This window comes from Polyodon spathula, chromosome 8 (genome assembly GCF_017654505.1).
Source record: "Polyodon spathula isolate WHYD16114869_AA chromosome 8, ASM1765450v1, whole genome shotgun sequence".
Taxonomy (NCBI): domain Eukaryota; kingdom Metazoa; phylum Chordata; class Actinopteri; order Acipenseriformes; family Polyodontidae; genus Polyodon; species Polyodon spathula.
The window spans coordinates 26,639,052-26,701,726 of NC_054541.1; the positions used below are offsets into that span (position 1 = coordinate 26,639,052).

The window sequence follows — 62,675 nt, forward strand, 5'->3', positions numbered from 1 at the left end:
AGAATTCCCACTCAGCTTATCAAAGGATTGTCAAACAAAGAAAAGCAAGTACTATAAGGCATTTCAAAATGCTTGCCATGTCAGAAGCATTGGTTTACTGTATATATATATATATATATATATATATATATATATATATATATATATATATATATATATATATATATATATAAAACAATAAACTTAGTTGCAGGAAGGACCAGTCAAGAGTTATTTCTTGTTTTATACCAATAACATGGTCTTATTCCTCTGAGAACTTGTGTACATTCCTAGTAAGATGGCACTGGCTGTGAAAAAAGGACTACACAAATAAACATACTTGACTTGAAAAACGCCTTAATTCCTGCACTACTTGGTTTGATTGAATGAGAGTACACAAGCTTCAATATGAAAGCTGAACATTAATTTCAGTAAAGAACAATGACTTATATATATATATATCATTTTATATGACTATATATATATAGCTTATAGTTTTAATAAATATATAGCCTTTTCTCAATTAATAGAATTTCAATATCAGTCTGGAATCTTCTAAATGTCTTTCTATTTGTATTTTATTTTATTTCATTTTAAACCATTTAAAGGTAAAAAAACATAGATAGTACCAGTGTTATCAACGATTTGATGCATGTTATTTATGCTTTACTAGAATGTCTTTCTGCTACAGTTTGGGCATTTAAAACCGCAAAGAAAACTCCTCCTAAAATATAAATGATGAAACAGTTTTTATTTTTCCATCCTTCCCCTTTTTTGTAACGCCTCAGTTTATCCAGGAATAGAACATGTTTTGTAGTATGTGGGGTTTCATAAATGTACCTTTTGAAAATAAAAGTCAAATCATGGAGTATAAATATAAACAAAAAAGTATATTTAAACCTAAATTAAATGGCTAAATTCAGAAAATTACCTTAGCTCAAGCTTTGCATCTGCTTATGAGTTTTAATAAATACATACAAAGCAATTCTAATGAATCATACACTTGTGAAAGACAGAGCTCCTGTAACGTGTATTGCAACAGATGACTACAAATGGAAAATACTATTATTCAATATGTGTCTTAATAAACCCTGGATAACCATAGTATAAGTGTATACACTGAGGAAAACAAGTGCGATGAAAGTAGGGGGCGCATGGCCCCTCTGCCCCATGGGCTAGCAGGCCACTTTTTATCTCCCTTTCCCGTTGAGGCTGAAGTTGAACAAGTATGTATACACATATATAAAGAAAGAGAAGGCATACTGTATTTCTGGGATACATTTGTTTGTAGAAATGTTGTTACACCAACATTAACTGGCAATCTTGAGTAAACAAAGGCAAATAACAATGCAAATGCTTTATTTGCTTAATGGGTGGGCAGGTCACATGGTGGCCAGCTGTTCAGCTCAATAGAGGTCAGCTGACATTACCAAGCCTATAAAAGCAGATTGCATTTAACACTTAATACAGTTCTGCAGTAATATTTCTGAAATGTAACATTTACAGGAAAGGCAACAAACAGATAAATTGCAACTAAAACTGTTAACAAATTAAAATTCACAATGTTGTAATTATTATCTTATGAAAAGAATGTTATATACATTGTAATAATAAGCCACATTATTATGTGGTAATACTTGCACTATATTGCATTTTGGAAGCTTAGCAAACATATATTAAAAGAATACCAATAATATGTTGCAAATAAATATGCTTCCTGAAGCACGTTAAGCTGTGATGACAATTACTGTTTGGCATAACCCTATTACGAGAAGCTTACTGTGGCATGCATACAAAAGCATGAGCACTCTCCCTTTCTACTTGGTAACATGCAAATGGTGTTAACTGAAATGCAAAAAGATCTGAAGCTTTATGCTACCTGATCGTAAAAGACCATACAGGTTGTACTGCTGGTGCATAATGCAAGCTTAAATATACTGTGATCTTAAAACATGATTATAACTGGAAAATGTTGTTTCCAATGTGGTTTTTGAGAAGGTTCAAATGTCTTTACCATCCACACAGCTGAAACTAGTGGATCAAAATAATGTGTGTAAACAGGTATGTTTAAAAAAATGACAGATTGCACTGTACCCACTGAAAACATCTTCTATACATTTGCTTTTTTTTCATATATTCTGAGGAATATATCACTATTCCAACTCAGGTAGGGAAAGTCACATGACGAGTGCCCGTGCTTTTTTCTTTTTTTAGAATTGGCATGCTTGGGGAAATCACTAATCTGTTTAAAAATAAACTTGCCACTTACCTTCACTAGGTTAACTTCATACAAGTCTTTATTATTGATCTATTAATACTAATATGCAATAGTTTATTGCATACTTATTTTCATTTTTATTAAAATAAGAGAAAGGGCTTTACAATTTTGTACACCATTATCAGGAAACAGTTATTAAAGAAAACATGATAATTTACTTCAGTGTTATTTTCTGTGTTCAAATGTCACAAATGACACCATTCAAACAAAGGTAATCAGTTTAAATAAATGTATCTTTCTGTTTTTCTTCCGGATACTACCTACAGAAATTTGTGTTTTTATAGCCCTCTGATAAAATCACATATGGTGATTCTCTTCTTAAACACTCACTACAAGGAACAAAGCTTTTTTGTACTTATTACTTATGTAGGCACATAATAATACTGCCACCTTCTGATCAACATGTGGTACTGTATGTAGTAACACTAAAAGTATCATAATAATACTGACAAATGTTTACAAAGTCATTAAATCACTGTCAGTCTGGGAGTTTGTAGGCAGTCATTTCTCAAATACAAAGGAAAATGGAGCCATGCCACTGTAGATTCTTATAATAACTGCATAGCAACAACAACAACAACAACAAAAATCACACTGTGAGTTGCATTAAGTGTGTGTTACATGTCAAAAAGCAATGTCAGAATCAAATTGCATTTTCAAGCACAATATATATTCGCCGTCTCTCATTCACACCAAGCATATCAAGTGTTACATTCCATTAGTAGTATAGAAAAGTTACATTCCTGTCTAATTTATAGCTTGATCAGCCATCTTATATGAAATGGAAGCAGGCAGTAAACCATATATCACGGTTTGTATTGCCCATCATATAGAAAGTTTAAGTCCTTTTGATCAAAACCCTCATTTGCCCACAACTTCCAAAAATAACAAATTTTGAAAATGTATCAAGTTATTATGGGCCCCCAAATTTCAGGTTTTAACTCCACAATGACCTAAAATGTGCAATCCTACTGAATTATGTAAAACCCTGCTTTAAATACTAATGGATATTAAAATGTAAAGATCCTGCTTTTGTCATAGTTTAGTTTCTCCAGGTTAGGAATGCAAGCACACTGAATCATTGGGTGAGGACCACACAACAGGATAATGGTGTCATCTCCGGGTGGTGGCATTTGATCTTTGATCATCTCTTCATTGATGAAACCTTGGCTGTACTCCCAGTCTGGAAGGCAGTAAACAACAAAAGGATTTAGAGATTTTGTATTTTTTTATGACACAGCTGATACAGTTAACTGATATAGGGGCATTCCACATTGTAATGGAGTTGGACAATCATGTTATTTAAATAACAAAGTCAATTAACCAACACTAGTCTCTAACATCAGGAATTACCAGTGACTACAAACCAGTTTGCAAACTAATTGTACCAAGCTGGTCTGTATGTGTTTCAGACTAACTGAAAATGAGGCAAGCAAACTAAAGCAAGTTGCTATAACAACCAATCCAGAAACTGGTTAAGCCTAACAAGCAAATCATTTAAGTGTTCCTCTCACATCTGCAGTAACTCTAACTTAATTCTGGCACATTTACATTACAGCTCTGTAAAACAGCCCATGGTGAGATGGATTAACTGTATCTATGGATTGACATTACATTTTTATGCCTCTGACTGATTACTTTTTGCGTCTAAAGGAACCTTAACCACAAACCATGTCTACTTTGTTGTAACTAGTTTTCGTTCCGCCCAGCTTCAATGAATGGGAACCATAGGTGCACTGATCCTGGCGGTTCACAGCTAACTCTCTTACCCTCAGGGGCTCGGTCCAGGGTGTACCACAAATGAAATTGTGATGGATATTTTACTTTGAGCTCTTCCAGCTCTGGCCGCAGCAAGATATCCTTCTCTGTCTGGAGACAAATAATAACAAACAAAGTAATCATTAATCAGTCTCCTTTTTTGTTTTCTCTGTTACTGAAAATTACAGTGGTGTGCAGAATATTCAGATTGGAATTCCCCTTTAAAAGAACAATGAAATCCTCTTCTGCCAAATACAAAAGAATACTAAACTTAACAGGGAAATATGTCAGCTATTTCTTGACTAATTAAGAACTAAAACAGAAATATCCATTACTTCCAATTCACCAAAACGATGTTGATATGAAGTTAGCATTTTAGCTGCCTCCATGAAGTCTCAAAAAAGATCTCCAATGTTCTAGCGTACCTGGTTTGCAAACAACAAGTAACAGACAGTTTTGTCCTCTGGGTCTTTCATAATTGCCCGGATTACCTGAAGCATGGGTGTAATCCCTAAATTAAAAAAAAAAACTGTATGAGAAATATAACTCCTTAAAATCACACACACACCAATATTAGCTTTTTTTCTGATGCAAATAGCAAGACATTACATTATCCCTTATATTTATTTTATACTGTTGTTGCATAGTTGACTTGTAGAAAGTAACTAACATTAATAAAATATACTGAGTGATGGGTCGCTACAGCAAAGCATAAAAAAATGACTTCATACACTACAAAACTTACCAGTCCCACCAGCTATCATTCCAATTTGTTTGGCAATACTGACCTCTGGATCAGATTTTTTATCAAAATTAACGGCAAACTTCCCTAAAATATGAAATGACAATAGTCAGGCATGGGCATGTATTGTATACCTACACATTACCAGGTTTTAGTAATGATCAGTAAAAATCTATTTTCCTCTCACTCTAAATTGTTTCACTATTATTTCTCAATATACAAATAAAACAATACAATATCTTATTATTACCAGGGATCAGATTACATAAACACACACAAAAAGAAATGTATGAAAGAGAATCATACATGTGCTTTCTGTTACTCCACTGCTCACCTTTCCCCTGGTACACAAGCAGCCCGCTCGGTCCCCTGAAGTCAATGGCATCTCCAATACGAAGGCTTTCCAGGTACTGGGACATCACCCCTCCCTCAGGAAACTTGGGATGGACATTTTTGTAATAAATCTGAAGCAAGAAATAGAATTAAGCAATGAACCTTATGCCAAGTCACAGAATGCGAGTATGTTTTGATAGGTATACTAGTCTAAGCAAAAATAAGCTGCTTTAGTTATATAGGTATATTCTTATTTCAATATATTTCAGTCAATTACTAAAGAAAACTGCATTCAGACTCACTAATGTTGTGGGTGTACAGCTATGGTCAAAAGTTTTGCATCACCCTATAGAATTAAGTAATTTTGTTTCATAAAGTCAAATGAAACCTGCTGAATAATGTTACATTAACAGATCAAATGACATACCTCTTTGTAGATTTCCATATACTTAGCAAAAAACTGACAAAAATGTAAAAAATCTGACATTTAGTAATCTAAGATGAAATACTTTACTACTATTATGGCTTCAGGTAGGCTTTTGTGATATCATTTTGTAGTTTTTTTAACTACATAATGTTAAATAAAAGATCTAAATTACAAAAAAATAAATAAAAAGAAAAGAAAACAACAACAAAATGAGATGTCTCAATCCTAAAATTCTAGGTGATGTAAAACTTTTGGCCATAGCTGTCTTTTGTCAGAAGATGTGAAATAAAGTTCAGTCAATTCTGCTTGAAACAACAAAAAGAATCTTGGATTTACTAATTGTGTAACTTGACTTTATCCTTGAACAGCCTGCAGTACATGACCTGGCAGTGACAACTGAAGAAAGTCTGCACTCACACAGAATGTAATTTGGTTGTACCTGAACCATCCACAGGGGTGTGGCAATGAATATGGGTTGCTAACAGATGTTTTAGTTGTTTTTTTTTTTTAATGACAATGGCCAGCTTTTATTTAAAATATATTTCATTATTTCATTTTTTTTTTTTTTTTTTGGGGGGGGGGGGGGGGGGGGGGGGATGTAATACTGTTCAGCCTAGTATGCGATAGATAACCCTTACCTTCACAACAAGGTCCACGTATCCCTTGTCATCGTCACTTGATACTGGGGTGTAGGGTCTCACGACAAGATCCCCATCTATCCTGGCAGACAGGTAAATGTGCTGTCCTGGAAAAGAAATTGGATTTAAAAAGTAATAATAACACTAATAATAACAAAAACAACAACACCACAGCAATCCCAATAATCACCACCTGGAATGATAACAGTTACTGTACAGTGCTGACTAGAAAATCGTGAAAATAAATCAATATACTCACTTATTCACTTCCAGTGCATATCAAAGACATTTAATATTTAATGTTATCAAGGCCCAGCCCTGCTATAGTCACTGGTGTGAAAATCACAGTTTAAAAGCTTTACTCACCAATGGGAAGCCCCAGAACATGATCAGGGGACTTCAGTGCAAAGCGGAATCTTCTTGTGTCATGATTTACAATCTGGAAATTAAATTACACTCCTTTTAACTTTGCAGATAACACAAAAGTAATAATAATCAATTATTTGTGTTTTTGTAACAAGCAAAAAAAAAAAGGGAAAAGCTAGGGCTGTCAATGAATCGCGTTATTTTTTTTTTAGATTCGTTTTTTGAAGGCACGTTAATTGCCCTGTCCCGACCCTCTCAGCACATAGTAATTCAATCCCTGCAGCACTATTTTAATACACTCAAGTGCATACAACGCAATAAGTGACGTCGTCATTTGAATAGAAAGTTGGTCACAGAATTGCATTATGAGCAAAGCTCTGAAAGTGAAGGACTTATGAATGGGAAGTTTCAATCTGTACCTGTTGCTTCCAACAAGTATCACAGAATGCATCTAGTCTGTGCTGTAAACACGCCTTCGCTTCTCAAAACACACTTTCTAGCAGTTATTCTGCTACAGGCAACAATAACAGAACCAAAAATGAAACCCGTCAGTTACGGCAGAGTACTTTTTTTTAAAAATCAGGATCTTTGCAAGCCTCTGAATCAAGCTACATGATGTCAGTAAGCTACAGGGTGTCCCACTTGGAAGTATTTCAGTTAGATGCTGTCATTCAGTCCAAGTTCACGTTGGGAGTAACATACAGTACCATGAAAAACTATGTGCCCCCTGTATGATTTTCTTCATTTTTGCATATTTTTGACACTGACTGTTATCAGATCTTAAACCAAAATCTAATATTAGATAAAAAAGGGACCCTGAGTGAACAAATAATACAAAATGTTGATACTTATTTATTTATTAAAGAAAGTTATGCAACACCCAATGCCCCCGTGTGAAAAAGTAATTGCCCCCTTAGACTCAATAACTGGTTTTGCTACTAGCAGCAATAACTGCAACCAAACGCTTCCTGTAGTTATTGATCAGTCTCTTACAGCGTCGTGGAGGAATTTTGGCCCACTCCTTCATGCAGAGCGGCTTCAACAGTGACATTTGTGGGTTTTCGAGCATAAACTGCTTGTTTCTGATCCTGCCACAACATCTCAATGGGGTTTAGGTCTGGATTTTTTGTTCTTCAACCATTTTGACGTAGACTTGCTTGTGTGTTTCGGATCATTGTCTTGCTGCATGACCCAGCGCTCTTCAGCTTCAGCTCACGGACAGATGGCCTGACATTCATCTGTAGAAATCTCTGATACAGAGCAGAATTCATGGTTCCTTCATTGTTGGCAAGTTGTCCAGGTCCTGATGCAGCAAAGCATCCCCAAATCATGACACTACCACCAGCATGCTTGACAGTTGGTATGAGGTTCTTACTGTGGAATGTAGTGTTTGGTTTTCGCCAGACATAACAGGGCCCATGTTGGCCAAAAATTTCCACTTTTGACTCATCTGTCCATAGAACATTGTCCCAGAACTCCTGAGAATCATCCAGGTGCTTTATGGCAAACATGTTCTTCTTAGTGAGCAGTGGTTTCTGCCTTGCTACTCTGCCATGAATCCCATTTTTGCCCAGTGTCTTTCTGATGGTGGAGTCATGAACACTGACCGAGGTGAGAGAGGCCTGCAGATCCCTGGATGTTGTTCTAGGGTTCTTTGTGACTTCCTGGACGATTTTATGCCTTGCTCTTGGAGAGATTTTGGCAGGACGTTCACTCCTGGGAAGATTCAGTACTGTCCCAAACTTTCTCCATTTGGACAATATGGCTCTGACTGTGGTTTAGTGGAGCCCCAGAGCCTTAGAAATGGCTTTGTAACCCTTTCCAGACTGATAGGCATCAACAACTTTTTACCGGAGGTCTTCAGGAATTTCTTTTGATCGTGGCATGATGTGCCTCTAGAACAGGGGTGTCCAATCCTGGTCCTGGAGGGCCGGTGTCCTCCTGGCTTTTGTTCCAACTGTCCCCTATATTAGTTCATTGGACCAATCAAGCACTTATTAGAAGCTTAATTGGTCCAATTAAGCAATTTAGTGTACAGTTGGAACAAAAACCAGGAGGGACACTTGCTCTCCAAGACCAGGATTGGGCACCCCTGCTCTAGAACCTGTGTACTGACAACTCCACTCTGATGGTAAGGGCCAAAGTTAGTCAGATTTATATTGGGCAGGGCTTGTATTGTTTATACTGTATAAACAATGCTGTTGTAAAGTGGATAGCTACCCACTTTTCATTTGATTTCAATTACCAAATGTATTTGTTTACAATTAAGGATCATATAACCATTACTCAGTGCATGCTTTGTTTTATTTTCAAATTATAAAAACAATGTAACACCCTTTTAAAGGAAACTGATAAGAAAATACAGGCCCTACAGTTTAACTTGAAATGCAGTAAGGGGGGGTAATAAACTGACTCTGTTGTGATTGAGCATTTGGGTTAAACAATTTAACAGCTAATGCTGCACTTTTTCTGTATAAGTCTGTGGAAATAAATATAAAAACATAAAGAGGGGCCAACAAAATTAATCCAGAAATAAGAAATGAAGGTATTTATGATGCGCTGTTTTTTGGATGACATTAATAATATTATTACTAATAATAGTAATAATAATAATAATTATATTAGTAATAAAATAAATTTTAATAAGTCGGATGCTGTAAATGTATCAATTAAATATGTGATTAACTGAGGTTAATATTTTTAAATCGCTTAACAGTCCTAAAAACATTTTATGTTAACCTTTATTATTATTATTATTATTATTATTATTATTATTATTATTATTATTATTATTATTATCAAAACACTAATTTACATGGTTACATGCATGGTTTGCAAGAATTTCTTGAACAAATGTCCATGCAAAGTTTAATTTAAATTCAGGCCTTTTGTACCTCACTCTACTCATTAGATTGTCTAAGGGTGGAGGAGAGAACCAAATAGTGTTAGGAAAGTTACAGAAATTAAATGAAAAGACCTACCTCTTTATCAATCAACTTCAAGCAGTACTTCACACTGGGATCCTCAAGGGTTATTGGGGCTCTTTTCTTTGCAAAGAAAAATCTTAAAACAGCAGCAATCACATATTGGACTGAACCAATACCACTTCTAATGACCTGAAAATGAAAGAAAGGAATAGTACTAACAACAGCAATTGTAAAATCAGAAACATAGCAGACACTACATTCTCTAGATAGACTCAATACAATATCCTGTATTTACTTAGTTGATTCATTTATTTAATTAAATAGAAAACCCTGAGGCATTTACTTTTACTAACATGCTACACTATAATGGTATGTGACATTATTAACCTTATTGTTACGCTAATATTAGCATGCATAAAATGCAAGTTTACTTTTTTTTTAATTTTTTTTTTACAAATCGCATAATACATTAATTTGTTTTACCGAGTAAATGTACAAATATGTAAATATGTGTTTTCTGGTGGGATTTTGTTGTTGTTGTTGTTGTTGTTATATATATATAGAAAGAAATACTGTATATATATATATATATATATATATATATATATATATATATATATATATATATATATATATATATATATATATATATATAGACAGTATTTTTCTATTTTTCATGATGTGCTCCACCCAATAGTCCTTCGCATTCAATGCCCAAAAGTAAAACTGCGTCCTTTTCCTAGTGGGTAGGGTGTTTTTTTTTTTTTTCTTTTGTTTTTGGCATAGCAACACACACTAGAAGTTGAAGACGAATGGAAGTGCTGACACGCCCTGTTTCTTTATCAGTGTTTTTCAGTTGACACTTAATGTAAACACCTCTGTCAGCAGCTGCAGGAACGAGCACAGTATAGGAAATATATGGCGCTGTATAGTTATTTTTACTGTAAATTCCACTACTGTATGACACATTTGTCCCTATATTTCATGGTCCGTGCAATTTCAGCACATAACGATATTATTTTGATCAAGCAACTAAAATATTACAGTTAATGAACTGATAGTGTTACTATGCATTTGTGCAAATGTTTGTGGTGTTGTACTATAACATTATTTGAATACTTGCAGGTTGAAATACAAAACTGTGGAAAACAAGGACGAAATAATTACAGTAACTCCACCCACTAGTGTTGTACAATAAACTCCACTGTGCAGCTTAATGAGGCAAGTAAATTACTGAACACAGGCGTTTAAAACAGTCAGAAAATGCACACTAGCGAAATGTTTAAATATTTCTGTTATTTATGCAGACGTACAAGCATTGGCAGGCTGCTATAAAATAAAACCAACATATCATAAAATTACAATAATAACAACAACAAGAAAAACAATAATAATAATAATAATAATAATAATATAATAATATAATAATAATAATAATAATAATAATAATAATAAATCTTACGGCACTTATAAAAGACCACATTTTCAATCCCCTTGCTTCAGAAAATGCACAAAACAATTTACAAAAACACAAATGCAATGGCAAAGCAATGTTTACTTCTCTTCCAGGTCCCACCCACGTTATTTGTATCGTGATTGGTTAAACTCCTTACTCTACACTTGCAAAAAGTACAGCAAACCTCTCTGCAAACTACTAAAATAAAAACCAGCATCAAGCAGCCACGCCCTATGAGGTGCCTCTTAATGCCGTTTAGGGGGAAATGTCGGCAGTTTAGAGCAAACCGAAGTCGTATTTGTTTGTGATTGGACCAAATATGCCAACAAACCTGATTGACGGTATCTTGCAGCTGCAGGCATCCTTGCCACAGTTGCGAGTCGCGGGTTGTGTGATTGACTGGTTTCGATGTATATGCATGTCATTAGAATCATCCCATCCCCACTAGTTTGATTAAGAAAAACTAGAACTCCATAAATAAATAAATAAATAAATAAATACATAAAACTACTAAAAACATATGGAATTTGTATAAACACCCCCACTCCCCTCCCTTGAAATGGGTTGGGCTTGGTTTGGGCTTGTTTTAAAGTCAGTGCCTGATTTTTTTTTTTTACTCGTGAGACTTGAGAACACAGTTCCTTGCAATAGAAAGCTACAGTAATTCCAAATAAAATGTAACGCAAGGCGAGAAAGAAATTGGCTGGGTTACATAATGGCTAAAGGGTATGCTTTTCATAATTCCTTGATTTATTGTATTTGTGTTATTTAAACTATGAGTTAAGAAATGTTATTATCTGACACACACACGCACACATTTTAATGGGACTGAACTTTTGGTTTTACTACTTACGTCGCCTTATCGTGTGTGAGTGCGTGCGATGTAAATACAGTATAATCGTAAATCTCGAAAAAACTACTCACTTCTAAATCTTTTGTAGTCATTTTTGTATTACTTTAGTATAAATACATGTTAATTTTGATTCATATGTTGTTTTTTTTCTGACTTTATGTGAACGAAAAGACACACATTTGCCCGTTTTCCCATTGGAAATAGTGATATTTTGAAATATCACTGCCCTGGTCACAAAAGCAAAGTTTGTGGGGAATAATAGCCATTTTCTATACCTTCGAGGCATAAGCAATTAGGAAATAATACTTACTACCCAGTAACAAAAATTGTGTTACATAGTGTTATTCTGGATAATTTAGGTTTTCGGTTTCAACAACTCCCTGGTTTCGCAAGGTGCTGTTGTTAGTTATTGAAGCTAGCTTTAGGCTAATTGCATTTTGTGTCTGGCCGCACCCATCACATGCCGTTTGCACTTGTTGCATAAAAGTGCTAGACTTCGAGTCGCAGTTCAGTACTCTAGATTTAAGTTATTTTTGCAGTACGCAAAGTGAAGGAACAGGGGAAACCGTCTAGAGCAGCAGATCAAATCGGATACATGTGAGAGACAAGCGTCCTGTCAACAATGTATTCAATTAAGTATATTAAATGTATGCCTTGTGACTGTTAGTTAAACTTTCCATTATCATTACATCCTGTGGCACCCTGTATTTTCCAAAGAGAATAGTGTATAATCTTGTTTTTGTTACACTTGTATCTTAAATCAATATAACCTCATTCCATGTCTCAATCAGATAATTATTAATTCATATTTATAAAACCTGGATGATTTTGCCAGAGCAGATCTAAATACTCTCACTGTTAGATTATTAAAACGGTGCACCTTCCGAGGAGTGGAAATTAAACAACTACAGTGCATATGAGTCTTATAATTATTTAGACAGCAGTGCCACATAAACTGCAGTTGCTGCTGGTTTGTGACATGTATTTACTATGAAATTACTCGACTTTAAAGCCCCAATAGTACTTACCTGCATAAAGTTAACAGCGCATTTGCAACAAGGCTGGCAATCAGATTATTATATTGTTGAAAGGCAAGTACAGGACATCAAAAACCACAGCGGGCAGGGGGGGGGGGGGGGGGGGTAAGTTTGGTTTGGTGACAAACTGCTTTCATCAGTTTTTGGCTTCTTGCGATTTCTTTGGCTTCCAGACCATGTCAGTTTCACAATAGCGTCTGTGTGCCACTTCCAGATTCCAAAGCTTTGAAAGAATGCAAGAATGTGTTTCCTTTGCTTTCTTCCAATAAGGCAATTTATTAAGGAAGAAAGCAAACATTAAGAGATCCATCTTTGTCTAAGATTTATAAGATTTTTATTTTACAGATTCTATCTATCCATCTATTCTTACGCCAGCCTTTGATCAAAACAATGCAAAGTAATTATTTGTTTTTTGTTGTTTAGCATGTTTTGTTGTTTGTGTGCAGCTAAGTAAAAGCTTTGCAAACAAGGCAGCTGTTGGGGAAGAGAAGCTGTTTATTTTACAATCTTACAACATAGATATGCCTTTCTGTGGTTAGGGTAGTTGGTTTAATTAAGTTCAGATTTGTGTTTTAAAGTTCAGCATAACTAAAGCAACTAAGAACTACAAACTCAATACACTAGCCTTGCTAAAAAGTTTTGAACTCAGACACCTACTATACAGGATTAAATGAATTGATGTGCAGTGTACAGTATAAAGGCAGTTTGGGCTATTTGTAGTACACTTTGTTGTGTATCTTAAAGTAATCAATCATTTATTGAAAACTGTCTATAAATTGTCAGATTCCTTTTTATTCTTATAATGTATTTTTCAACAGACAAGGTGTGAACCAGGAACTGTCTGCGATCCTGAACCAGCTATGGACAGCTGATGAGAATCGCCTGAAGCCTGGGAACGATTACACAATCCGTCTGCAGGTGTGGCTGTGCGAATGGAAATTATTCAAAGGAATTATAATGGATGCTTTTAAGTAATTGCTCTTGCTTCTCGTTATCATCATGGGGCCCTAAGCTTTAACTGATGAATATTTTCAAGAATAGTCTTTTAAAGTCTGTTTTTGTGGAATAAGTACAGTTTTGTAGGCATGAAACTTTTCTAAACCGCTGTTAAAGAAACACTCTAGAATGGCTTCACATTTAATCCATAAAGTCAACTTCAAAAACATTATCGCTTTACACTAACTCAGTTGACAGTCTAGTTTGTAAGCCTTGCTGTTTCATTTTACTTTAATTAAGAATGCAATTTTTTTCACATACTACTTTACACTGTGAACCATTTTATTTGTGTGCCATTCATTTGAGCTATTCTATATTAATTTAAATTCCAAATAAATGGATTCCTGTTGTACTGTATAATACACAACAATACTGTTTGCCCTTCGTTTCTTATCTTTGTCATCCCATTTTTCTTTGTAATCTCTAAAATAGAGGGTTACAATATGTACTGTAGATTAGAATGCTCAGACTGCTGCTTCCTCCTATGTTGTTCAAAGGAGTTACATTTTACATATATGCATATAAATGTAAACACAGTGTTTACACAGCTAAGAAATCACAGAAAGACTCCATGAAAACACAATAGTAAGATTACAGAATACTTTCTGTTCAGAGTGTAATCATTTACTGTTAATATCATGCAGTTAGTCCATATTAAACACCAGACAAAAAGTAAATTACACACTTAAAGAAACACAAGTTATTAGTAACGTATTACCATTTCCAAAGCATGTTTCTGTGCCACATATAACTTAATGGAAAACCTAGTTTCTGATGTCTGATGATCAGATTACACTTTGGCCTCTAACCAGCTGTGGATGTTTTTAGGTAGTTTATATGCAATAAGATAAACTACAGCGTTAGCTTTTATTATGCAGAACTAACTGAAAAGCAGAATGTTTACATGAAACCCCTATGTGCATCCTGAATTAGACCATCTCAGTAACTCTGCTATAGGCTACATTTTGAAAATAAAAGCTCTATGTGGAAATTTTACTGAAATTGAATTGTTCAATACCTATACTACAATTTTCTTTCTTTTTTTTTTTGAAATTGCAGAAAGGGAACAGGTAGTTTATTTAAGGAACCTCTGCCTTGAATTGGGGTTGGAAATTATTTACTGCTGTTGATTCAGAAAAATTAATATATACAGGTCTAGGCTGCTATTTTTATAAATGTAATTGACATGACAAAATATCCACAGTGTAGTCTTAAATTCTTCTCTTGAAGTTTAAGGGGAAACAGGTTCCTCTTTTTCTGATCTTAAAATAATTTAATTGCAACACATCTGATGTACTGATTCATTAAGGAAAGCATGACCACTGTTTAAATCTTGTTTCCAGACAGTTTGAATGAACGATGTGTGTGTTCCATAACTACAAGTGATTATTAAATGTTTCTCAAAAATAAATTGTGTTATTTATCAAATTAGGTTTTATTTATTCCATTTTATTTTTTTTTTGCTTGACCCAATCTTTAATACAGAGAAAAAAAAAATCTGGATAAACAGGAGAAATGCATATTTCAAGTAATGTAAACAGTTGGCTACAAAATTCCTGTTGACCAATAATTTGTGTTTATTATTTAGCGTTTATATCCCTGCTGGACAACTATGAGATGTCAACTGGGGTTTCGGAGACTGTTACATCTGAAGAAGCCGCTGAGAACAACCGCTTTCTTGATGCTGTTTTAGAGACTAAAGTTATGAAGGTACAGTATATACATGTGTATTTAATGCTTACCTTTATTGGAAATGTTGAAATGTATATGTAATATACTGAATAGATTGAGCAAGCCTACTTAATATAAGTAATGTATACTCTTGCAACACCAGGGTCCTGTCAATTTCATTTTTACAGTAGTACAGTAATGGGCAAGAGGAACATTGTACAGTAAATGCTACACAAAATATATTTACAATGCAAATTGTGGGGGGGAGATCATAAACCTTTATTTTATCCATGCAATAAAACATTAAGATAGAAAAGCTAGTCTATAACATGTTTTTAACATTGACTTGCATTGAAAAACTTTGGCATGCATAACAAAAGATTGTTTGAGAGTGTCATAACAAAAAGCTGTTGTACTATATCATTTAATTAACTTGAAGTTACAGTACTGTTTTCATGTTGATAAAATGTTGTATTATAGTTATTCTTTTTGTTTTTCATGCAGCTTGCTCACCAGTATCTGGTTGGTAAAAACCAGACCCTAAGGAATTCAAGACCTGGCTGTATAACATCTGGTTTCTGCTTTACAACAGGGACAGAAAAAACGGGTATGTGTCATAATCTGAAACATTGGTTAGGAAAGTTTGATTGCTGTTTAACAACTTTTGCCAGGATAGAGCAAGTGGTGGTGAAATTTATAAAAACAAACACAGTCTAACAACAAAAGAAAACAAAAGAACAGGTTTATTATTTCAAGAACCAACCAGGAGTAGAGCAACAAGCTCCCTTTTGTACAGCAAGCCCGCCCCTGTAGTCAGTTGTGGAAGGGATGTGGGTAATTCACTGACTAGGAGACAGACAGGTGTAATTGAAAACACCACACAGGTGCCCAGTTTTATTTTAGACCAGTTCTTACTTTTTCCAGCAGAGGGCACTGTTGATTGTGGGCTGCCTATCAACGATGATAGACAGCACCACGGAAATACCACAGCTGGTACGTGAACAGCAAATGCACTTGCAGGTGCTCAAAGAAATAATAATGAAAGCAGAAGGCGAAAAAAACAAGGGAAAATAAAACAGTAATAAAACTACAAATAAAAGGTGCTGCACTCGGCAGCGTTATCCCGGTCGCCGCTACCCGCACTACCCGGATCACCGTCCTACTCTGTCGGCTAACTAGCCTGCTCTTTTACAATACGCCGGGGTCTGCCCAAGGGTTCCCCTCTCTCTGTCTCGCTGTGAAACTTTCTTATCTCCTGGCTGATTCCCGGTCCTGAATCAGAGCTTCCGCACTCTTGACGCGTCTAAGTGGGCAGACCTGACAAAACAGCAGAGCAGAAGAAGGTTCAACCTACAATAAAATATAATCTTTTATTTTTCAATTGTTATTCAGGCAGATAAACCATGAACTGTCTGAGATCCTGACACGGCTCTGGGCAGCTGATGAGAATTGTCTGAAGTCAGGTAAAGATTATGTAATCTGTCCACAGGTGTGGCTCAAAAAATCAAGTTTCAAATGCAAAAAATTCACATTAAAAATAAATCCACATGTGGTTTGTAACTGTTTGGGGAACAGGTTATCTAGCCAGGATTTTGTTTAAGGGATTTTATCTTAAATTCAATTTACTTTCTGGATTACAGGCCCTTAAAAATGCAATATATAAACACAACAGTGTTAGCTAGATTTATGTTGTTTTTAAGAGTATAGTAGATGCCTTGGAGGTAGCCCACACCATGTCTAGTTGGAGAAAGAGAGACAATAAATAAAACTCCAGTTTATGACATTGAACTCTTTCATACATAATTTAATTCACTGTACACTATTGCTTCTTCTAAATATGAAGAATACAATATATTATCACTCCATATTTTGTTTGGGTAATGCACACATTATAATTCCATGTTATTTCTTTTTTCTTTTTCATATGCATATAAGTCTTTTGCTTTTGAATGAATCAACCAATACAGAATGTATGACCAAACTGAGGCTTTGCAATGAGCTTCTGTTTGTACAGTACCGTTTTGGGGCAAGTTTCACAATATTTTTCCATTGTGCCCATATTGTTTTGTGAAACATGAGGAATGTTTGAGTTACAATGAGCAGTACCAGATTTATTGTGAGCTTATTTAGACACACCTGATCTTGTTACCTGTACCCTCAAGGTGTTGCAATTAATATAATTACTCTGCAATGCAATGGAGTTTTTTCCCATCCTAGCGACAGTGTTTAATTGGGGTGGTGCGGTCAAAATACCCTACCGTCAAATTTTGAACCCTGCTCTAAATTTGGTCAAAATGAACTGGACTCCATTAAGGAATATTGGCTTTTATTTATAATTGATTACAATTAAAATTTCTATAGATGACGTCTCCTTGCTACATATTACCAACTGAATCAATTTTCTGAAAGCATAATCCCCTTTCACACCAGCATGCTCTACCCGGGTCAGGACCCAGTGTCATGCTGGTTTGCTACGTGATTTCACACTGCTTTTGATAAAGCATGGTTGACCTGGGTGGTAGATACAAGTACACAATGCGTGTATCAATGCCCCGGAAGCAGCTATTTATATAGACGTTTTCATCCAAGCTTCTCTGGATTGAACTGTCAGTCCAAATGTTGATTAGAGCAAATGTTTCTTCATCCCTGCTGCTATCTGGCTCATGGTGTGTCTCAATCAACACAAATATGGCTCAACAGGAATGTTCCTTGCGGAAGTGAAACCTTCACGATGGCATGACTGTTTATTTCATCGACTTATGAGTGGCCATCATGCATTTTGTCACACTCAAACCGGGTCAAAGCGTATCGACCCACATTTGTAGTGGGTCGCTGCAACCTGGGTCAACTTGAGTACAACCCAGGTACATTATTTCACACTACGCAGGATTGTGACCCAGGTATCCAGAACCCGGGTTGGGACCCGAGTATGAGTGCCAGTGTGAAAGGGGCTATAGATAGTTATTGAACTTTTCCACCATTACATTTTTCAGAAAATATTTTGTTGAAATTGTGAGATGATATGTTTTTCCAGAACACCCTCTATTGTGTAAATGTTGTATCTAGAAAATCTTGCCATATGCTTTACTCTATTAAGCATACTGAATTGTTACTCTAGTAACAATTTTATATTTCTGATCTAGTGTTTATATCTCTGCTGGTCATCTATGAGAGGATTGTTACAGCTCAAGAAGTGACAGAGAACCACCTCTTTCTCGATGCTATTTTAGACAATAAAGTTATGAAGGTTTGTACTGGTTTGCTTGAACAAACCTATAAAGGCGTCTGGTTCCATATACTAAATACATGCAGTGCTATTTTAAAGCAGCTTGCTCACCAGTATTTGATTGATTGAAGAAAGGCAAGCCCAGACCCCAAAAGATTTAAGACCCAGCTGTATGATATCTGGTTTCAGCTTTACAACAGGGGCCACAGGTATGTGTTATTTGTAATTCATTTTTGATCTTTGACAGATTCCTACTTCCTGTTCATACTTTTACTTTGTTTCTATGTGTGCCAGATCAAGAGTTCACTGAGATGAACCACATCATTATAGCTGTTTTCATAATGCACCATCCGAGTGTCGAGTCGCCACGGGGCGGCCCTGGGGTGACTCAGCCCTGAGTTCAGCCCTGCCTGCGTTCATATTTGCCTTGCTTTACAATCTACGAGGTGAGATTCGTCCCGGGGTTGGACATGATCATTTCACACTACATAAATTCATCCCAGGGAGAGCTGATGTGTGACCCTTGCCCCTCAACGTTTGTTTTGTGGCTACTGCCATGAACGTTTTCAACCCGACGCGAGTGTAGCCCTATTGCATTCACATCACATTTTTCATCCCAAGGTGACCGTTTCACCCTGGTTGAAAATTCTCAACCCTAGTCTCTGTCAGGGGTGAGTTCGCCCCGCGTTGAAACTAGCAACGTGAATGTGCTTGCCTGTTTGCCCCGGGGTGGGATGATCTTAAAAGATCAACACCCCTTATTTATATATGTAAAGAAACTGAGGGGAGAAAAAACTTTTATGTAGCTGTCATATATTGTTAACACAAAGAAAAAAGTATCTAAATAAAGAGCATTCTGTTTGCAATACCACCTAACCTATATGTAGTTATTTAACTTAACTATGCAAATTATTAGAAGCTTGTTGCTCTTGCATGGTAGTAATAACATTAATTTCTCAACAATTGTATAGGACTACTTTGCTTTTAAAATACGGAGAGAGGCTAAATATGGGTTTTTGGTTTGTTTTTTTGTTTATCTAGAAATCGACCACCACAACTAATACTAACCAAATGGCAGGCAGTCAGCGTAACAAGATTTTTTGGTGATGTTTCTGATAAATCTAGTAAGTGTTTTTTAATTAATTAAAAAAAAACAAAAAAAACATAAATACTGTCCTTTACATTGATGTACAATTATATTTGTATGTGTTAACTTGACACTGTTAACACCTAGCTCCTACGTAGCACATACTAGAGTAAATGGTAACAGTGTTGCACCTACAGTTTTTCACAGTTAGGAAGACATATTCAAAATTTGAAGTTCAACTGGGTAACTATAAGTTGAGCAGAGAGGATGATAATAAAACTAACAATGTTACACCACTGAGTTGGTATAGGTTAAGAGGTAGGACTGGGAGTCTGGGATTGATCTTAAATGTATCTGTAAATTGCCCACAACAACCCACACTTATTGTACGTAACTGGCTCCCAGAATGCACCAGATTAACTTCCTTTTTAGGCACATTCCTTCAAAAAGTTCTTCAAAAGGCCCTTCCTCACAGTGTGTCATCAAAAAAAGAACAGTAGTTCAGGGGGCCCAGAGTCGCCACTGGTGCTGTATTAGAATGCTAGACAGGACCTTGGTTTTATCCAACATATCATGACACATGAGCCGACAGAATGCTAGGGTCTTGACCAAAAAAGAAAAGAGCACAGTAGGATGTACACAACTGATATATTTATTTTAATATTCACTTATCAATTAATACAAAACTGTAGAAAAAAAAATGGTGTTGATTTTAGCAGCCGCACTCCCAAGTCAGGAAATTATTATATTTTAATGGAGTATTCCCAGATCTCACTCCTTTTTGGATATCACTTTCATTTGGACTTCTTGACCTTGGCATATCTGTCATAATTGTGATACTGTATTCCTCATGAAGATGAATTTAAATAAAAAACACACAAATTAGGGTGACTACAGTATATGACTTTGTGTTCAGCAGTACAGTTTGGGATAGTTCAGGCTTTTCAACTTGTGACCCAATGCATTCTGGTATGTTTTACCTGCCTCAGGTACCATTCTCACCTTTAAGAGAAGCAGGACTACGCTTACCAGAACTGTTCCGCTGAACACAGAGCCATATGGTCATCTTAACACTGGTTCAATTTAGGCATTGTGATATGACTATGAGAGCAAGGGCAATCACCTCACTTTTTGTTTTGTTTGTCCTATCAGGAACATTTTGAATAGACAAAATTACACATTTCAAATAAACATAATTTGATTAATTTTAAGTAATATATACAGTGCCGTGAAAAAGTATTTGCCCCCTGTCTGATTTTCTGCATTTTTGCACATTTTTCACTTGAATTTGGTCAGATCTTGTAGTGGTATATATAGGGAGCCTGAGAGAAAAAAATGACACCAAAGTTTGGTGCTTCTTTCATTTGTTTGGTGTGCAAGGTAATTAAACATTCAATCTTCAGGTGTGAAAAAGTTATTGCCCCCCCCCCCCCCCCCCCCCCCCCCCCCCCCCAGTTAACGCAACCCAATTAAAGGGATAATTAGGGTCAACTGTTTGAATACTTTGATTAACAACACATTCAAAAGTCAAACATTTTAAAATGCGTACTTTGCAGAGTTTGCCCTGGTGAAGGTTTTGTTTGTAATGTCTTTTATAATGTTGACACTAATGCCCCAATTCTAACTGATACTGTGTTACAGTGCTTTTATGTGTCTTCGTTGCATAAGCATCCAAATAAGGAAAATTATATTTTTTGTTTTTGTTCTCCTCACGGGAGAAATGGAAGTTGTTACCGGCCTTCCTGAAGGTACATATCTTTGTTATGTTTTCAGAAATGTATTAAATATGCATTTTGGTGTTTTAATGTTTTACTGAACAACTTAACAAAAAACAAAAACAAAAAACATTTAGTGTTGCTATTGTATCAGACTGGCTGAGACAGAGCTAGAGAATCGTTTAACTTCATTTGCATTTGTCACTTCTAGGTGAAAGGACTTGTGAAACAGCACATTGACTCCTTCAAGTTTTTTATTAATGTGGAGGTAGGAACTCTATGATGTCCTAACAGTAATATATTTCTATAATTTACACCATTGTTCTAATTCCTTATAGTATGTGTTTCCTTGCAGATAAAGAAAATCATGAATGCTAATGAAAAGGTTACAAGTGATGCAGATCCAATGTGGTATTTAAAGTAGGTTTATATATATATATATATATATATATATATATATATATATATATATATATATATATATATATATGTATATATATCTATATTTCTTAAAATTTAATTTTTGAAATTTTATTTGTTTTTATATATTAAAGTGTATTTGATCTGGCTGTATGCAGCATTTCCATTATTTCGTTTTCTGCCAAGATATCTGATCCTATTGACATCAGCACCTTGTGTACTGTGGTAAAGTAATACAAAAGCTACCTACATAATTTGATTTTTTTTGCAGGTACCTCAATATTTATGTGGGAATGCCCGATGCAGAGGAAAGCTTCAATGTAACAAGACCAGTATCTCTACATGAGGCAGGGGAACATATTTTCTAATAGACTAGTAGCGTGAGAACATGTTGATTTGCTGCCTGCATCTTCTGTATAATCATTTTCACATCTAAACAAATCCAAACCACTACCTGTCATGTAAACTAGTGTGATGGACAACTCCAGACCTTTTTGCAGTTACCCATAATGCCTTGCTTCTAACTATGGGGGAATTCCTGATTCCCTCCTTTTTTCATTTCATGTATTCTGTTCCTGAGCACCCCTCCCTAGTTTTTTCAGAGTGATAATATCAAGATCAGCTATTTTACACAACTCTTACATGACACCAGAATCTTGCAAGGTATTACCGGCAACCCTAAAAAGTTAGTCTTTTACAAATGGTTTTCCTTTTGTTATCTTTAAAAATATAATTACCTGAATGGCTTTGTGAAATATGTTAATTCTCATACACAATTAACCATGTAACAATATATACTGAGTTTCTTGATTTAATTCTCATAAATTCAAAATGCCGCACACCTAAATTGATACATTGTCTGAAAATGTGGTGTACCATCACTAGAGCAACCTTTCATTCTTTTTCCTTTTTAATGTTGTCTGAGAGACGTGACCTACTCTGCCCCAATTACAGTGGATGTTGAGTGTAGCAGAGGAAGTCAGAGAATCATTCGCAGTGCTTTACCCATTGGCAGGTAGGTTATTGTTCTTGACTTTGAAGTTTAGGGCCAAAAGTTTAGGTGTTTGTTACCATTTAATATCTAGACCCTTAGCTTTAGCATATCCCTTTTACTTTCAGAACATGAAAATTCATCAACGTGTTCATGTAACTGAAATTTTACAGTTTTGTTGATGCCTTTTATTTTTTCCTAGAATGCCAATCATGCTACGTAGCTCCAACTGCGTTCTCATGGGGAAAACTCCAGCTGAGGGTTCTAAGCTAAAAGAATGCCCTCTTGATTCAGGTAACATTTTGCTTTACTCCACTGAAACACTTGTTTTATTATGATAAATAGTTGTTTAGGTTAATATTGTTAGGTTTATCAACAATTTGTCAGGCATATTTAAATTTAGTATGTTTTTTTTTTTTTTTCTTTATTGGAATAATACAACTCATTTACAAATAAGGATTAAACAGATGTACTGGACTGAAGAGCCTTTCAGCAATAATGTAATAGCTCAAATGATTGTGGTTTGAACATTATCGCTTTTTATGCTGAATAATGATTTTTAATATAAATATATATAAATAATGATATGCAGTAGTTTACTCCTTTGCGCTCGGTCCTGTGTGCTGCTTTTTCATGTATAAAACATCAGGAAAGTATGTGTGGTGTGGCCTATTGTCCTGTACCAGCTGTGCAGACCGCTAGTAGAAACTGGTGAATTTATGGTTAAATAGGATGAAAAGTCCATGTGCATGCAGTGCCTGAAAGGACTTTGTTATTTCTGTTTTTTGCAGGGGGTTATTTTATTGTGAAGGGGCAGGAAAAGGTCATTCTAATTCAGGAGCAGCTCTCCAAAAACCAAATTATTGTTGATGTTGACAGGAAAGGAACAGTGGGGGCCTCTGTGACCAGATAAAAGTTGTCAATAGAATGTTATATTTTGTTTATATGTATATTTATAAGATTGCATTTGGCCACAATCATGTTCATTTTTCCAATAAAAAGAGTACAGTCAATGTATGTAGTAAAACTAAAAGGGTCTACAAATGTTTCAACTGGAAGCTTTTGTCAATGTCTTCAAATCAAGCCGGTTGTAAAAGAATTAAGTTTCTTTTAGTTTTACTACATTTTTAATTTTCATTCATATTTAGACATAGTAACTCTCTTTAAGAAGTAACTCATACATTTCCTAAAATCCCAAATGTTTTAATTGGGGAACAATGTATATGTAACATCGTCTATACTAAGATGTGATATTTTGCAGCTCCACCCATGAGAAGAAAAGCAGAACCAATATATAGCTCTAAAGTAAGGAAGGTTCTACATGAAACACAACACCTCGTCAGAAGACGCCCCTATTGCAATCATCTTGAAGGTACATTCTTTCTGTAGCTGTACTTAATGCAAAGTTGCTCCTGTAACCATAGATGGATAGATAAGAATTATACTATTGTAAGATGCTGATTACCTTGACATTGTAGACTTTGTAAAAATAAAGCCCATCCTCAACATTGTGTATGTACCGTAGGAAGTTGTTTCAGTTATTGCCCACAAGAGGGCAGCAATGTTATTTTATTTCAAAGATCTGGGCTAACAGAGGCACTTGCTTTGTGGAGCAAAGCAGAATTAGGATTGCTCAAGTAGTACCCTATAATTTAGCAATTTCTAACTGTCAAAATAGCACACATTGGTGTTCTCATCAGGCACTAAACCTGTATGCTTACTTAAATGCTCAGCTGGTACAAAGCTACATTCTGTTCTGATGAGAAATAAGTAAGTATCATTTCTGAAATTGATCAGCTCGTTGTTCATTTCCTTGTCTTATGATCCTGCCTGGCCAGGCTTTTACCACACAGATCCTGGAATAGTATCAGTATAATATGATTAATTGTATCTAGGCTAAAACCTAATTGTATTGCAGTAACAATAGCTTTCTAGCTTGTTCTATATTTTTCTAAGTGAATCACTCTCTTTTATTTTATTGAGTTTACTTTTTTGTCAAGTAATTAGATTAGTTTAGATTGCCTAATTCTGAAAGCTAAAATACTCTGATAGTAAGAGATTTAAGCCATTTATCCATAAAAGTCTCAAATTAAGTCTGTAGACTTTTTTTTTTCTTGTGCATTTTTGGAGCACAGACTGGCATTTCTGTTAATGCCAATTTTAAAAGTTTTATGCCTAGTTATGGTTAGAAGGAAATGCTTTAATACTGAATGAATGCAACTCACAAGATACCTACAGGGCTGTCGGAACTCATGGAGTTTTCATACTGTGCTGGACTCGGCCCCAGTACTTAGCACAGATTGGCTTTTGTGTCAAAAGAGATTATAATTTCAGTGCATTGTCATGCCACTGTCCACTAGCTTTTAATATTTTTTTTTCAACATCTAGCTTGAAACAGGACTTTAAAGGTTTTATCTTCAGTAAGCAAAAGGTTCAGGATTGTTTTAATTATTCCCTATGGATTGTGAAATCCCTAGAAATAAAGTGTTGATGCGCATGTCTGTCCATCCACAAGTACACTGAACTTTTTGTTGTATTTTCCAGCTGTGGTCAAACTTAGTACTGACACAAAGTATGTGCAGTAGCATAAGTATTCTAGAAATGCAAATGTTGACATGGGCACCTCATTTTGCAAAAGTTCTGATTAAAAGCTCTCGGAGGGATTATCATATTTTTCTTTAAAAATCCCTTTTCAATCCTACCAAGATTAGATTTGAATATCTTGAAATGTTATAAAGAACCTATAACAAAAAGAAAAGAAAAGAAAAAAAGAAAATGCACCTTGAAGTAAAAACTTCTCCGCTTGGATGAGATTAATATCATCCCAGCCTTCAGGCTAGGTGTGGGTGAAAAATGAGCGCCATCTGGAAGCCACAATGGGCCTCACTGCTGGCTGCCACCTTGCCCCAGTGGTTCGAGCTGCAAATTCACTAAACCTGTTTAGCACTTGCTTAACTTCAAGCTGGCTTCAAAAGCCTGGGCTCAGTGGGGATGTGTGAAATACTGCCTGAAGGAGAACTTTGGCACAGATAAATGTTGTCGAAATAGTGCAATCTTACTGTTAAAGAAAAAAATAACTCACTGCACGCATTGATTAAAGTGCTAAAACGAATGTTTCGCCACAAGCCAAACCAGGTCTTAATTAGCCTCAGTGTTTGTGTATATATAGCATATATAGGGACACACAATATGAGCGTTATAAACAGGGGAAAAATGGGGGTGTATTTAGGCCGAGGAGGGCACAACACACATCTGACTAAAATACAAAATAAAATAGTGCCGTGTATTCCTTTTCTGGTTCTGACGCCGCCCACTTCGGCTGTCTCTGTGACAATAGCATATATAGGGACACACAATATGAGCGTTATAAATGGGGGAGGGGGTGGTGAGTGCCATGCGACACAACACACATCTGACTAAAGTACAAAATAAAATAACTCCCTCTCTGTAATGCACATATAGTGAAGCAAAAATGTAACTTTCCATTAATTAACCATGCATAAAGCACCATGTTTTTTTCCAAAAAAAAAAAAGGTAACATTCCCACTCATTGATCATTTTAATTAGCAGTTTTTAAACTGTAAGTAGCCTGGCTAAACAGCGGTCGCACATTTTCCCATAGGAACAATATTATAAATGGGGGTTACATTCCTGACTATTCAGCCAGATAGTAGTTTTACAAAAATGAACCGTTATGTTATACTCATGCAAATATTTATTTAAGTCTTTACACTCAGCCTGGTGGTTACGCGTATATTAATCAGACACCTGCCTGGCTTGTTTAAAAGTACAGACTTTGGGCTTTCCAAAGATGTATTCAGTGTGTGTGTTTTTTCTTGATTAGCCTAGTTCCATGTCAAAAGGGACTTTTGATGTTATTGTTCAATGGCCTGGCATACAGATATGTACAATCAATGTTAGAAATCTCACATCACTTACAAAGTCTTCAGTTTTAATTTGCAGCATCTGTAAATCACCAGCATTGTTGATCCCAGTAATTTCATTTGATCAAGGTAATGCAGCAGTTCATTATTCTATCCTGTCATTTTTACAAATCATCTTTCATCTGTAGCAAGACATAAAACTTGGGAAACATTAAAGAACAACTTTGTAAGAAATACAGTGGATATGAGTGATTAGAAACAGTGCTTCACAAGTTTATTTGTCTTACACTTGTGTATGTAGAATTCATTTCAAAGCTTTCCTGCAGCAGGGCAGAGCTGCCAAAGCCAGATGGCACAGGATCCGAGAGTAGGCCCAGCAATGGCGTTATAGCAAACAATGCTTGATTAGCATAAGCAAATGTCACTGAGCAAACATTAATATTTCTCCCATCCATCGCAGGCCATGGAGGTGGAGAGTGACCAGGAGATTGTCCAGATGATTGGGACTGAGGATCACGTGATGGCGGCCTTCGTCCCCAGTCTGGAAGAGTGTCAGAAAGCCCAGAACTTCACACACACATGTAGACCTGCCAAGTTTCAAGCAGCCCAATGAGCAAACCTCCACAATTTAAGATTGTTTTTACAGCAACAAAAATAGTTTGGCATGCATGAAACTTTAGTAGAATGTCACTGCAGAAGCTGACAACAGTCATGTGATGAATATGAAACTTTTATTTAAGGATTTATTTACATATCAACAAACTGAACCGCTGATGTGACACTACCAGCAATGGTAGCGCACAGAGTACATACAGGACATTGTACGAAAATCTTTGGTATGAGCTACAATCTCTGAACTAACCTTCTCTTTTCAGTAGTAAACTAACGTTGCTGAAGAGCTTGATGATGGTGGATAAACGGTGAGGGCGGATATGTGATGGGCAGATACGCAACGGATTACTGTATATAATTTTTGGATGTCATGTTTATACTAATTTGTAATAAAATAAAAGATCTTTGAGTAGTACAACTTATATATACTGTTCCATGTGCCTTTTTTTTGACAAATACATCAGCCTAAGCTGAAAGATGATCGTGACTGCCCTCTAGCAGTTGGTGTTTGAATAACCTGAGCTCTTATAATTGGGAACATTGTACTATATATGAAATGCAAAGCTCTCTAATGGGAACAGAACCTTTTAAGTTGTAGGCTGCTGTAACAAGTTTGCATCCTTACTACTCCAGGTCAATTGTTAGCTAACCCTAATTGTTTCAGCTGACCCTAGTCAGGATATGGCTCTGACCTTATGGACAGTATGTGTGTGTTTTGCAAGTTTTATAAGCCACTCAAACTGAGATATCATCTACATGTGAATAGAGTAAGACAGCTGAAAAGTGAACTCCTTAGTTTTGATATGTGTTTATTTCAATAGTTATTTACTTTATTTGTTATTACCATACTTGCAATTTACACTGTGAAAAGCACTGCAGCCAGTCCTTGTACTGGTGTTTCCTGAAGCATCCAAATCCCTACTCCAGAAGCAAGGGACCCTGCTTTGTAGTAAAAGTATCTGTAATTGGGGTGCAGCACAAATGACTAAGTAAAGCTTGCAAGTGATGTGATTATATATTATATATATACTATATTATATATATATTATATATATATATATAATATATATATATGTATACACATGTGTGTATACAGTGGTTTGCAGAAGTATCCCCCCCCCAGCTGTAAAGCTTTCACGTTTTGTTGGCATCTGAGTATACTCCATGACGCTTTAAAATTAGACTTTACATGTTGAATCTACACAAACTACTCCACATTGATAAAGTTAAAAAATGCATATAGAATATAAATAAGTAAGATTTACAGAGAAAAACAGATTAATCTCAGTTGCATAAGTATTCAGCCCCTTTGCTACTGCAACCCTAAATCAGCTCAGGTGCAAATTGTTTGTTTGAAAGGTCACAAAATTAGTGAAATGGTTTCAGCCTGTTTGTATTCAAAGTGGTTTAACTTGTAGAAAATTTCCCTCAAGTATATAAAGTATAAAGACTTTCAAGCTGCAACTGGCATCGTAATCCAACAAAGCAACCATGAAGAACCAGGGATATTTCTAAACAAGTCAGGGATGAAGTGGTAGAGAGGCACACATCTGGAAAAGGGTACAAGAAAATGTCAAAGGCCTATGAGCCAGTGTACAAAAATTCTTAATGCTGACTCAGGTGTGGTCAATACTGACCTACACTAGCAGCAGAGGAACATTCCTACCAGTGATAACATGGTTCCTTTTTGAATGAGAGCCATTGTAGTATTGTGACTAGAGCAATTCAGAGCTATTTATGGAAAATAGTTATACAAATTAGGAAATATTTATGGAAAATATTTATACAAAATAGGAAGAAACCCATTGTTGTGCACCCATCTTAACAATACTACAGAAAGACTTTGGCCTTGTCCAATTGCTCAACTATTGATGCCTTTCCAACAACCTGCAATTAATTGTCATACTGTACTTCACAGAGCATTTAAATGTTTTGTCCCCCCAGATAAGGAGTGCCTTACAGAAAGTCTGTTTCAAATCCAGCTGTTTAAATTTTCATCATTTTACAGTCGAAAAACTAAATGTGGTCAATGTGTACATGTTTGTGCATTACCAATCGCATTTAGTCATGTCACTAAACATTTAAATATCAGCCAAATATTCATTTATAATTTACAACTAAAGTTTGATGTTTGGAACTTATACTACTGTGTGTGTGTGTCTATATATATATATATATATATATATATATATATATATATATATATATATATATATATATATATATATATGTGGCCGTTACTTATTACATGTGTTACAGGCTTTAAAGTATATTGGAAACAAGATTCGAAGGCAGCGCTTGTGGGGCGGACCACAGAAAACAAAAATGGAAGAGTCACGAGAGCTTCTGGCTTTAATGACATCAATGATTTGTATCCATGCCTGCCCTCTATTAAAAGTATTCTTATTTTTAGGTCAAAGAATTTAACTTCCGTGTTCCAAAATGTATTTACATGGCTGTGATGGTCCGTAGGATCATTTTGGCTCAAGGCGAACAAAAGGTGGATGACGGGGACTATTATGGAAACAAACGTCTGGAATTAGCAGGACAAGTGGGCATCTTTCTTTTTTGGACAGTTTACATAATTTCAGTGTTGTGTTTGGTTTGGCCTTGCTGTGATACATGCTCTGAAACAGGCAGGCACAGTTATCATTAATTAGCACAATTATTGGGAAGTTTTTTTCTTGGTTTACTTGGGAAGTGCTGAGACCATATTAAAAAACAAATAAATAAATAAATAAAAAATTAAAAATGAAATACAATGCAGTGAAAAACAGTTTAGATAAACAGCAGTTTTGAATATTTGTTTTTCCCAGGCTGTTCCTAATTAATTTAAGCATGATTGACAGTGTTTAATTCTACTGGATTAAAACATTCTAAAACAAAAGGGGGCCATTTCAGTGGTTCACAACTAGCTATAAAATGCATCTTTAAATGGCCAACAGTTTTGCTTGGTAGCTTAACAGGCAGTCTTTTTCAGAAGGCTCAGCATTAGTTAATCCCGTCAGTGAGTAAAGAGCCCAGTCCTCATTGTTGGTCAAAGAAGAAAAAGCATATTGAAAAAGACTGTTTATTTTCAAAAAAAGATAAATAATGCTGAAACAATAAGGGTATTGTTTTTGGACCCCATGAGGTGATGTGAGGGGAACAGAATGTACCTCACCTTTTAGATAATGAAGCTTGTCTAGAAGCCTAGCCTGGTTTTATCACAGGCCTTCTCCAAAGCTGTTTTCCCACTAGAGACTTGATCAGGGCCCAGTGCCATTGGAGGTGTTGGCAAAACCTGTCTTCTTTTCACCTGATCTCTCACCTGCCTTTTTGTTTTAGTCTTCTATTAATGTGTTAATTATTTGTGGAGCATTTTCCTATTCTTCATTCTTTTTTTATATTCCTAATGTGGATCCCTTTGTCAGGGAGAGATATGGAATGGTACCAAAATCCGACACCCTGGAAGGAGAGGGATTTCCACCACATGACAAAAGAAAGCCGCCTTGACTTGAGAGATTTCCTAATCCCTGCCCTGCTCTCATAATGTAATTACAGCTGTCTAAAGTCTTTTAATTTCCCCAAACTGGCTCGCTTGTGAAAGGGACGAGTTTGGACACTCTCTCAATAGGCTTAAATGCTAAAACAGCAACCTCAAGGCGCTCTAATTACAATTCCCTAGCATTCAGCTAATTGCAGTAGCTTAATTTCTTTAATAATTTTGCTGCTGCTTATTTTGATGTATGTAAATGCTATTGATTGGGCTGTCAAGAAAAGATTTCCTGTTCGCAGGAAAGCATTTCTGGCTTGAAGTAGGCCTTCAGCAAAGAAAATGTTATCATGAACTCCCAATCCCTTTTTATTAAATATGTGCCTCAGAACAAAACAGAAGATTGCTGAAGCCTTTAGTGTGATCCACAAGAAGGTATGATTTAAGGATTATAGATTTAAATCATTGTGTTATTTTACATTGTGTTATTTTTCACAGTCTTTACTTTCTCTGTTGGATAAAACCCCTGTTCAGACTTTCCTGTACGCTGAAAAACAAATAATACTCAATAGCATAGATGTCCATCATTGCTAATTGTCTTATTATACAATTAGAGTGACATTGGCATACACAGTATTGATGTATCTAAAATTAGTTTGGCAACAAAATAGCCGAAGGTTTCATCTAATGATGATGTTTCTTCAATTTATTATTATTATTATTATTATTATTATTTATTATTATTATTATTATTATAATAATAATATTTGGTGGACCATTTAAAATATTCACTTTAAAACTATTTTACAATTAATGGATTACACATGGCATGCTTAATTTAGTAGATTTATTACAAGGTATCGACACATATTGTGACAAAGTATACTCTATTTGATATTTTTACATGCGTATACTATGATTATAAACTTAATTTAACACATGTTTTTAAATAGCAACTATGAGGTACAATGACTACACATTACATGTGCAAGTGTAGTTAATAGCTTTCACTTTTTGATCCAACACAGTCAAAACTCAGTAAACCATGTTTAATTTGATGTTTTCAGCTGAAGTTTTCATTGTAACACCAAACATAATGTTTAAATTTGAATTTCTATAGTATACAAACATTAGCAAGCATTAAAAACTACATTTCCCAAATAATAGTTCATTTGGTAAAGAATAACTATTAATAGTAACTTTTTTTTTTATCTCCATAGTTGCTCTCCCTCTTGTTTGAAGATCTTTTTAAAAAGTTCAACTCTGAACTAAAGAAGATTTCAGACCAGATTATTCCCAAGCAGAGAGCAGCTCAGTTTGATGTAGTGAAGCACATGTGACAGGATCAGATCACCAATGGCATGGTCACTGCAATCTCTTTTGTAAGTGAACAGTACATGTATTTTTGTTGATGCTAAAAAAAAAGGTACATTTGCAAGTTTTAATAATACACAAACAGTCCAATAATGTTAATTCTTATGTTTATTATCCCAAATCCTATTACACTGTACTTTTGGTCATTATAACAGATGGCCTTCATGACTGTCAGTATGGTTTTTTTTGGTCAGGGAAACTGGTCATTGAAGAGATTCAAGATGGATCATCAGGGAGTGACTCAGGTGCTGTCTCGGTTGTCTTACATCTCAGCACTAGACATGATGACTAGAATCTCATCCCAGTTTGAGAAGACCAGGAAGGTGAGTGGCAGCCATCGCAGTGGGGAATGCTGTGTCCGTCTGACACTCCTGAAGGAGAGGTACATTTCATATTTCCATCCTAGGATTACAAGCTGTGACAGAATACATTTAATGAATAATCACTGATGTACCAAAATACCAACTGCTGCATAACTAAAGTTGAAAAAATAACCATTATATTTTGAATGCAAAATGCATGAGAATACAAGTAAATCTGATAAATTCATTTATAAAAAATATGGTAGTCAGCAGTTATTAGTTTGTTTTGATGATTTTATATGATGTTTTTCAGGCTTGCGGTCTAGTAAAAAACCTTGCTTTGATGACCCATATCACTACAGACATGGAAGATAGGCCTATTATTAAATTAGCTTTTAACCTTGGGGTGGAACATGTGACTCTGCTGTATGGTGAAGAGCTGTCCTATCCCAATGTGTTCCTTGTCTTTATGAATGGTATTATTTGCAAATTTTTTTTTTTTTTTTGAGACATACTGCTGAATTAAAATTTTTTGCAATCAGTTTAGCATTGAAGCTTATATAGCAGACCAGTGACAGATTCATTTTATGTCTGCCATGTTCATTGACCAGAGGATTTACTCTGAAGAGTCTTGTTTTACATAAAGTCCACCACTGCAATGCTGAACATATTTGCATCATTTCTATTCAATTTAGTAAAATTTATGGCTGGGGTGTATTTTGGGAGCCACTTGTTTTGATTGAACTACATTACGCATTTTATCTGTTTTCTATTCTATATATGGAATATTATTTTGTAAATATAGGCGATACCATAGTATGCTACTTTTATCTTTTTATGTGGGAATTGTACTGGTACTTGGTGACATACACCATCAGTTTCTATATGCTGAGTGCTTTAGGCATCATCCTTCGGGGTAATCCGGGATCACCAGAAGCTAGTGTCCACCTTCCAACTGATGAGGCGAGCTGGCTTCATTAACGAGTTTGTGTCTCTCTCCACAAACCTCACTGATCGCTGTGTTTACATCTCCTCAGACGGAGGGAGACTGTGCAGGTAATGATTCCCCGGGGAGTTTCATAAGCCACTTGGCCATCTTCAAGTGGATTTTTTTACATTTGTTTTGAAAATGCACTAATAACATTGTATGTGTGTGTGTAGTGTTAGGACAAAGATCTGAATTTCCAATCTATATATATATATATATATATATATATATATATATATATATATATATATATATATATATATATACAGTGCCTTGCAAAAGTATTCAGGCCCCTGACCAATTCTCTCATATTACTGAATTACAAATGGTACATTGAAATTTTGTTCTGTTCGATATTTTATTTTAAAACACCTAAACTCAAAATCAATTATTGTAAGGTGACATTGGTTTTATGTTGGGAAATATTTTTAAGAAAAATAAAACACTGAAATATCTTGCTTGCATAAGTATTCAACCCCCACACATTAATATTTGGTAGAGCCACCTTTTGCTGCAATAACAGCTTTAAGTCTTTTGGGGTTAGTATGTACCAGCTTTGCACACAGTGTCGTAGTGATTTTGGCCCATTCTTCTTGGCAGATTTGTTCCAGGTTGTTCAGGTTGGTTGGACGACGCTTGTGGACAGCAATTTTCAAATAGTGCCACAGATTCTCAATGGGATTGAGATCAGGACTTTGACTGGGCCACTGTAGGACATTCACCTTTTTGTTCTTGAGCCACTCCAATGTTGCTTTGGCCTTGTGCTTGGGATCATTGTCGTGCTGAAAGGTGAATTTCCTCCCAAGCTTCAAATTTTTAGGGGAATGAAGCAGATTCACTTGCAGTATTTTCCTGTATTTTACTCCATCCATTCTTCCTTCAGTTGTAACAAGATGCCCAGTCCCTGCTGATGAGAAGCATCCCCACAGCATGATGCTGCAACCACCATACTTCACTGTAGGGATGGTGTGTCTTGAGGCATGGGCAGTGTTAGGATTGCGCCACACATAGCGCTTTGAGTTTTGGCCAAAAAGCTCTATCTTGGTCTCATCTGACCACAAAACAGGCCAGTGTTATGCAGAGCTCTTGATATGGTTGACTGGTGCACCATTACTCCACTCCCAGCCATTGAACTCTGTAGCTCCTTCAAAGTGATTGTTGGCCTATCTGTGGCTTCTCTCACAAGTCTCCTTCTTGTTTGAGCAGTGAGTTCTTGCCAGTGCCTGGGTGGCGTGATTCAGCTTCCACTCCCTGATTATTGATTGGGCTATCCAAACACTTGGATATTATTTTGTACCCTTTCCCTAATCTATGCATTTGTATTACTTTATCTCTAACTTCTGTAGACTGCTCTTTTTGTCTTCATTTTCCTTTAGATTCACAGCCTTACCAATGATCCTTCAACAGTGGGGTTTTTATCCAGAAAATGTGACAGCAACTTTAATGGTTCACAGGTGGAGGCCAATGGTAAGGTAATTGTGACCTCGTTAGGGCAATTTCTTTCATTGGTGCAAACTGGGAGCTTCCACAGCACAGGGGTTGAATACTTATGGGAGCAAGATATTTCAGTTTTTTATTTTTCTTGAAAATATTTCCCAACATAAAACCAATGTCACCTTACAATAATTGATTTTGAGTTTAAGTTTTTCTTGAAATTATAAAGAAATAAAAACAATGTCACCTTACAATAATTATTTTTTTTTTTTTTTTTTTTTTTTCAATGTACCATTTGTAATTCAGTAATATGAGAGAATTGGTCAGGGGTCTGAATACTTTTGCAAGCCACTGTGTATATATATATATATATATATATATATATATATATATATATATATATATATATATATATATATATATACACACACACACACACACACTGTGCCGTGAAAAAGTATTTGCCCCCTGTCTGATTTTCTGCATTTTTGCACATTTTTCACATTGAATTTGGTCAGATCTTTTTGTGGGCTGTAGTAGTATATAGAAGGAGTCTGAGAGAAAAAATGACACCATAAGAACATAAGAACATAAGAACATAAGAAAGTTTACAAACGAGAGGAGGCCATTCGGCCCATCTTGCTCGTTTGGTTGTTAGTAGCTTATTGATCCCAAAATCTCATCAAGCAGCTTCTTGAAGGATCCCAGGGTGTCAGCTTCAACAACATTACTGGGGAGTTGATTCCAGACCCTCACAATTCTCTGTGTAAAAAAGTGTCTCCTATTTTCTGTTCTGAATGCCCCTTTTTCTAAACTCCATTTGTGACCCCTGGTCCTTGTTTCTTTTTTCAGGCTGAAAAAGTCCCTTGCGTCCACACTGTCAATACCTTTTAGAATTTTGAATGCTTGAATTAGGTCGCCACGTAGTCTTCTTTGTTCAAGACTGAACAGATTCAATTCTTTTAGCCTGTCTGCATATGACATGCCTTTTAAGCCCGGAATAATTCTGGTCGCTCTTCTTTGCACTCTTTCTAGAGCAGCAATATCTTTTTTATAGCGAGGTGACCAGAACTGCACACAATATTCAAGATGAGGTCTTACAAGTGCATTGTACAGTTTTAACATTACTTCCCTTGATTTAAATTCAACACTTTTCACAATGTATCCGAGCATCTTGTTAGCCTTTTTTATAGCTTCCCCACATTGCCTAGATGAAGACATTTCTGAGTCAACAAAAACTCCTAGGTCTTTTTCATAGATTCCTTCTCCAATTTCAATATCTCCCATATGATATTTATAATGTACATTTTTATTTCCTGCGTGCAGTACCTTACACTTTTCTCTATTAAATGTCATTTGCCATGTGTCTGCCCAGTTCTGAATCTTGTCTAGATCATTTTGAATGACCTTTGCTGCTGCAACAGTGTTTGCCACTCCTCCTACTTTTGTGTCGTCTGCAAATTTAACAAGTTTGCTTACTATACCAGAATCTAAATCATTAATGTAGATTAGGAATAGCAGAGGACCTAATACTGATCCCTGTGGTACACCGCTGGTTACCACACTCCATTCTGAGGTTTTTCCTCTAATCAGTACTTTCTGTTTTCTACATGTTAACCACTCCCTAATCCATGTACATGTGTTTCCTTGAATCCCAACTGCGTTCAGTTTGAGAATTAATCTTTTGTGCGGGACTTTGTCAAAAGCTTTCTGGAAATCTAAATAAACCATATCATATGCTTTGCAATTATCCATTATCGATGTTGCATCCTCAAAAAAATCAAGCAAGTTAGTTAGACACGATCTCCCTTTCCTAAAACCATGTTGACTGTCTCCCAGTACCCTGTTACCATATAGGTAATTTTCCATTTTGGCTCTTATTATAGTTTCCATAAGTTTGCATATAATAGAAGTCAGGCTTACTGGTCTGTAGTTACCTGGTTCAGTTTTGTTTCCCTTTTTGTGGATCGGTATTACGTTTGCAATTTTCCAGTCTGTCGGTACCACCCCTGTGTCAAGAGACTGCTGCATGATCTTGGTTAGCGGTTTGTAAATTACTTCTTTCATTTCTTTGAGTACTACTGGGAGGATCTCATCCGGCCCAGGGGATTTGTTTATTTTAAGAGCTCCTAGTCCCTTTAACACTTCTGCCTCAGTTATGCTAAAGTTATTTTAAAACTGGATAGGAACTGGATGACATGTGGGGCATGTTGTCAGTATCTTCCTTTGTAAAAACTTGTGAAAAGTAATCATTTAACATATTTGCTATTTTTTTTTTCTTCCTCTACGATTTTGCCATTTGTATCTCTTAAACATTTAATCTCCTCTTTGAATGTTCTCTTGCTGTTGTAATATTGGAAAAACATTTTGGAATTGGTTTTAGCTCCCTTAGCAATGTTCATTTCTATTTCTCTCTTGGCCTTTCTAACTTCCTTTTTGACTTGCATTTGCAGTTCTGTGTACTCTTTCTGTGTACTTTCTTTTTGGTCCTTTTTTAATGCTCTGTAAAGTGCCTTTTTTCGCTGAATATTTTTTTTAATTGATCTATTAAACCATTTTGGCAATTTAGTTTTACATTTAGATTTGTCTACTTTAGGGATATAATTGTTTTGCGCCTCTAGTACTACATTTTTGAAGAACAACCATCCTTTTTCTGTGGGTGTTTTCTCTATTTTACTCCAATCTACTTCTGTTAGTCTCTGTTTCATGCCTTCATAGTTTGCTTTTCTAAAATTGTAAACCTTAGCTTTAGTCTTTACTTTTGAGGATTTAAAAAACACTTCAAATGAGACCATGTTGTGGTCTGAGTTTGCCAGTGGTTCTCTGACCTCTGTTTTAGTTATTCTATCTTCGTTATTTGAAAAGACTAAATCAAGGCATGCCTCCCCTCTAGTGGGTGCCTTCACAAATTGTGTTAGGAAGCAGTCATTTGTCATTTCCACCATTTCTATTTCGTCCTTCGCGCTACCCACCGGGTTTTCCCATTTTATTTGGGGGAAGTTGAAATCCCCCATTAGTATGGCTTCTCCTTTGCTACACACATTTCTAATGTCATTGTATAACAGATTATTGTGCTCACCGTCTGAATCTGGCGGTCTATAGCATGCTCCTATTATTATGCCTTTTGAATTTTTGTCTGTTATTCTGACCCATATTGATTCGGTTTTATTTTCTTTGTCCAGGTTTAACACCTGGGCTTCAAGACTGTTTCTTATGTATAGCGCTACCCCTCCTCCTCGTCTGTCCTGCCTGTCTTTCCTATACAGTGTATACCCACAAATATTATATTCGTCCCCATCACTCTCAGATAACCACGTTTCTGTAACACCTATCACATCATAGTTACCTGTTAGTGCAGTAGCTTCAAGTTCTAGAATTTTGTTTCTGATACTTCTAGCATTTAGATAAATACATTTAATGGTTGTCTTACCTGAGTTGTTGTTCTTGTTTTGATGCGGTCTCCCTTCTGTTTTTTTGTTGATTTCTCCCCCCTTCCTTTCTAGTTTAAATGCTTCCGAACCTGCTCGAGGATCTTTTCTCCAAGTAGACTAGTTCCCTTGTTATTTAAATGCAGTCCATCCCGTCTATACAGATAGTCCTCGTTGTAGAAAGTGGTCCAATGATCAAGATAGGTGAAGCCTTCCCGTGTGCACCACGTCTTCAACCATTGGTTTTGATTTAAAAGTTTGGTGCTTCTTTCATTTGTTTGGTGTGCAAGGTAATCAAACATGCAATCTTCAGGGATGAAAAAGTCATTGCCCCCCTAGTTAACTCAACCCAATTAAAGGGATAATTAGGGTCAGCTGTTTGAATACTTTGGTTAACAATTAGGGCTGATTTGGGCCAGCACTGCCCAATATAAAAATGACTTTGGCCCTTACCATCAGAGTGAAGTTGTCAGCACACAGGTTCTAGAGCACATCATGCCACGATAAAAATAAATTCCTGAAGACCTCTGGAAAAAAAGTTGTTGATGCCTATCAGTCTGGAAAGGGTTTAAAGCCATTTCTAAGGCTCTGGGGCTCCACAAAACCACAGTCAGAGCCATATTGTCCAAATGGAGAAAGTTTGGGACAGTAGTGAATCTTTCCAGGAGTGGCCGTCCTGGCAAACTCTCTCCGAGGAAGGCGTAAAATCTTCCAGGAAGTCACAAAGAACCCCTGACTGGTCAGCTAAGATCAGCCCCATGTGCTTGTGAGTGTTGCTGTTCACTCTGTTTGCTAAATAAGAGCTATCTGTTTTGAAAGGTAAAAGTTGTTTTGGTTGTGCAAGTGGAATGCAAAAAAAGAGAATAATTTTTTTCATTGTACAACACCCCCTTTTTCACGTTTATTTTATTTGAACATTAAAAACTAATGTTATTACTTTACGTGTCTATGACCACTTTGTTTATTGCGACGATATAAAAATGGCAGGGATTATTAAAAAAAAAAAAAAAAAAATGCATTGTCTACTTTTTATTTGAAATGCACACAAGATTTAACTCCTGCATTGCTTTCTTTGTTTTTTAGTTAATTCACAAGGGTAAAGTAAGGCCTTTCTCTCTTCTGGGATATTTTTCAAATTTGAATACTGTGTTACATATAACGGCTTTGATAACATTTTTTTATTTTATTTTAATGAAAAAATATCCAAACGAGAGTCTAAATATTGAACGAATATCCGAACATGAAAATTCCATGTTCCTCCCTTTTGATCTCGCAGACCTAATACTTTCATGGAACCAGACTCCCTTTTCTTGTTTCCAATTCATTCGGTGTTGTCTGCAGTTCGGAAGAGACGGCTACTGCCAACTTAAAGAAAATTAAGAAATTAAATAAACTTTAAAAACAAGTAGATTCCCCTCACCCCAACAACAACAACAACAACAACACAACACGGATGAAAGGAGTGTTGAGGTGTCTGTGCTGCCTTATGGCACAGAGGGGGGTTTAAAGTAACTACACAGTGTTTTAAAAAAATTACATGCCATTGAGTTGCGTTTAATGCATATAGTTCCCCTCCCAAAACTAAGATGATAAAAAATCACCAATTTACATGAAAACAAAACAGTTTACCTGGCCTTGCAGAATTTGTTGTAGGAATTTCGAAGGAGACGTGCTTTTACCGTTCAACATAACAGTGGCAGCTTACATGAATTGTGTGACCTGCAAGCTTTTGCTTTGGGCACACAAGCTCCTCCTCTCACTACAAGCAGTACATCTGCTTAGGTTGACAAACTGGGCGGCGGAGCTCCTCTAAGGGACAATCCCCAGCGCCTCAGAGTGGAGGCTTCATCCTGAGGTGGTGAGCCTTTTTTGGGAGAGCAGCTAGATTTCTTTGCCTCCAAAGAATCAATCCACTGTCCCTTCTTTTTCTCCGTAATAGAAATGTAACCATTAGCCTTAAAGGTGACTCTGTCCATGATTTCAGGAGGCTTGAAGGAAAAATGACATTGAGGTCTGTGACCGCAGTGCTTTTATGTCCTGAGGGGCGGGCCGGCCATGACTGCGTCACAGGCTCGTCCAAAAGCTTTGATATATCAAATTCAGGTTTCAGGTCTTTTAAAGGTAAACACCCAGATGGTAATGGTTACATTTATAGTTCAGGGAAGCAGTTTTATTACAACTTTTAAATTGTAAATTGTTGTTTTGGTTTCGACTCCCAATTTCCTTGAATGAGTTTAGTCTAGAAATGCCAGCAACTGCCAATCTGCCTGTGACTCACTTATCCAAACAGCCTGTAGCCCCGTCATTAACACTGGTAATGGTAGGAAACAACAGAGAGGCTGCAAACTGACAGACTAAGCTGAAGGTTCTGTCTAATAAGACAATTCAATAAAACAATAAGTTGCAAGGAGGCCAGAAACCGAGTTTGAAAATAATCCTCAACAAAGCTGTCTGTTGACCGTGAAAATAATGATCTGCCAAGTAAAATCCCAGAATGAACTGATTTAATATAAAAAAAAAGTACAAATTGTATTGCTATTTATTTTACATAGATGTGGTATAAACAGAATACTGAATCATCGTGACCATAGGAGGATGTCCTTGTGTAAACCACTCTCCCCTGGCGGGGCTCATGATTTACTGGGACACCCTCCTGCGGAAAATAAAACTGTATTCCATGAATGTGTTTTTTTTTTTTTTTTTTTTTTATATATTTGGGTTTATATATACACATACATACATATGTGTAAAAAAAAAAAATAGAACAGTAAAAATTGCCACATTCATTTTTTCTGCATGTCAAAATAGCAGGGCTACGCTAAGCAGGCCAAAGAATACTAATCTCAAGTTTTAACAAAACTGAATGGTGAAAATATATATCATAAAAGACCAGGAACACACTGATATATTCCAACACTTGAAGAATTATGATACATAATGTGGTATTGATATAAATCATGCCAACTTAGGAGCTAGATATAAGCAGTACTTCAGTCATTAAAGGAAGGCTGTATATTCTTGCTCAAAAAAAGTTTCAAAAGTGATATAGGTTTCCATAGCAAGTTGACAAGCCTCAGCCTTATTCCTCTTTAGTGTATTATTCAGGTGCACTACTTAAGTGGTTAAGAGGTGCTCATTAGCCTTTAACAATTAGCAGGACTTTTTTTTTAGCTCAGAGCAGGCAAGTATCTTGTGTTTGTTTTCTCCACACTCTGGGAGCTGCTTCTTCAAATACTGCCAGCTCTTGACGTTTGCATCCTGCATACCATCCTTTGTGTCTGTGTTTCCTCTTGGGGATAGTAGGTGGAGCATGCTGGGATACAGGATCCCAGAGGCAGTTAAAGATCACCATGATAATAGGGTGAATCTCCCCCCACCCACACGCATGCACTTCTGTTTATTGGAGTGCTCGGAATGCTGATTTGAGATTTTTAAAGCTGGTGAGCTCTTCTGTCGCTGTCTCACTGCACAACATCTTGTCATGCGGTTGTCAGAAATTTTGGGTATTCCTCAAAAAATTATATCTGCAATTTCAAATATTTCCAAAGATATTTCCAAAAAAACATGGGTCCCATCGTGGTTGTGCTAGATAAACAAGAGTGTCACACTTTGAGGTTAGCGTTGCTTTTGAAGTGATTAATCCAGGTAGAATAAGGGAGTTTTCCCTAATAATGGGTGTTTTTGTGACTTAACCCCCCTAAATGTGGAGTAGACTTACTTAACAATGGCAATCTTTTGATTCTTCGCCTTAGCAGGATTTACAGGTATTTCGTATACAGATTTTTAATATAAACGGCTCCATTCTCATTCTGGTACCTTTGTTGTAGGCCACCAGGTCTGACTGCAGTTAAGAGAACTGCACCACTGTAGTGTTGTGTTTGACATGTTCTTACCTGCGGGGGTAATTGGACATATTTGTTTTATAAGCATATTAAAATGTATGAGCATATTCAAATATAAAATATAAAAGTATAAAAGCATATTTGATTAATGTAATCCATCTCAAGTGTGATGCAGTATGTGGAGCCTTTAGGGATTATCAAATCAGAGATATCTTTAAGATATTTATACAGGGGAACTCTGGCACAGCCCATGCACGTTGTTTTATAAAGCGACTGCTCCAGACTAGGGCTGTAAAGATACCCTAAGGTATTAAGGCCCTGTGTAAATCGCGATTTCACGAACTACGTGGAAATCATGGAATTAGCCCAATACCAGGATTTATTTTTTTCCAATATTCTTAAGAAATACAAATAAATGATTTCATAATCATTATTTGTATGTCATACAAAAAAAATCACAATAACTAAACTGTACAGCTCTGCTGTTATGTGCCTTCGTGTACTAGTCGGCATGCACATAGTGCTGTGCAGGGATTGTCATGCGACTATATGGAATCTAGACGGGAAATTAAAATACTACACACTGTAAACAAGAAAATGGATGTCTCTAAAAAGGCTAAAAATGTGTCTGCTGCAGATCCACATAATGCAGTATCCAGCAAGAGTTTTACACAGCGATGGAGGTAAGCGCTTGTTCTGTATGTCCTGCAACATTACTGTAGAACACTACTGAAAATCATCTGTTGACAGGCATTTAGCTTCAAGTATTCACCGAAAGAGAAAGGAGGAAATCCAGAACAGTACTGTGAATGCTTATTTGCAAAGAAACAAAAAACAGCAACTTCCATGTTTCAGAAGTCCACTGGAAACCATGAAGCATGAAACACATTAAATTGTGACTTGACAGAGGTGTTTGCGCAAATATCCATCTTGAAAATTGGACAACCAAAAGTTACTTATATTCTTCAGACTGAATGTAGCAAATGGTGGAGCGATTCCTTTATCAGCCCAGCTGAGACATGAATACTTATCGAAAGTTGCAGAATATCACATACTAGCTTAAGCAATATCTATATACAATATATATATATATATATATATATATATATATATATATATATTATATATATATATATGATATATATATATATATATATATACACACACATACATACACACACCACGCAGTGTGGGTATATCTAGCGTGGGATCAGGGTGGTTCAAATCAGGTCGCCAAATGCAACCTTCAATTTTAATAATGCCAGTAGACTGCAGTTTCTAGCCTCTCTGTCTCATTCGTTCCGGTAACAGCTTTTGGCTGATTCTATCCTGTCGTATAATAAGATCAAATTATAATTTTAATGATGTACTATTTTGTTAGCAAGAGTATTAATTCCAACATTAAACATTTGCTCTTCAGTCAAGAACCACACCCCCTACCCCAAACTTTGTATGACAGTGAAGCTCAGTAACACGTAGAGAATCCTAATTGTCAGGCCTCTCCACACCCTTGATTTGCTTTAGTGCCAATAAGTCATTAAGTGTATTTATCATCTGCTATATGTACAATGCTTTAGATGTTTACGTGTTAATTGCTGAGAAATCTGTTGTGTAGCACTATTGTCACATAAAACATCATGTTTTGTATTTTCAGGCCTTCCATAATTGTAAAGAAAGGAAACCCTGCAGTTACAAAGAAACACATTGAAGAACGCACGCAGGGCTACAGGTGAGATGAGAGATACTTTATAACAATGTTAATAAGGTATTGTAATGAGAGGTACAGAATGTGTTCATTGTATGAACCTGTGCTGCTATGGGCACGCACTCATTATTAGTAGTAAGAATTTCCAAATGTATAAAGAGCATCGCTCAGTGTTGTTTTTTTTTTTTCTTCAGGAATTTTGAAGATTTTCTTCATGAGAGCTTGGTTGAATATCTGGATGTCAATGAAGAGAATTATTGCAGCATAGCACTGTATGAACACATGATTACCAAGTGAGTATTTAACATAAAGACTACCTATTCACATATTCGTTCAGTTTTATTTATTGTATGCCATTACCCAAAATATAGCTATTTGACTCTGTTTTGAAAGTTTATTTTAATTGACCTTCCTATTTTCTCAGATATACGACTCACTTGGAGATCGAGCCATTGACACTGCTTGGTGTTTGTGCCGGGCTTATTCCATACCCTCATCACAACCAGTCCCCAAGAAACACATATCAATGTGCTATGAGGAAACATGCTATGGGTAAAATACTTAAAAATCCATGCCTTCTAAAATACTGTTAATTGCAGTTTGCTACTGCATATTTTGTGTCTCTAGAAAGAATAGTACTTGTTATTAGTAGAGTCGTTTTTTTACAGTAGAACTAAGTTATAGAAAATATCTTGTAGGGCATAATTTGTCTTCCACTGATTTTACTGTGTCACTCTTGGTTTGATTTTGTTCTGTAACTACAATACAGTAAGACTCATTTAAATGCTTTAAAAAGCTGATCTTAAACTGTAAGATCCAAAGATCACAAAGGAAGAATCATTATAGGTCCTCCAATAAAGGACGTTATAAAATGAATGCGTGGCTTCAAATGAGAAGTATAATTTGAATAAAGGTTTTTCTTCTTTGTCATAACAAAGCGATGGGACAGAATGATATTCAAATGTATTGATTATAGAATAACGACAGTTTAGCAAAAGATTAATTGCAATTAAGAGAAAACAGGAGTTGCTGTAAACCATTTCTTAATCTAATTTATTTTAATTCTCAACATTTAATCTAAATATTTTGACAGAAAACAGTCTGCAGACTATACAAAGGAACAGAAATAACAAGGAAAAACTACACATCTGTAATGTTTTAGAATTATAAATAATAAATGCATATGCAAGGGAACTGATTATGATAATCTATTTTGAAGACCAATGTCTTGAACAATGCTCCTTTTTTGTGCTAAGTCTTTAAATCGGTATTTACCATATTCATGGTGCTAAGTTTGTTGCCACACACACAGAGCAAAAGCAGGATCAGTTTGTACAGACTAAGCTTCAGCCCAATAACTGTGCTGGGTTCTTTTGTAGGTTTGTATGTAAAGGCCTTTTTGTGTTTCTTTTTTTGAGTGTCATTAGCAATTCATTGTCTGTGTTTTCAGAGGTCAGTGTATTCAGCTGCTTATACTCCTGAGCTTGCACAGCGAGTTCCCTGGAAACGAAACTCCCAACATCACTCCTGACATTACAAGAGGGTATCGCCCCCATTCCTACAACCTTGAGAGACTGGGACTATATTTGTCCCGATTTCCATTGCCTGTTTTTGTGTTGGCTTACTATACATGTGCAAATCATGCTGTGTGGCCATTACCAAGGCAGTATTTTTGTAAACTGCTTGTCATGTAAGAACAGCAGACAAATGTAATTTCATAGGAGTCCTTGGGTTACATTAAGTATAGGAGTTTGGGGTGGGGGTGGGGGTGGGGGTGGGGCTGGGGATTGGGAGGCAACCTTAGAGGAAAGGTTTTTTTTTTTTTTTTTTTTTTTTTTTTTTTTTTTTTTTTTTTTTGCACATTCTCACTTTTTGGAAACATTGCAAAAAAATAAAATCTAGTTTAAATGAAGTGTTAAGTTTAAATGTGCACTCTGTTTTCACAAAAAAGTATCTGTTCAAATTTTTTGGGGAAATCTTAATTAAGATAAAGTTGAATATTTGGCACTGTCCATACTATTGATAGTTCCCTTAAGGGACCTTTGGCAGCTGCAGGGAATGTTTTACCACTTTCTGCACATGATTTAACAAATGAAGGAACAATGTGGGATACATTTGTCTTGTTACCATTTCTTTGTCTCTAAGAACACTAGTTAACTTTCCCTAACTTTCGATCCCAAATTGGAGTGCATCTGTTTCCTTTGTTACTCCCCCTAGGGTTCTTACTGACATGGGAGGAGAGGCACTGACGAGTTTAAAAAACGGCAGTTAATCCCCAATATACATTTAGTGGTGCTTTTAGTGATATACATTTAGTGGTGTCATTTAGAAAGGTGCTTTTTGAAAAATATGTTGGTGTAAAATAAATCAGTTATTTGTTTAAATACTGTAAAATCCACCGTTATATGACAGAATCCTGCTTGCCTAAATTTGATAATATTTTACATGAACTTTTGTCACAAGGAGTTATTCCACTGATAGTAGGTCATGGTGCTCCAGTTAGTGTCTTGAAATCCCCGCCACCCACCCACCACACAGGCACAATTGCCTATAACCAGAGAAACCGAATTGACACCCTCATGTTCCACAAAAACCCATGGTTAAGACAAGAACCATTGAGCTTCCAGCAGAACAGAATGCTATTGTGGCAGTGATGAGTTACAGCGGCTATGATATTGAATACGTACTTGTTCTGAATAAGGCCTCTTTGGATAGAGGTACATTACTTCATGTTTTTTTTTTAACATAACACTTGTCTGTGGCACTGTTCCACTAGCTGAAGAAGGGCGGGGTGGGGGTAGAGGAGGTATGTACCACAGTTGGTTAATGAATTAGTGTTTCACCTCTTCGGTCAAAACCTAAATGGCTTTGGCAGTATGAACTTAGCAGTCATTGGAGAGGAGCTAACATGACAAAAGCACAACATAGTGACACTGGCTACCATTGCAAGTAGTCGAATTCGATAGGCATGGGTCTGAGAGAAAATAATGTACTTTGGCTTTCAATCTGCACCAAAATAATCATGTAGGTAAAAGTCAAAATTGTTAAACTCCTCTCTTACCTCTGGTGCTACTCATGTATGTAAACTAAACTGAAAGTGTAATACAACAGTCTGGACATTTGTAACTTTAAAACTCAAAGGAACATTTTTAAAACATATTTGCTTTCATTACTGTGAACAGAGGTTTCTATTTTTAATTCTAGGTTTTGGAAGATGCCTTGTGTACAGGAATGCCAAATGTGTTCTTAAACGGTACACCAACCAGACCTTTGATAAGGCAATGGGCCCAATGTTGGATGCAGCTACAAGTAAATCAATCTGGTGTCATAGGATCCTTGATGCAGATGGAATCTGCTCTCCGGACGAGTGTCAAAGCTACGTTAAAAAAAAAAAAAAAAACATTTAATCGTAACAACCTGGTGGGGGGTTGTTACCATGAATTTATTTCTTTTGTTGCTGTAATTATCTCCTGAATGCATTATATTGACCTTCTTAAACATATTGGTGTTTACCGGGTGTATCATATATGTACTGTGTTTGTCTGTCTGTCCGACAGTTTGTCTGCATGGCGTTCATTTTTATGTATCCAGAGAACCACTTGTTTCTCTAAAAACATACCTAGGGTGTATGAAGGTTGTTAGTCTGTCATTCATTTTTTAATATACAGTGGTTTGCAGAAGTGTTCACCCCCTACCACTAATGTCACATTTTGTTGAATTACAAATAATGTGTGCACAGTTTTTCAAACAAACATTTTTTATTCAAAGCTTTAGTGGTTAAACTAAACACTGTTATATGAGGAGGAGGTTAAATGTCAGCAAAGAAAATATACAAAATGAAATTTACTGGTTGCATAAGTATTCAGCCCCTTAAGTCAGTACTTGGTAGAAGCACCTTTTGCAGCAATTACTGCTGTGAAGTCTATTTGGATAGGTCTCTACTAGCTCTGCGCAGTAGGATGGTGAAATTGATCCAGCTCTGAAATTTCTGTTGGGTATCGTTGATGGACTGCAATCTTCAAGTTGGCCATAAATTTTCAATTTTAGGACTTTGACTGGGCCACTCAAGAACATTAATTATTTTCTTGTTCAACCACTCCAGTGTGGCTTTGGCTTTGTACTTCAGGTCATTGTCCTGCTGAAATGTAAATTTCCTCCCAAGTTTCAGAGTCTTGGTTGACTCAAACAGGTTTTCCTCAAGGATTCACCTGTACTTTGCACCATCCATTCTCCCCTCTATCCTGACAAGCATCCCAGTCCCTGCTGAAGAGAAGCATCTCCATAACTAGACTATGCTAGACAGTTGGGATGGTGTTGACTGGGTTATGTGCAGTGTTGGGCTTGCGCCAGACGTAACACTTAGAATTTAGACCGAAAAGTTCAATTTTTGTCTCGTCTGGCCACAAAACCTATTTCCACATGTCTGCAGTATCATCTACATGCTTTTTCGTAAACTCCATACATGCTTTAAGGTTAGGCTTTTTGAGTAATGGCTTCTTTTTTGCCACCTGTCCATACAGGCCAGCTTTGTGTAGGGACTGGCTTATTGTTGATGTGTGAACACTGACTCCCAGCTCAGACACAGAACTTTACAGATCTCTCAAGGTCATTGCTGGCTTCAGAGTGACATCACAAACCAGTTTCCTGCTTGCCCGGCTGCTCAGTTTGGGAGGACGACCTGATCTGGTTAGCGTCTGGGTGGTATGATGCATCTTCCACTTCTTAATGATGGGCTTCACTGTGCTGAGAGGGAATCAGCGCCTTTGAAATGTTCTTGTACCCTTCTCTCTACCACTTTATCCCTGACTTGTTTCAAAAGCTCCTCGGTCTTCATGGTTGCTTTGTTGGATCACTATGTGAGTTGCAGCTTGAAATTCTTTATATACCTGTGGGAAATTATCTACAAGTTAAACCACTTTGAGTACGCACAGGCTGAAACCATTTCACTAATTTTGCAACTTTTCAAACAAATCATTTGCACCTGAGCTGATTTAGGGCTGCAGTAGCAAAGGGGTTGAATATTTATGCAACTGAGATTAATCTGTTTTTTTCTGTAAATCTTACTTATTTATATTATATATGATTTTTTTTTTTTTTTTTTTGCTTTGTCAATGTGGAGTAGTTTGTGTAGATTCTCCATGTAAAGTCTCATTTGAAAGTGTCGTAGAGAGTTTATCTAAATATACCCATCCAGTAAAAAGTGTCAATTGATTTTCCTTGTTGCACACAGGTGAGAAGGTGGAGAATAAGCAGGTCCTGGTTAATAAGTCTATGCCCACTGTTGCCCAGACCCCTCTGGAAGGTAGTGCCCAGCCCCAGCAGCCACAGTTCAGAGATGTGCCCATCACGTAAGTCAAATGAAGGCCTTATGTAGTACCCTTTTTTAAACATTTAAAAAGACCATCTTTGCAGAGTCGCTATATGTTTTAGCAACTTCTGTTTAGTTTTTCCTTTTTCCAGATACAAGGGATCAACAGACTCGTATATTGAAAAGGTGATGTCCTCAAATGCAGAAGATGCCTTCTTGATTAAAATCTTGCTAAGGCAAACCAGACGGCCAGAAACTGGGGATAAATTCAGCAGTTGTCACGGCCAGAAAGGTAACGTGAAGTAATTTTGTGATTAAACAAATACCGGAAGATGCAAGTTAGTATGTGACTGCAGCACAAGCCAACTATCCGCCTGAAATGAAATGATTTCACCCGAGACGTCAAACAACTGAAAAACATCAGCCGTTTCAAAATGAACTGTGTTTCAGATATACTGTTGTAGTAGTATGCATTTCTACACAGAACGCCTTGTTGTGATCATGAAGCTTTTTTGGATTGATTAAGACCAAATTCTTTGAACTTCATTTTTTTGGTATGCAATTGCATTTTATGATTCCCCAGGCCAAGTTTCAGTTTAAAAGCACTATGGGTATTTTTTTTATTATTTTATTTATGAATGTACTTTTTGCTTACAAATTGTTTGGCTCAGAGGTGCAATTCCACATACTGTGTACATAGTCAATAAAGTATTGTTTTACTGTGGATGTGTTTTAAGATTGCATGCAGGCTTACCACAGACCAATTCCTCTTACAAGTAAATGTTTAATCCCAATGTGAATAGATGCTGACTGAGAAGGTATAAAAACTCAAACTTGAACCACTGACCCTGATTAGATATTTAAATGTAGGCTGGTTAGCATTTTTATGCAACCCTAAAACCATGCCTTCTTAGAAGCGCTTATGGATTGTGTGTTTAGTCAAGTTCCTCTGCTGATTGTTTTACAAAAGCCCCTCTCACAAACATTCTAGGGCTGTTTTTCAATTAATCCGTTCTTTTGTGTGCTCCAGACTATGCAAATTTAATACATCCTAGTATTCTACAGCCCATGGGAAAGTGGTGTACAACCCCTGTTGTCTTTCAATGCCTCCCAAAAGTGATGTTTTAATCAGAAAGCTAACTGACACCATAGATTAGTCACTAACTTAGCTAAACGTTGGCACTTTTGATAGTTGTTCTGAAAAAAAGAAAGTCCATGAAAGAAATGTATAGTGAATAGGCAGGCACATTTTATACACATACATAGATTTGTGGAGCAATTGTGTGTAGTTTATGCACAATGTATTTAGGCAGCACATGGTTTAAACAAAAGAAATACAGAACAGCACCCTCACTTTACCATACATGCAGGATATCAATTCGTCTGGTGCTAAACTCTCTGGGAACATCTAAACTTTGAAAAGCATCTATTGTAATACAGTATTGTCGCCCTGAGGGACTGAAAAGAAAAATGGTAATCTCATAGTGACTTGTATGCTTAAGATAAATGTTTAGGGTAACAATTTGATTTTAACTGAGGATTAAGATGTTTGACAATATATGAATACTATAAATCACACATTTAAACATCACTCGCATGCAAAATTAAATCTTTTGATTTGTATAATGCAATTACGTAAACTAAAGTTGTTGTATTAATATCCGCTACCAAATCGTTATACGTAGCAACTCTATATGGCACCGCTGCCATGTATAGATCAAAACACTAGGGCTGTACCTATAGCGGTTGTAATGCTTCAGTAAAATATGTACTGAATATCTAGTGTACAAGACAGTTTAAGAGAAGTGTTATGGTTGAATATTGTTTGAAACATACAAAATATACAAGAACACAAAGATTTTAATTTCGAAAACTGAGCACCTTCCATGTCCCCCCCCCCCCCCCCCCCCCCCCCACCCCACCCCCCCCCCCCCACCCCCAGCTCGTGTTATTCAGAAAATTCAGAAATAAACCTTTAGTTTCTTCATTCTCCATCTCAACAGCAAAGCAATAACATAAGCTGTATTGAAAGAAATGACTTGAAACCCCTCTGCTGTATATGATTTTCTTGTTAAATGCCCAGACGACCAAAAAAAAAATGTTGAATGCAAGCCGTGCAAGCGACTTGTATTAGAGGCATAACCAATCTCCGGGGTCACTTGACAAGTGTAAGTTATTATTATTAGTATTAGTATTAGTATTTTTAGTAGTAGTAAAATGTGACTGTTAACTTGCTTGGAACGGTGACTGTTAAATAAAGCCTAAGTCCGCTTAAAAGTAAACTCCCCCTGTTTTGCCTAAGTGCGCTGCAGTAGTGCAGTGCAAGCTTACAGTATATATCAAACATCTTCAATTACGTGTAAATAAACAATGTTTACTTTTATTTAAATTAAAAACATGATTACCTTTCTATATAACGTATTTTTAAACTACATGTGAATACTGTATTCCATTTTATATGACTTGTAAAATAATTGTATTTTCAATCAAATATAAACAAGTAGTTGTGGTGACATCACCAGTAAATTATTCAAATGTGTATCATCGAAGGTTCGAACCTTCCTTCGTTAATGTGTTCCAACCTTCGAAGGTTAAAATGTACACCTCGTTGCAGCCCTAGTTCGTTTTAAACTATTTTCGTTTTATTACGGCAGTCGGCAAGTACTTTTATGAATAGGGACCCTTTATGTCTTAAGTGGGCAAATGCCTTTCTCAGTAAAACCAGGAATGTCCCAATTTAGTAATGCTAAAATAAACTTAATTAAATTACTGATTTTTGTCAGTACAAGTCTTCATGAGAGACTTGTAGTCAAAATGTTTGTCATAGAGTTTATTATGTTTCAGTATATTTAAATGCAGCACTGTTGAGTGTTGTAATAGTTATGGAAAATGAATCCCATTGTTCTTAGCAAGACCGGGTAATGCTTTATATTATGTTTTTTCGATTAGCTTATAAACACTGAGGAAAGGTTAATGGTCAAAGTCTAGAAAAACTGTTCTATTTTTTATGCAACCTGATATGAACACCTTCTAGAAGCCCTGGAAGCTAGACTACCCACGTGACCATCACACCTTTTACATGATGGCACCTATTCAGCAACTAGGCGGTGCCCCAAACAAATTGGCGGAATAGTTTTAAAAGCTACTTGTTAAGGATATATGCGATGATTAATTATATGATTGACTAAATTAAGTAGACTAATGTTTGTTTTGTTTGTGATGTCATCATGGCAAACTTTTGGGCTAGTGCCCTCAGTGTAAAATGTTAACTTGTTGTTTTATGGACATTTTTATATAATTATAGTTTTATCCTGTCATAATTGTGTGTCTTATATGCCAGGTAAGTCAATGTATACCATGCTCCTATTTAGCACTACAATTTGTACCTCATAATCAACTAAGTGTTTTAAATTGATTTTGAGTATGAATGAGGTTTTTGTGTATGACCAAATTTAAGCTGTAATGGCCTTAGCCATTTTTAGTGGCAGGAACCACTAAAATAAAATAAGAAACTCCCATTACCATTTTCAGTGCTCTGTCTGTGACTATCGTCCAACATGCAACGAACTCTTTGACATATCCAGCTGCATGTCTGTCACTTTAATGTTAAGCTAATTTGGCAGGTTTTTTGTGTGAATTTTATTACATTCTCTCAGCTATGACTTGTCTCATAAGCACACTCAGCAGACCAGAATAAGTTAATTATTTGCTTGTGTCACTAGTTTCCCCTCTATCTAATCGAATGTACAGCTGTGTTAGATCTGCAATTGGGTGTGTGGATTCCATTGTTCTCCAAGTCAGCAGAGGGGAGAGCTGGCTGTGATGGAGAGCTCCGGGTCCTCTCTCTTGTTCTGCTTTTCTCTGCCGATTTCATGGCTCTTTTATCATTCACTTTCACACAAAACAAACAACACAGTGGCTGACTGCTATGGGAACCTTTTTTTTTTTTTTTTTTTTTTTTTTTAATTTTTTTGCTTTTTAAAAAAAGAAAAAAAAAAAAAACACTATTGGACCAGAAGTTTTTAGCTAAGTTTTGTTTTTGTTTGTTTTGTTTTTTTTTTTCTCATTGTAAATAATGTAGTATGATTTAAGTGTCTCTTTATGCAAAAGATTAGAAGCTTAAAAAAAAATACTTATTTCCAGTATGGTCTGTTGAGCCATGCAGCTAAGCCTGGTCTATATCTATCTATATATAATTAAGTACTGGTAAACAGATTAAATGAACCCACACTCTGTGCATGATACCCATTTTCACAAATACCAAATTCAAACCCTGACTTTGTATGAATGCACACTCCTTGCTGTATACACCACCCGTCCATTATAAATCTGCTATATATTGATGGCCGCAAGAGACCCATAGAAAAACAAATTGGCTAACAAATACTGTACAACCGCTCCCTTGCTTTATCGAGTGCGTCAGGGTCCAGTATAAATCCTCTACGCAACCTGCTTTTTCTCATTTTTCATATAGAAAGCAGCACACCGTTTTAATTCATATAACAGAGAGTAATTGCTTCTCATCAACTTCTGTCTCCAATTAGTTTCATGAGTCTTCCTCTCCTTTCTCAAACGCACAAACCCGCTGCATTGAAAGAATCCATCCCCAACGTAGGAGGCTTGTTGCTAGGGAGCTGAGGTCACTGTTCTGTGATTGCTAGTGCATTGCTGCCACTCGTGAACACCTTGTTGGCTAAAATAAAAACCGCATCAGCAAGTAGATATTTAATTTGCTTTGTGTTGTGCAATACATGTGTATATGATATATATATATAATATTAACAAATATAAACTTTGCACAAATCTAATCATCCCTTTAACAGTTTATTTAAGAGAACCGTTGGAAGCATACATCTACTTTGGCCCCGTTTACTACCAAAAGCTGAAACACATAGTGCTGGACAAGATGCATGCCAGAGCACGGGGACCCAGAGCAGTCCTCACCAGGTAAGATTTACAAAGGAGTCATGCTGTTTTGCCTGAGATGAATACCAAGTATTTTAGGGATGGTCCAATTTAGTGGGAGGAAAAACATTGAATATGACCTGATGACCGAAGTTGGTTCCCTTTCAAGTAGGTAATATTAACCATTACAAAACGGATGTTTCCATTTGACACCCGAACTGAAAACTCTGTACCAAAGATTCTGCTCTACAAGCACTGCCATTTTTTTTCAGTCATGCTGATTACACCTGAGACAGATAAGTGTATCTTTTCTTCTCCATATACCTATTGTTAGCACTTGTTAGCTTGCTTTTAAGTGCTGTATATTTATATTTCAGAATCGCTGAAGTAAAATATTATTTCTAGCTGTTTTTCTGTTGTTTTTAGTCTGTGCTGGTCAAGTTCCACCGTGGCCTTGTGCCGTGGGAAGCCTGCTGCTCGATTAGCTGTTCCTTCCCGAGATCCTAGTACGTTAGACTGACTCGCTCAAGTTGGAGTATATAAAAAAAAAAACAAGATAATTATGTAAATATAATCGTGCTGTTTTAGTACTGCTTCTGCAGTGCTATTACAAAGGCTTTTTTAAGCAGGCTTTTTCTGTTTTCATGCGTGAATTTAGTAGCTGACTCGTAGGTGGGCATTCCTGTTGATTCACCACATACAGTAACTGTGACTCGTCGCCCCCGATTCCTTATGGACCGAAGTTACTGTTTTGGTGCAGGTGACTTCTGGTCTTGGGTTCGCACTGACTAAACAGTTTAGCCAGTGGCTGACTTGCAGGTGGGCATTCCTGCTAACGTGCCACTTGCAGTAACTGCGATTTATCCTCCCCGGTCTCGCTTATGAGTTCGAGTGCATCGAGTTGGCACAGAGAGGCGGTGCCGAGCATACTGTGAATACTGCATATGTCCTGAACGTCGGCACTGAGTAAATGTGTCTGTGCCGAACTTCGGTTCCAAGTGTGCTCTGTCGAGTGCATGCATCAGTGCTGAGTGTTGAGTGTCGCCACTGGCAAGTGTCGGTACCGAGGGCCAAGTGCTGCGCTCAGGTACCAAATATACAGTACCAGTGCACTTTGTGCACACACCTTACACACTATTGCATACATGGCATTAACCTCCAAAGCGGAGGATAAAGAAAGCCCACCGGTCATGTTCGGCAGGCAGGGAACAAATTGGCAAGATCTGGGAGGCGGTTTCAAGCCAATAGAGACTGCTCCGCTGCACTGTCACTGCCAATAGTGTCACTGACCACTCCATCTGCACCTTTGCAGACAGTGACTGATGAGATAGATGACATGCTGGTGACTGCGGTGTTACAGGTGCCCTGGCCTGTAGCACAGACTGAAAGGCACTCTGTTTATGATGAGCAGCTGACAGTTGTCCCTGCAGCTACTCCGGTGCACCCAATCTTCCTGTATGAGTTACAGTCCACCAGGGAACACCTGGCTATGGCCGTGGCAGTTTCCCGTTTTAATGGATGCACTTTACAGGGTTTCTGGTGCAGACAAGCTGGATCTTACCCACAGGTGGCTCAGGAGGTAGCAGCTCTGCTGCAAAAGTGGGCCATTTACATAGTAGACCACCCCAACAAGAACTGGGGGGTTTACTCCAGTATTTTCTAGTGCTAAAACGGGATGGCGGCCTCAGACTGATTCTCAATCTGACAGGTGAACCTGCAGCTGAGTTGGAGATATTTCAAGATGCTGACTACACAACAGCTGTTGCAGTCCATCAGGCCAGGTGATTGATTCACCTTGGTGGACCTAAAGGATGCCTATTTCCTTCCAGTAAGACCAGCACACACAAAATACCTGAGGTTTACTTTTCAGGGCATAATGTATCAGTTCTGGGACTCGGAGCTCATGTTGGCCACCCTGTCAGAAGACAGTGGGGAGAGTAACTGTCAGCCTAGAGTTGTTTCAACTTGGAAGAGCACTTCCAAGTAGTGGTTTTCCAGAGGCTTCTGAGTTTGATGGCAGCAGCATTGAATACCCTACCACTGGGTCTTCTACATATGTGCTGTCTGCAGCTCTGGTTCAACCGCACAGTTTGCCAACAGGCTCACAAGCTGGTAACAGTGTCAAATCACCGTCTACAGGTGTTCTCCTGATGGAAACAGCTAACTTTTCTATGCCTAGGAGAGTGGTCATCACCACAGACGCGTCAAATTCACGTTGGGGTGGAGTGTGAGAGGGCCGGGGAGTGCAAGGTGTGTGGCAACCTCTTGTGACCCGTCATTGCAGGAATTTTTGAAGCGGGTTCAAGGGAGACACATGCTCGTCTGTACGGACAACAAAGTTGTGGTGTGCTACATAAACCAACAGGGTGGTTTGCGGTCACCCAGTCTCCACCATGTGGCCCACAAGCTTCTGTTGTGGCCAGAAGTGAACCTTGTTTCACTCCGTGCAGTCCATCTGCCGGGCTGAAGACCTCCTCTTGAGGGGAGTTCCATCCCGAGGTAGTCAGCTTCCTGTGGGAGATATTTGAGAGGGCAGAGGTTGACCTGTTTGCCTCTCGGGAGTCCTCTATGGTTCTCCATAAACGGAGAAGGGTGACCACTTGGGATAGATGCACTGGCAAACTTGTGGCCAGCACATCTGCTGTACGTGTTTCCACCACTTGCGCTGCTCCCGCTGTGCTTGGAGAAGGTCAGACAAGGCCAGGGTGCTCCTAATAGCCACGTTCTGGCTGAGGAGAGTCTGGTTCTCTTCTCTGATGCAACTCCTAAGTGGCCAGCCGTGGAAACTGCTGATGCGACACGACCTGCACAGCCAGGCGAGGGGCATTCTATGGCACCCCAACCCACCGAGCCTGCAGCTCCGGGTTTGGTCCCTGAACAGCTGCATTTGAGCTGTCTGGGGTTTCAAACAGGGTGATTGTTAACATAAAAAATGCTATGGCAGCCTCAAGTCCAGGGGTGGGGAATTATTGGTCTAATTAGGTATTTAGGGCACAGTTGGAACAAAAATCAGGAGCGGCCCTCCAGGAACATGGGTTCCCCACTCCTGCTGTAGTCGTCCCCAATATGGTTACAATTGGGGATTGTGTTCCAGACGTGGTGTTTGGCTCATGGGTTCAAACCCACGAAATGCCCTATGGCAGTTATATACAATTTTTACAGGACCTTTTTGATGAGGGGAAATCCTCATTTCCACCCCTCCTTTCCAATCGACAAGAAGCACCAGCTCCATACGCTTTGCTAAGTCCCAGGGACAGGCTCTATCTAAAACAACATCTGTACAAATGGTTAACAGGCACAGTACAGACTGTATATGAATTGGCCAATCTGCCCCCGACTGAGAAACTCACTGGCCATTCCACCAGGGGTGAAACGACTTCATGGGCGTTGTTCCACGGTGCATCTATTCAGGACATATGCAGTGCAGAGGTGTGGGCTTCCTCCCATTTGAATGTCGTGGACCCGCATAATCCAGGATTTGGCACAAGAGTACTGAGGGCGGCTTCCAAGTCCACCCTCATGATAGAACATTAGAGGTGAGTCCATCTTAATGTTTTCAGCGGTTACTAACTTGCATTGGGTTGTATGCCACGTCCTTGCAACAACTTGGGTATACTCGCCAATTTTTATAATTGTTAATATTCCCAACTTGAAAGGGAATGTTAGGATATTATCATAACCCTGGTTTCCTGAAATAGGAATATTAACCATTAACTTTGGGGTCCCGGCGTTCATGGTCGTAATCTTGAAGAAAATGGTAATGCAAGTAGGGCATGCTGCTGTTTTGTGTTTGCATGGCGGAGCCTCAGCAGCACCACCCTGCTCTAGCGAGAACCTTTGGTATAATTTTCAGTTCAGGTGTCTTAAAGTGAAACACCTATGTTGTAATGGTTAATATTCTTATGTCAGGGAACGTTTTCTTTAGATTTTTCTGTTGTTGTTGTTCCATACAGGCAACCCACGGAGGGCAGATCGCGAGACGGTGGTTTGCGTTTGGATGAAATGGAGAGGGACTGTCTCATTGGTTATGGAGCCAGCATGATGTTACTGGAGAGGCTGATGATTTCCAGTGATGCGTTTGAGGTGGACGTGTGCAGACAGTGTGGTTAACTGGGATATTCAGGATGGTAGGTGCCCAGGTCCAACAAACAAAAAAATTAGAGAGGGGATTGGATCATCTTTCATTGTTGTTGCAGGCAAGATTTATAGAAAGGGGAGATTTATTAAAGAACAGGGCAGAGGTTTGTGTTATATTTCCTTTTTTTTGGATCTGGAAACAACAAAAAAACACAAAAAAACATACTAAAAAAGATGCCCTTCCAAAATAAGGATCGGTTCTTATTGTTTAAGGTAATGTTTTGGTTATCTCGATGACTTGTAAGTGTATGGTTATTGCTCATCTTGTACCAGGATACCAAAAGCATAGTAACTAGTGTATCATGGTGGTCATGTGTAGGAGAAGCACACAGGAAATTGTTCTTGAATTTTGTAAGGCAGTTTAGCTTGTTGACTAATATATTTTCCCTTCTTCCTGTAGGTATCATTACTGCAAGCTTCCTGTCACGTATCTTCACTGCGCATCCCTTATGCATGTAAACTGCTGTTCCAAGAACTTCAGTCTATGAACATTGTGCCCAGATTGAAACTGTCCAGGTACAATGAATGAAGAAACATGTAAACGAGGACAGAGCAGCTGCTAATGAAATCTTCTAGTGCTTCAACTGATGATCAGAAAAAGGGAGGGACATTTGTGCAGATTTGAAAAGTAATGTACATAATCTTCTGTAAACTTCAGAGCCCCACAAGCCTATGTGTCTTATTGACCGTCATTTTTTTTTTCTGAAGAGGATTTCTTCAGTCCTAGAACCTGGAACTACAGGAGGAATATGATGCTGTTTTCTTTCATACAAACTACTTTTTTTTTTACATTTTTGGTAAAAAAAAAAAAAAAAAACTTTAGTTGACTGACTAGAGTCTAACTTTTCAGAAACCCAAACACTTAATCAATAAACACTTAAAACCAATTGTTGATCAAAGTGCAATTGACTGGTGACACATTGCTTAGCAACAATAGAGTGTGTCTGTGCTTATTCTTTTAGTAGTTAGTGGATGTCTTGCGTCACTGCCTCATCACCAAACTGCAAAACTGTCAGTCATTAAATTAGCCTGACAGCTAGTAACAAGCTAGAGAAAAACAAAAGCTGTAGTTTGGGATGTAATATTAGTTAGTTTATGCAACAGAGATGCTTTCAAGACTTCCAAGTTATATTTGTTCAAAGTACTGTTGCGCTTTGCTGTCTTTTTACTATACAGGCTGTATAGTAAAGAGAGCAAAGCTCAACAAGGAATGAAGATAAAGCAGACATGAGACCATCCCATCCATTTCTTCAGTGAACTTTCTCCCCATGCCAGACAATGAAGATCAATGAAGACGGAAGACTATTTGTGTTTAGTTCAAAATAATTATACAATGTGCCTCACAACTAGAGAGAGGTTGTTGTGATACAGTTACTGTTCACACTACTGTTAATTAAATATTTTACATATTTAAAATACCAGAATGTATAGGGCATAACAGGGTATTTGTTTCATTATTTCATTTAGATGTGATAAATGAGACTGAGTACAAACCAACGTAACAGATGGTTTCTGTGACAAGTATGAATAGGGGGTTCTTATGTTTTCGTTTATCTATATGGCTTATTCGTTATATATATAAAAAAAATTAAAAAGTACAACCAATTTAAAAAAGTTTCCCCACACTCCCCCATCCCTGTTGGCTCTTTATTTAATATATTTTTTTAATATTAAAACATGTCTGTGACTGCCCTTTTGATTCATTCTACTGATCTTCTAACTATAAGTGGCTTTGAAGAGAAGAGGAGTCTAAGGCCGATATATTGCATAAATCCATAGTTTGTGCAACGAATCCTCAGGAAACTGTTGATTCTTCAGTGGAATCAGAACACAACAGTCTGAACACAACAATACACATTTCAAATGTAACACTGAGAAAAGAGCTTTCGAATTTAGCATTTCACATTGTTTGCTAAAAGCAATACAATTACACATTTAACAATGTAAAAAAAAAAGTTTTAATAATTACAACATTTATTTACAGTATAACTGAACACAGTTCTGGGTTCCTACCACTGTCTTTGGTAGATAAAGCACTCAGACAAGAAGAAATGGATTTAAATAGGGTGGCACCTGTACCTTTTCCAGTGGGAGTGCAGCTTCATTTAACAAACACAAAACAATAGCTCCTGTTTGGAGCATTAACTAAACTTAACAAGATCCCCAGGTTTCAGTTAGACTGCTGATCCAGTTTACTAACTTTGTATTATTCACAAATCACAGATTTAATTTACTTTGTTTTAATGTGCACTGTGTTCAGACCTATACACAAGTCCTTACCTTCACACAGACAGCTATTGTCTTTGAAACCTGCCCTTTTATAGCTGCCTGGCTTGTTAAATTACGAACAAGTGTATTGGCTTAACTGATTCCCGATCAATCAGTGTACTTAGAAAACAAAGGCATTCTGGGAGATGTAATTTTTCATTCTTTGTTTTAAGCAGCAAGAACTACATTTTTTATTATATATTCATAACAGGAGCAGACAAATGTTTTTTGAGACAGCCAGCACAAGTTTCCCAGTAATAGCTTTAATGATGTGATGTTGATTATTTTCCAAGTGTTCGCTGTGATCACCAGACTCCTCTCATTTGGACATAAAATCAATTTGAACCCAGGTAAGAGGCAAATGCATAACGTACTCCCTGGTAAGAAAGAATGCATTTATTGGACAAATCAAATATCCCCAAAATCCTGTTTCAATTTGTATTGGTTCAAGTCGGTAGAAAGTAAGGCAGCTTCATCTCTTAGTATGTGAAAATGTTAACAGATCTAGTTTAATTGAAATGCTGAATATTGTAAGTATGCTTACAATATGTTCTATTAAAATCTATATGCATTGCATATTGATGTTCAATAAATCCTATAGCATATGGGTTTGTACAAAGAAATAAGAAATGGGGGTCAATTAACTGTTGTTTCAGGCGGAGATATTACAAAGCTTTCCATAGATCACCAAATGCATATGCATGCCACTGGAATCTTGGACATAAAAAACAGGAACAAAGAAGTTGTGCATGACAACGACTACTTTCGTGTCTAGTGTTCTGCAATGAATCTTACATTGTCCATTTCCTATTAGCACTATTGAGTATACTATTGGTAGCATGCACCTGCCATTCCTAATGAGATTCTAATAAGCGCTGCTGATTTAGCAGCACTTCAACACCAAGTCAATAGAATGGAAGATAATAAAATGCCAGTGGCATATCCAGTTGAAATCGACAACAGAAGAAGACGACTAGCAGCCATTTTTTTGTGTTTGTTTAACTGGATGTCGTTCTATATCGCTGTTTTGCTTATGAGCTGTTTTTGGTGTGTAATCTTCTAAAGACATTTGTCTACACAGAAGCATTGGTTACATCCCCCTGATTCCTGCTTGAGAAATGTTTAGCTACAGCAGTATAAAATAAAAAAAACGTTATTATACCATGCTGTCTAAAAAATGTTTTAGAACTTGAATTATATGAAAACAAACTCTTGAGGTACTTTCACTTAAACACCTGTGAATGTCCTAAATGATTTTATAGTTCACATGATACATAAATAATTATTAGGCCTACTGGCATTAATATAAAACCTACAAAATAAGTTGCTAAGCAACCCAGTATCTTTACTATGATTGATATTTTATCTATAGTTCTGAGGCATTACTCCAAATTAAACAGATCACAGCAGTTCGGAAACAAATTGAGTGTATAGAGGAACTTAGCTCTGATATTAAATAAATGGTTTCAGTAGCCTGTAGTTGTCATGACAGGAACAACACATTTTACATTTTAAAATGTAATTACCTTGTTAATCCATTGGGAATAATATTATTTTCATAATCCAAAAACATTAACAATATTTCAGTTTTTACAAAATGTATGTATATATATATATATATATATATATATATATATATATATATATATATATATATATATATATATATATATATATATTTTACCAAAAATTTGCTAACTGTTTGACAAACCTGTAATAGATAGACATGTTGGGTTAATTTACGACCTTTGTTATTTCTGCTTAATTATATAACATTTGTAGTTTGCTTGTTTGTTTTTTTATTTCATTTTTTATTTTATTATATTTTATTAACAAATGCTTTGTTATATGACTTGTACTGTGTTGCACTTAATTCAAGAAAATAATTTAAAAAGTTAATAAAAATGGGAGGAGAACCTTTCAAAATTAAGTAACCATGTCTGAACCGAGATCAACTTGGTGCCCATGAACGATATTGTGTATTTCAGGAAAATAAAAAATGCCTGGTTAATACTAAAATAGAGTTGCAAAACACAAAAAGTATGAAAATGTCAAAGTTCTAAGTACATATCTTGTTTTATGTGTTTATTATTTTATCAAATCATTTTGCACA

The 62,675-nt window shown here is 36.7% G+C and overlaps 1 protein-coding gene and 1 pseudogene across 2 annotated transcripts; one reads left to right on the forward strand and one right to left on the reverse strand.

Moving 5' to 3' along the window:
* Positions 1-1,321: 1,321 nt before the first annotated feature.
* On the reverse strand, positions 1,322-12,854 carry LOC121319690 (NADH-cytochrome b5 reductase 3-like). Of its 2 annotated transcripts, none has more exons than XM_041257380.1 (9): positions 12,786-12,854; positions 9,503-9,637; positions 6,522-6,594; positions 6,156-6,262; positions 5,092-5,221; positions 4,761-4,844; positions 4,441-4,526; positions 4,027-4,126; positions 1,322-3,440 (listed from the first exon to the last, which is right to left on the reverse strand). In XM_041257380.1, the coding sequence occupies exons 1-9, from the start codon at positions 12,789-12,791 to the stop codon at positions 3,268-3,270; spliced, it is 894 nt and encodes a 297-aa protein (XP_041113314.1). In that variant the 5' UTR covers positions 12,792-12,854; the 3' UTR covers positions 1,322-3,267. The 2 variants fall into 2 exon arrangements, with proteins under 2 accessions (XP_041113314.1, XP_041113313.1); XM_041257379.1 differs by lacking the exon at positions 12,786-12,854 and adding an exon at positions 10,911-11,149.
* Positions 11,538-58,823, forward strand: LOC121319109 (annotated as a pseudogene).
* Positions 58,824-62,675: the final 3,852 nt, after the last annotated feature.

Bases quoted from the DNA above. Each gene is read 5' to 3' on its own strand.
- LOC121319690 (XM_041257379.1), bottom strand. From the start codon at position 10,931: ATGTGGTCTTTTATAAGTGCC. The intron at 9,638-10,910 runs GTAAGATTTATT...TTTCATTTTCAG, and splicing joins TGTGGTCTTTTATAAGTGCC to GTCATTAGAAGTGGTATTGG. The intron at 4,127-4,440 runs GTACGCTAGAAC...ATTTGTCTCCAG, and splicing joins ACTTGTTGTTTGCAAACCAG to ACAGAGAAGGATATCTTGCT.